Source organism: Juglans regia, chromosome 16, assembly GCF_001411555.2.
Source record: "Juglans regia cultivar Chandler chromosome 16, Walnut 2.0, whole genome shotgun sequence".
Taxonomy (NCBI): domain Eukaryota; kingdom Viridiplantae; phylum Streptophyta; class Magnoliopsida; order Fagales; family Juglandaceae; genus Juglans; species Juglans regia.
The window spans coordinates 20,690,596-20,760,203 of record NC_049916.1 but is presented as its reverse complement, the minus strand read 5'-3'; the positions used below and the strand labels follow the sequence as shown (position 1 = coordinate 20,760,203).

The window sequence follows — 69,608 nt, the reverse complement described above, 5'->3', positions numbered from 1 at the left end:
TTTGTCTTCCAGAGCTTTAGCAAGTGTTGGCGTGATCGTGTCCTTTGATTTCATCAATTGTGTATGACTTCTCTTTGATTTGTTCCTTCTCACTTGCCGCTCTTAAGGTTTATGTGTTCCTTCATTTCTCTCAATCTTTCCTCTCTCCTCACATTATCTTCTCGACTCTTCTTCTCCGCCCTCTTTAGCTCTGAATATCTATTCGGAGTCGGAGTTGGAGTCGGAGCTCCAAGAAGCTCCGATTCTGAAATTTTTTTTACTGAACACTTGCGCTCGAGCGAGGTGTCAAGCGCAAGTCGAGCACACGTTGTATTGAACATTGGCTCGAGCGACATGTCGAGCGGAAGTCGAGCGAACCTCTTTGGAAGAGTTCTGCTCGAGCGACAGGTCGAGCGGAAGTCGAGCGCACGTCGAGCTCCGATCTTATGTCGGAGCTCCTATAGGAGGTCGGAGCTCCGATAGGAGGTCGGAGTCGGACTCCGACTCCAGTTCGGAGTCGGAGTCGGAGCTCCAATTTGGCTCCGACTCTTGTCGGAGTCGAAGGTCGGAAACGAGCACTCCGACTCCGTCGGAGTCGGAGCCCAGCCCTATTTTCTCTCGTCTCCATCGTAGGCTCGTAGCACTACAGAACTCTACTTCGTCCTCTCGGCCAGATCAACAGCAAGAAAACCTCACCATTTTGCCTATCATCAGTTCATTTCTTTCATCTCTCTCTCTTTCTATCTCTCTTTAGAACAGAAGATATTTATTTCGTCTTCATATCTTTATCTTTACTTTTTCGTTAGACTGTAGGGTTTTTTTTTTTTTGGGAAATGGTTTTATTTTTCTGCTTTTTGTGCATTGTTGGTGTTTTGTACATACGGATAGCGATCGATGTAAAATTTTTTTGAAGTTGGTCCATCTCTGATTTCTTTTGTTCTATAGTTTTGAATAGATCTTTATAAATTTGAAGACTTGGTATTCAGATCTGGGTAGGTTTTTTTTCCCCTTACAGATCTTCAAATCCGACTCAATGCTCATTTTTTTTTCCTCTTAATTTTTTTTCTTCATACAAATCTCAGTTGGTGTATTTTTTAATCAAGTCCATTAAATATTTTTTTTTCTTTTATAAATCTGAACAAGTCTTCATATACTTGAAGTCATCGTGTTCAGATCTGAGTGATGTCATTTTTCTTTTTTCACTTATTCCTTCATCTGGGAATTTTTTTTCTTCCATCGTGTATTTGTAGGTAAATCAACGCGAAAGTAATTATTTTTTGCTCCGATTGTCGAATTGAAAATGAATTGAAAAAATCGGAAAAAACAGTGAACGAACACCTGCCGCTTATTGGTGAGTTCAACTGAAAAGATGGACGACAGCTGCTTATTGGCGCTTATTACATATAAGATATTATATTTTAAATTTTTTATTCTCTTTTTAAATATCTTTTTAACATATTTAATTATTAAAAAATAATATAATTTTATTAATAGTCACTTTTTGACTACTAAATAAAATTAAAAATTAAAAAAAAATCAAATATAAAAAGAAGAATAAATAAATAATAAATAGAAAATAATTTTATCATTTTCCTTAATAGCGTGTCGATGGTTTTAGTAGGGATAATCGATTCGTCCGGTTTGAACAAAATTTAAGATTGAATCACAAATTTTAAATTTTCAAAAATCGGTTATGCATTAATTGTTTTTTTAAACCGATATCTCTAATTTTACTAATTTGATCAAATTTTTCGATCTTAATAATATTAATATTATGATATAAAATATAATTAATATATTAGTATAATAATATATACTAATTAATTAAAATAAAATATAATTAATATATTAATATATTATATATTTTTCAAAAGAAATATATTGAGAATTTATTAGATCATAAAATATTATTAATATATATTATGTTTAAAATATATAATCAAATAAATTTTCATATTTAAAATTAAAATTTTATGTTATAAATTATAATAAAATTATCTTATATATAATTATAATTTATATTATTATATATAATATATATAAATATTATATAATATTAAAACAATTAATTTAAAATATATAATATAATGAATTAATCTAATTTTAAAAAATATAAAATTAAAACCTAACCTGTTAGTTTTGAAATCAAGAGAACTGGGTTCAGATCGAACTAATCTAAAATTAAAAGTTTTTCGTACACTCCTAGGTTTTAGGGAAAATGCTAGATGCCCCACTGGGGTCTCTGTTAGGCTCTAGTATTTTTTTATATGTATTTGTTTTTAGTTTTTTTTTATATAGATATTTTTAATAATTTTAAATATTTTTAAAAAATAAAATAAAAATTACAATATTATTAAAAATACTTTCTTAATCAGAAGTAGAATAAAAAATAATATTTATTCTACTTCGTGATTAATGAATTATTTTTTAATAATTATTTTTTTACTTTTTAATTAAAGAAATGTTTTTTAATGATATTTTAAATTTATTTTATTTTTTAAAATATATAAAAGTGTAAAAAAAATTTATATAAAAAATAAATTAAAAAAATACACATAAAAAAGTATATACTAAGCTCAACGGGAGCTCCTAGCGAGACTGTAGAATGACCATTTCAAAATTTTTTAAAAAAAAAATCATAATATTATTAAAAAATACTTTCTTAATCATGAAGTAAAATAAAAAATTAAAAAATTTTTTTTAATTTTTTATTTTACTTCATGATTACTAAGGGATTTTTTAATATATTTTTTTATTTTATAATTAAAAAAATAATTTTTAATAATATTTTAAATTTATTTTATTTTATAAAAATATTTTAAAATATTAAAAAATTTATATAAAAAATTATTTAAATAAAATATATAAAAAATAATATTATACCTCAATGGTAGCTCTCAGCAGAAGTCCAGCGGGACTGTAGCATCACCCAAGTTTTAGTAGGGTGGGGCCTGGAAAAGAGATCTGCCATCTGATGCCGTCCCATTCATTTTGGAGTCCTGCTACAGCCCCCGCTCCCTCTCCCGCTCTAGGTCCCGCTCAGTGTAAAATGTAGTGTTTTTTTATTTTACTTTTTTATATATGTATTTTTTAACATTATAAAATATTTTTAAAAAAAATAAAAAAAATTATAATATCATTAAAAAACACTTACTTAATCATTAAATAAAAAAAAATATATTAAAAAAATAATTTTACACTGAGCGAGACCAAAAGCGGGACCGAGAATGGTAAGAGTAGCATTATTCTTCATTTTGATGTAAATATATATAGTTGGACAAGTGTGACTGTGAGGCCCATCCCATAATAATTGAGTTTTGACATTGCACGCCTATCAACGCAAATCTTTGGATGTGCTTGATAGCAACTTTTGACCAGTGACCACCGACGCATACATTCTAAAAATCTGTGATAAAAATATGCAAGAAAGTATCAAAGGTAATCTAATTCATCTTAATTTATTATTATAATTTTTTTAAATTTTAATATAAAATATAATAAATAATTTAATTTTTTTAAATTTTTAAATAATAATAATATTAAAAAATAATATTTTAATAATATTTTATTATTTCAATTCAACTCTTTAACGTATAAATATATCTTAAATTTACGCGTAAGAATTAACAAAAAGTAAAAATTTATAAATTAGTGCAGTAGATGTAATATGTTCGGTTTTTTTTTACAGTTAAAAAGAATTTTATAACCCGACACAATGCTTTTAATAAAAGATGTATTTGTGAACAAAAGAAATTTCAAATCCTCACAAACAACAAATGTTTAAAGAGAAGTATTATAATTATAAAAAAATCTCATAAAAATAAATTTATAGACTAACATAATTTTATATCTAATATATATTATCAAGTTATGTCAGTTTATAAATTTATTTTTATGTGATCTTTTTGTATCGAAAACATTTCTCATGTTAAATTCTAACATGCTATGATATTCTAACATCTGGAGTTATGGTTATGATTGTAGCACTTCTCAACAACCATATATATGTTATTTGAGGGATAGGATAGCTAAACCTCCATAACATTAGAGAGAGAAATGGACTAATTTTCAGTCAACCTTTTCTGATTATCTAAATCTTGTTTTAGTTATGAGCAATAATTGGTTTGTGTTGTTTGATTTAATCTTGTTGTCACTGGTAAAGCTTTTATTTTATCCTGCATTTTCGACTCTATTTTTCCTTTTTTGTTTTCATGAAAACTTAGCTAGGTGACCATGAAGTAATTGTGCGTAGAGCATACCCTAAACTGTAAAATAATGAAACTAACAGGGCCCTCTTTGTAATCATTCACCTGGGTAGTTCCAAAATTAATACATTGCATAATAACATTAGGACCCTCTTTCAATGTATGGCAGTTGGAAATGATATTTTGTTGAGATTTTTTTACTGTATTGGGTTTATGGAAATTTAGGTAGTGTTTAGATGTTGAAGTGAGTTGAGTTGAGTTGAGTTGAGATGATAAAATATTGTTAGAATATTATTTTTTAATAATATTATTATTTTGAGATTTGAAAAAGTTGAATTATTTATTATATTTTGTATTGAAATTTGAAAAAGTTGTAATGATGAGTTGAGATGAGTTGAGATGAATTTAAAAACCAAACGAAGAAGGTTTTAGGTGGAGATTTAGTAGTTGTTGGGTATGGTTTTATTAATGCTAGTTGTTTATACTGAGATTGTGTTGATTAAATTTAGAGATTTAATAGTTGTTGGGTCTGGTTTTATTAATGCTAGATACTGACTGTTTAAATTTGGAGATTATGTTGATTAAATTTGGTGTCTTTTGCAATTGATTGAGCTGAAGGTAAGGTTAATTTGGTGTCTTTTGGTGTCTTATGTTAATATTTGGTTGGTTCATTTTCTGGGCATTTCTTGTTCAATTGTTTGGTCCATTCTCTTGTTGATGTTTTACTCCAATAAGGAGGCCTCTATGTTTAGCCATGGTCCTTAGATTCCTTCACTGGATTGCTTCTATTTTCCATTGGGTTGCTTCTATTCGTGGTGGCCAAAAGATAAGTCCAACTTAAACACGTGCATTTATTTTGCACTGATCTATAGCTTAAACACAAGGTAAGGGAGGTTGCTGCTTTGTTGGCTACTGATATGCAGCTTGGTCACTTCTCTTTGATATGCAGCAACCTCCTTTTTCTTTGGCTTGTTGCTTGGTCACCTTGTTGCTTTAGCTTGGTCACTTCTATTTCATATGCATCAAGGTTGCTGCTTTGGGCTGCTTCTAAACATGTGTAACTTAGTAGTTGCTTCTAAACATGTGTAACTAAGTTTGTAAATAATTTCGTGGGCTGATGTGCACTTTTTGTGTAAATACTTGATCTGATTTGTTAAGTTAGAAATTGTTTTGATTTCAAATTTTTGTGGGCTGAGGTGCATTTTTCCAGATTGAGTTGAGATTTTGTTGTGGTTTTGTGATGGCTCATGGTTTGATTTCATATTTGTGGTGGTTTTATGATGGCTTATGGTTAGTTAGATTGCTTGTTATTTCATTAGTGTGATTTTACCTCATGGATGGCTCTGTTTTGTGGTTTTATATGGCTTTATTTGTGATGGCTCATGGTAATTTAGGATTTCATAATTGTGGTTAGACTCCTTGTTATTTCCAGTTTGTGATTTGTGGAAATATAATGATGCTAAGACACCTAATCTGGATAATGATGTGAAGTAAGGAAACACACACGGGTTGGTGTTATTAGATGGATTTTGAGTAAGGAATCTTGTGTACTTGGGTGGATGTGAAGGTAGGAAACACACGGTTTAAGTAGTTTAGATTAATGCCACCACGATTGGTGTTATTAGATATATTTCAGATTAATGCCACCGCGGTTTAAGTATTAATCAGGATTAATTAGGTTGAGGAAAAAAATTTGTTGGGAAACAATAATTTAAGTATCAAATTAAATTATTAATTAACATATGGTTAGTGTAATTGTAAAATATGAAAAAAAAAATTAAAAATATTATTATTAAAAAAATTGTTATATTATTATTTTGACTTATCCAATGGCTAACTCAATGTGGGATTAGAGCATTAGCATTGGATTGGTCATCCTATTCTTCATATTTTGACTAATATGTAACTTTTTCATCTTTAGCTAATCATTCAAAACTTGAAGTCTACGTTGAATTAGTCATCACACTCTCTATAATGATAAAATATTATTATTATTTATTATTTATATTTTTTAATGATAAAATATATTTTATTTTCATAATCTTCAATAACCTCCAACAAATCACATTCATGTTTATTTTCACAATCTAACAATATATAATATAATAATCTCATATTTATATAGATGGTAAAATCTCATATGAATAAAAATCTCATATATATAATATAAAAATCTCAAAATATACTTTTAGACTTGTCATAGTTCTTTTCATATTTGAAAAGAATAATGGATTTACTGTAACTTATAGTTTGGATGAAAACAAGTTAGTTAATTCAATGTGAAGCATATATGGATGACATTTGCTAAATTTGAAGATGAAAATGTATTTGACTAATCCAATACCATTACTCTAAATAGTTAGAGAAGTTTTGAATTTATGAAAATTATATACTTTTCATCAAATTTTAGAGATAGCTTCGATGAAGCTAATGCCAATATTCTTAGGCTTGTAATCGAAGCTTTGACAGAAGGTTCAAATCTCGATAGAAGGTAGAAAGCAGAGCAAAAAAAAAAAAATTAAGCCACGTAGGCTTGGATGGTAAACAAGTTGTAGTCGTAAGGGTATTATTACCCTTCATTTAAAAAGGGGTGAGAGAACGAGCTACGGTGTAGTACAATATAGGAAATGAATACGGTGTTAAAACAGTTATTTTAGCGTGACGGTACGCATGGTAGTTGGTACACATGATTAGGAGGTGATTTTATGATTAGGGATTTTTTTGTGAACCTTAAATTAAGGTGCTTCATATGATATGTTAGATTGTAAAATTAAATTTAGGTTTTATTTGTTTTCACAATTCATCTTAACTCATATTATCTCATTTAATCTAATCATTATAATTTTTCTAAATTTTCATACAAAATAAAATAAACAGTTCAACTTTTTCAAATTCAAAATAAAAATAATATTAAAAAAATATATTCTAACAATATTTTATTTAGTTTTTAATTTTATTCTCAACTCATCTTATCTCATATGCAAAAATAAATGAGGCTTATTACAAATTAAATATAAATATATCACATAAAACTACATCAGTTTGTAAGTTTACTTTAGCTTCTAATGAAAGTGTTTGGATAGAGAAAATATTACATCTCATCTCATTTTATCATTACAACTTTATCAAATTTTTACAAAAAATATAATAAACAATTTAAAATTTTCAAATTTTAAAATAATAATAATATTAAAAAATAATATTTTAACAATATTTTATTTAACTTTTAACTTTTATTTAAAACTATCTCATCTTACTGTGAATCTGAATTTTTTTTTTTTTTTTCGTATTCTTCTAACTTATCTGCGAGAAACTGTGTTACTAATGCTTTCGCAAGTAGCCAGCCCAATATGGAAAAGGTATTGAACATCAATTTGATCATTGTCGATTTGTTGTTGCTTGTGCATACGGTTGTAAGCCTAATTAGTTGAGTTCCTTTTAGCTGGGCTGATTTGTCTTGGTTTGAGGCCATACATAATGTTAGAATGAGTTCATTGGACAACACAATAGCTGTATAAATACAGAACAGAACAACTTCCTATATTTTGATAATCAGAAAAAGGTTGACTGAAAATTAGCCTGTTTTTCTCTATAATGTTGTGGGGGTTTAGGTATCCTATCCCTCAAATAGCATATATATATATATATGGTTGTTGAGAAATGCTACAATCATAACCCTAATTCGATATATTAAAATAAAGTTAAAATATCATAGAATGAGTATTCTCAATGGATTCTTCATCTTATTTTTTAAAATACATCACTAAAATCTATTTTTTCTATTTTACATATTGAATTTTACAATATAATATACATTATCTTATCTATTTTTTTTTATATCATTTAAATATTATACTTTTTAATATATTTTATTCATTTCAAGTAAAGTAAAAAGTAAAAAGAGAAATAAATTAAATATTTATACAAGTATGAACAGTATTCCATAGATATAGAGATGGTACTGTTGTAAAGTGGATATTAGTTTTAAAATACATAATCCATTATGAGAAATGATACTTGCAGTTGTGAGTGTGCAAGCGTCGTGCAGTCATTTTAAAAAAAATGAATAAATATGAGATCCATATGAAAAGAAATTAATTTTTTAATAGTAGATCTCACTCTTTTTCAAAACGACTGCACGACGTTTGCACATTCCACAACTGTATGTAGCATTGCTCATCCATTATATTGAGCTATTTCCTTCAAATTTTACAAAAATATAAGTTTTACATAACTCATTAAGAATGTTCTAAGAATTTAACTTGAGAAAAATATTAAACATAAAAAAATTTTATAAAAATAAATTTATAAACTGATAAGACTTAATATAATACGTTAATCTAACACTTTCTAACATATTTTTATCACAGATTTTTAGAATGTAACCAACAATATATGCGTTGGTGGTCACTGGTCAAAGGTTGCTCTCAAGCACATCCAAAGATTTGTTGGATGGGCGTGCAATGTCAAAACTCAATTATTATGGGATGGGCCTCACAGTCACACTTGTCCAACTATATATATTTACATCAAAATGAATGGGACGGCATCAGATGGCAGATCTCTTTTCCAGCCCCCACCCTACTAAAACCATCGTCACGCCAATTGCCAAATGAGCTACTCATTAATTATTATTCACTTCAATATTTTATTTTTATAATAAAATATAAAAATATTTTTCATAAAATCTGAAATAATAAATAGTAAATAATAAATAAAATATAGAAGTATTTTTTTATAAAATGTGTAATAATAAATAGTGATTAATTAATAGAATTTTTTGTTGCCAAATATTATGTACCATACTCACATTCACGAGTAATGCTACATACAATTTTAAAATGCGTAAATGATATATAACCATTTTAAAAAAGAATAAAATCTACTATTAAAAAATTAATTTCTTTTCATATAAATTTTATATTTTTTTTATTTTTTTCATAATGACTACACGACACTTACACGCTCACGACTGCAAGTATCATTTATCTATAACTTATGATCAACTTGATCAACTTGAGTGATCCGAAATTGCTCAAAATTAATTGAAAAATAATATTTATAACTTTAAATTGAGCAAATTTTATATATTTTTTTAAAAATAAAAAATAAATCTAATTTAGTATGCTAAAAAATTATTTTTCCAATAATGAATCCGCTAAATTAGACTATAACTTTAATTAATTAACCTGCACAGTCATTCAACATGCTAAGAGAAATTAACTAGGTAGATCCAAAGATTCCCCCGGGGTAAAATAAAGTTCCAATAATTTTTTTTTTTTAAATACTACAACTTTCTAGATACAAAAAGGCAAATGTGAAAAGAAGAGATCAGGTTCTGCACTTCTACACCCTCAACGGCAGAAAAAGGAATCAAATTCCCCAGCTTTTTTGACATAGGAGAGGAGGAGGACCCACTTCATCATCAATCTCATCTCGCCTGCTGCTGTGAACAAATCTAATCCACAGATCATGCCCTCCCGTGACTTCTCTTTTTCACCTCCAGCCACCCAGCAATACTGAGCAGAACGTCAGTGCAAGCGAGAAGATGAAAAGGGCAATGCCTCTGTTGAGAGGCACGGCTTCACTGTCATTGTAGCTCGTGGTGCCACTCCCTGTGGGGCTGATTCCTGCGCCGTAGACCGTGGGAGGGGTGAAGCCTGTGGTCGTAGGAGTTGTGGGTGTGGTGGTCGAGGGGGTTGTGGGTGTGGTGGTCGAGGGAGTTGTGGTTGTGGGCGTCGTGCTTGTGCTTGGAGTTGGAGTTGTGGTTGTCGGAGTTGTTGATGGCGTCGTTGTACTGTTTGTTCCTACTTGGCTGAATAGAAGAGAGCAACAAAAATATTAGTATCATACTAGCAGCCACTGCTTATGGAACCAAAACCCAGTTCAGAACAACCAACGAGATCTCTGTAAACAGCCACAATAAAAAAGAACAGAGTAGGATTCGAATTCAAGTCCTCATTATGATAGCAATTCCAAAACTTTGAAGAATATATTAAGGAAAGTTTAATTTTTTTAAATTATATTCTAACAAACAAAAAATCACAGAACAGAGAGCAGAGTATAAGATTTCTTGACAGCAGAGTTCATCAGTACGAAGAATCTACACCTACAATAATGGAGGAAAAAAAATGTTCACGGGTAATGGAAAGGAGGTCCCCTACATGGAAAAGAAAAGGAAAGAAAGGGAATCCAAGCTTTAAACCAGATTCTTCAGTCCGCAAACAATGCAAATAATTTTCATTTATAGGAAATAGCTAAAAAGTATTCCTCCTATGAGGAAATGATCCAACACATTTAAGTAGATAGATTCAAGACTGGACGTAAAGGACTAAGATCCATACCTGGAACTTGAAGGAAAAACACAGGTAGAAGACGCAGCTGTGAATCACCCGAAAAAAGAAATGAGGATCCAGAATTAGTAAAAAAAAATTAATCAAACAAAGGATTGCGGGTTGGGGGGGTTTGGTGCGCGCACAAGGGGACTTACTTGGGGCAGTCATAGAAGTGGTGGCAGTGCCTGAGAAATCACAGCTCCCTTGAGCTTGACCCTTCTTTTGGAAATAGCTGTTCACAGCCCAGTCGCAGTGATTCTTTACGGTGTTAGGTTGGTAACAGGCACCGCTTTGAAGGATCGGAGTACAGTCAGCTCCAGCTCCACAAGCATAATCCAACGCCTTTTGAAGGTCTTGTTGATTCATCCCATCTTTGCACATGCAATAAGTAGCACCTACGGGGGGAGAACGTGCACATCAGTATATAAGAGAGAGAAAATAAAAGAAAAAAAGATCAGTTAGTTTACAGTCCAGCTTTCCAGAACGGAATCAGGAAATACTGGTCCAGAAATTGATAAAAAAATATATATATACAGAGAGTCACTGATCTCCAGCTCAAATCTTGGCCATATGTGTAGAGAAAAATGTTTGCCATTTAGAAAAACAAAAGAAATAACACGCTCCTAGAGATCGAAGGATAAAAAAAAAAAAAAACTTGTCTCCATTTCGCTCCACGAGGAAAAACAGAGAGAAAAACAGGGTAAAAGCAACAAAAAACAGGAAGCGAACCCATCCCAGAAACCATTACTCATACTGATCCTAAACCTTTACATCTAAGGTTGAAGAAGGAGAAAAAATAAATACAAAAGGAGGTGGGAGAGCTTACTTGAATGACCAGTGAGAGCCAAAAAAAGCACCAGATATGCTAAAACAGCCATGAATGAGATGAAAGATTGCAGAAAGCAAATTATATGAGAAGATTTAGTATCCTGTTAGGGGCGTTGGTTGAGCTTCAAATCAAGGGGGGCGAAAGTGTGTCCGACTGAGGAAGAGAGAGAAAGAGAGAGAGAGAGAGAGATGATGATGTTGGAAGCAGGAGAGATTTCTTGAGAAAGAGAGAGATGGGTGGCGGTGGGTAGTGGAGGGGAAAGTGTCTATATCGATAATGTTTGGCTGGGCGCCTCTTTTCGTGATTTTCACAATTCCTGTGTTCCCACTTTGTGTTTATTTTTACCCCTATAGATATTAAGCGGGGAGTATGATTTAATATAATTTAGCATTATGGAATTATATTATATTATTGTGACGTGAACGTGGGATGGTGTTTTGGGAAACCGAGCAAGCTGGAGCTTTGTCGCGTATTTGGACTGTTGGTGTACTTACTAGTTCGCCCAGTTTCTAACGGTCCTAAACTCTTCCGGTTATCAAAACTTAACCCAACCTGGTTCCCGTTGGTGCCGACTTCAGCTTGGGGCGGGGCGCGTGCAAATTTCGATCAAAACGTCTAATTTAAATAGTAAATTGAGATGAGATAAATTAATATAAAAAATAAATAAAATTTATTTATTTAATATTATTATTATTTTAAAATTAAAAAAATTAAATTATTTATTATAATTTGTGTATAAATTTAAAAAATTTATAATAATAAAAAGATATGAGATAAGATAAAATATTTTCATTACTTAAATGAGGTTTTAAAAAAATAATAATCATTTAAAAAAAACATGAATCTTATTTTTCTTAAACGATATGCATGAAATTTATATAGGTATAAATTATTTTTCTTGAATAAAACTTAAAATAAGATATATGAGCAGAAAAATTTTATATATTGGTCACTATTTACTTTTACACCCTACATCTATAATTTTTTTTATAGGATGTGTGGATATTTTTTATAAGGTGTAGATGTATTTTTTATAAAATATGAGATATTGAATAATAAATAGTGATCGATAAGAATACTTTTTTTATAGAAGCGGCTATAGCGTCCTCAAAATTATTGTTAGTTCAATTTGGTTTTTTGTGTTAGTTAAAAATTATTGTTAGTTCATTCTATTTATAAAAGAAAAACTCATTTCTCCCATTTTTCTCTCTCTTTTTTTTTTTTTAAAAAAATACTTGCTTGTATAAACACAAACATACAATATCTAATATTGTCCCAAATATCTCTATCCCACTACGTTTGATGTCTCCGACGTCTGAAGTGTTTGATTCGGACCTTGAAATTCCTTAACCGGAATAAATGGACCACAGTCACACCCATGCGGCCTACCTGCATGGGACATGTGTTGGTCTGGTCGGTGGCGCCAATAGTTTTATGAAATTCTAGGAAAAGATAATAAAAAGTGCCAAATTACATTACTGCTCCAAGACATGCTGGAATCATATGAGATTATGCGAATTAATTTTGGAATCATGTGAGATTATGCGAATTAATCATGTAAGCATGGGTTGATTACTGTGGCACTTTTGCTTTAATGCTCTGCTTATGCACAATACAAAAGGTCTCTCTGTCTCTAGGCCCTACCATTCAGCAAACTCCTGCTTGTAGTTTACTCAAAGAGAAGTGTTTATAAAGATTTTTGATAAAAATAAATTTATAAATTGACATGAATTTATATAATATATTAGATTAATTTTATAATAAAAATAATTTTATAATTTAACGTAGTGTATTAAAATATATCAGTTTATGAATTTATTTTTATGAAATCTGATTGTGGTTAAAGCTTTTCTCTTACTCAAATATAATCCACATTATTGAAGCTGAAACAAATCAACACAACACTCGGCCAAGCAATCCAGCAGATAACTCGTGTGCAGAAACGGATCACTCCAAGACTCGGTCAAGCTCTCCTAAAGATAAAGCACTTGCAGATCAAATTCAAAGTGACTGTATTATGAATTCAAAACTAAAGGATAAATATAAGAATAGTTAGCATGTTTTTTAATTATATTTATTGTAACAAACACGTTGTAATTATCTATAAATATATCAAGCTCCCACAGATTTTAGTGAGAAGTTTTTTCAGAATTCTATCATTTTTCAGAATTCTATCATGGTATGGTATCAAGCCAGATCGATCCTCCTTTTTAATTATGTCCACACATAGTTCAACCACATCTACTACTCCTTCCACCATGTCTTGGCTTTCCTCTCCTATCAATCCCACCCACCATATCACCCTTAAACTAAATAGAGATAATTATTTATCTTGGAGAGCACAACTCCTACCTTAGCTGCGTGGTTATAAACTTTTTGGCTTTGTTGATGGTAACATCTCAGCCCCTCCTAGTCTTATTACTCCCCTTCTCCAATTGTTCTCCCTCAACCCAATCCCGACTATGACTTCTGGTTTGAACAAGATGAACTTATTCTAAGCACCCTTATTTCCTCTTTATTTGAACCAATTCTAAATTATATTGCGGGCCTTGAAGCCTCTCGTGATGTTTGGTCTACGTTGGAATGCATGTTCTCCACCACCTCCTGTGCTCGAGTAATGAACACTCTTCATACGGAGTATGAATCCCTCATTACATCAGTCAACACCCGACTTGAACCAATGGCCATTGATGAGTTTTTTGGTCATCTGAGGCATCATGAAATGTGCTTGGAACAACTTGTTGCTATCACGAAGGTAAACCTTCCTTCTGCTAATTTTGTTACTTGAAACTCTTAACAATTCAGGTCGTGGTCGAACCTCACCCAATCACCAATCTCGTGGTGGTTCATTTGGCAATCGAGGTGGTAGGGGTCGTGGGCGTAGTTATTGAAACTCAAATTCCTTTTCTTCTGGCTCTACTACAACTCGTCCATTTTGCCAAATCTGTCAAAAAGTAGGACACACTACCACCAAATGTTGGCATAGATCTGATCAAGATTTTCAAACACCATCTACTCCACAGGCCTATCATACTACTACTCAACCACTCATCACATAAACTCAAATCTCCAAAACCTCAACATTCACACTAAGGACTACTCTAGACAAGATCAGGTTCTGGTTGGTAATGACAAAGGTTTGAAAATTCATCATCTCGACAAATCCATAATATTTTCTGCCTCTAAATCCTTTTTCCTTAATCAAGTTCTTCACATTCTACACATAAAAAAGAACTTATTATCTATTTATCAATTCACAAAAGATAATGATGTTTATTTTGAATTTCATCCATCATTTTTCTGTGTCAAGGATCGATCATCGAGAGCCATCCTTCTCCAAGGCCAGAGTGATCAAGGTCTCTACCCACTTCGCAACTTGCACAAGCCATCATCACGTCTAGCTGCTTTTTTCACCTCTCAAATTCTTGTTGAACAGTGGCACTCACTCCTTTGTCATCCATCACTTCGCATTATTCGTCAAGTTTTATCTCAAAATAATATGTCTACTACATCCATTAAAGCTAATTGAGTTTGCTCCTCTTGTCAACTTGAAAATAGCCATCATTTGCCATTTTACTTATCTCCTTCTATTTCAACAGCACCATTACATCTTTTGTTTATGGATGTATGGGGTCCTTCCCCTCAAATCTCAAGTCATGGCAATTTATATTATTTAAGTATTATGGATGACTTCTCTAAATATGTTTGGTTATTTCCTATGTCTTATAAATCAGTTGTTACTTCTATTTTTCTGCAATTCCAAACTCAAGTAGAAATTTTTTTGAACATCCTATTAGATCCATACAATCGGATTGGGGTGGTGAATTTCGAAAACTTCATTCTTTACTTCAATCCTATGGCATTGCTCATAGACTTACTTGCCCTCACACACATCAACAAAATGGATCTATTGAGCATAAACACCGTCATATAATTGAGACTGGTCAAACTCTTCTTGCTGCTTCTTCCCTACCAAAGAAATATTGGGATGCCTCTTTTACTACTGTTGTTTATCTTATCAATAGGTTGTTATCACCTGTTATTAAAAATAAAACTCATCTTGAACTTCTCTACAAGCAATAGCCTGACTACTCATTTCTTCGAACTTTTGGGTGTGCTTGTTGGCCACATCTTCAACCCTATAATTGTCATAAACTAGATTATCATTCCAACTTATGTGTTTTCCTTGTTTATCGTGAACATCATAAAGGTTATAAATGCTTAGACATATGCACGACCGCATGTATATCTCTCTAAATGTATGTTCAATGAGTCATTTTTCCATTTGCTAATCACTCTTTCACAGGTTCACCTGCCCCTTAGCCACATTTCTCTGCAGGTACAGGCTTGCCATCCACTATTCGCCTTATACCTTCCTCTCCATAGAATATTCCATCTACTGCCAATGATGAAGGCTTGAATCTTCCTGTTACCACACTAGAACCTGCATCTTCAACAAAATCTTCCTCGGCACCCAGCTCTTCAGCTCCTACACCTACACCACAATCCACCCCACATCCCATGAAGAAAGTGCCAATATTTTCAAGCCTAGAACTTTGTCTGATGGAACATTGGCCTATATTCCAAAGGCACAACTTGCAGAATCCACAAGTCTCTCACTCCTTTTTTTTTTTAAACAATGGAGGTCAGACCTCCTTCATATTTATTCATCATCACAAGGTTGAGGAAAAGCCGTGGGAAACAAATAAAGAACTATGACCCTCCCGAAAGACACCCCAATACCTGAGACAAAAATATTTATAGACTTAACTAGCAGAACCTTTAAGCTCTAATGAAAAAACACCCTCCCTTATCCAGAAGATAAATGCCCCGAATGACATGAGGGAGATTACCACTATCACTTCAAGTCTTACAAACACCAGCAACCCCCAACCAAGCAAAACCATCTACTAGAAAATTCCCCTCCCTGAGTATATGTTTGATACGGTAACAGAGCCCATCTAAGAGACGAATCATTTCCTCCCAATAATCCTCCAAGTACCATAAACCACACCTTTTTTTCTTTAACCAATCAAAGACTAACAAGGAGTCCATCTCAATTTCCACCTGCTGTAACCCAAGAAACCGAGCTATCCGAAGTCCTTGGAGCAATCCCATGAACTCAACATAATTGTTCGTACCAGTGGCCGTGAAAATTGCAAACCCAGCAATCAACTTCCCCTTTGAATCAAGTATAATTCCTCCCACCCCAGACACACCTGGATTTCCCAACGAGCTGCCGTCAACATTGAGTTTTAACCATCCAGGTTGAGGTGGATTCCATTTAACAAGTTGTATAGACTCTTTCTTTCTTGGTTTAATTGGTAGGACCAAACTCTTCAACATATCCTCATCATGTCGACTTAAGTGTGCATTTCCTTTGATTTTTTTCTACCACGATTGCCAGCCAATATTTAATGGAACCCCAAACAGTATGCATAGATTCATAACTACCCTCCATTCACACCTTACATCGACGTCCCCAAAGCCTCCAAGATATAATAGTTGGCAATATTCCAATACTATTGCCTCCAAATTTCTAGAATGGCGTAAAGCCATGAACGAGAAATTTACGGCCTTAATGCAAAATGGTACATGGACTCTTGTACTTCATAGGCTCAAAATGAATTTAATAAGCTATAAATGGGTTTTTAAAATCAAAAGACGGGCTGATGGATCTCTTGATAATATATAAAACCCGGCTCGTTGCAAATGGCTATCACCAACAAGAAGGGAACGATGTTGGTGAAACTTTCAGTCCAATTGTTAAGCCCGTAACTATTCGGCTCATACTTTTTATGCTTCTTTGATGTAGAGTCATAATGTGACTACATGACTTGTTAAAAAATTAAAACACAAACATAAAAGAGTAGCAGGATTTTAAAATTTTAGGTTTCATCTTTTTGTATTTTTGGAAGTTATTTTGTTTTGAATATATATTTTCTAATATTTTTAATAAACCACGTGACACAATATTGTGGTACTATGTCAAGAGGCAAAGTGAGCGATATAAATTAGGAGACATAGTAATATTACCACTAATTTATTATATTATGTAGATGATGTGTAGTTAAAGATTTTTAAATAAAATTATTCATAAATATAATATTTTTTATTTGTAATTTATTTTTTGAACAAAGGGATCTTTATGTTTTTAATTTTAAAATATTTAATCTCCTAATAATGACTAATAATCTATATAAATAAGTCATATTACCGCTAATAATTTAGGACTCATTTAGATAATGAAAATATTTTATCTTATTTTATTATTATAATTTTTTTAAAATTATAAATAAAATATAATAAATAATTTAAAATTTTTAAATAATAATATTATTAAAAATAATATTTTATTTAATTTTTAATTTTCATTTCAACTTTATCTTATTTTAACTACTAAGCTACGGGAAAGTCAGGCCTCGGTGTCAACTTGGGCCTATCCAGGCTAAACATGGATTGCTCCTGGGGCATGCAAATAGAATATCGAAATATATTTCAAATTTTTTTCAAGAATTCTAACAATGCCCCTTCATTTTCACCTAATAGCCAAAACGCCCCCTTCTCTCCAGTCTCCCAGGCCATAACCCCCGACCTCTCGGACACTCTCCTCCCAAAACCCTAATAAAACCAAGGAGCTAAATGGATATTATATTATAGAATATATCCAATGAGAAGTCCTTCATATCTGCTCCTCCGCTGAAGGAAGCTACTAATCAATGGCTTCCCAAATGGCGATTTTCACTCGCGCCCGTACTCTCATCAAGACCACCACCACCACCACCATTATCGACTCCAGCCCCGTCTTCAAGACCATCTCGACCTTCATATTCCTCTCCCAGGAGCCCCAGCTCGCCGAGGCAACTCACCCCCAGCCAGCCGCAGCCTCAACTCCTCTGCCTCCCAACCCAGCCTCCGGAAGTCCTCTCTACAATGAGAACTGGCGGAACCCGATTCCCAATTCGTCCCTCACTCAGTCACCGATCCCCCTGGGGTTTCTCCATCAATCCCCGAGCTCTCGCTTCCAGGCCCTTTCCCAAATCCATGATGTCCATAGCTTGGTGAACGTCTTTACTGATTGGATGACCTCCCAGCGCTGGGACGACATGAAGCAACTCTTCGAGTTCTGGCTTCGGGCTCTCGACAAGGCCGGCAAGCCCAACAAGCCCGATGTCAATCTCTACAACCATTATTTGAGGTCCAACTTGATGACCGACGCCACGACCGCCGAGTTGCTCGACCTCGTCGCCCAGATGGAGGACTATGCGGTCCTTCCCAACACGGCGTCTTTCAACTTGGTCCTCAAAGCCATGTACAAGGCCAAGGAGACCGTGGCCGCCACCAAATTGCTCGAACGGTTAGCCATTTACTCTTTCTTCTTCTTATTCTTCTTCTTCATAAATGTAGGACATGTTTGGAAGCTTTCTGTAGCATGTATGCTTATTTGGATGCATATTACTTTGAAAATGCTATGGCTTGTAGTGTTATTAAGCTGATAGGATTGCCCTTGTGCTTAAAAATGGAATACCGAGTCGTTCTGCTTCTATATGAAGTTCAAGTTCAAGTTTTTCATTTCCTTTTTCCTTTTTACCCAATAAACAAATTCTCGATAACTGAATAAACATGGTTTTAAATCTTGGTTTTACTCTTCGGATTACATCACTGAAAAAGACCCATTCTTCTACATAAATGGATCAAGTTGCGAGCTTTGCAATTTCTATAATTGAATGTTCAGCTGCAGTCAATTCTGGATTAGGCGATAAGGAAGAAGAAGAAGAAACCATTCTTACTTATCAAAAAAAAAAAAGAAAAAGGAGAGAAGAAGAAGAAATAAGAGAAAACACGCCAAGAACTCTTGGAAATACTTCATTACTCTGGACCCAACTCAATCGTGGAAATTCCCTGCAAATTTAAAAATGTTAAGTTTTAGCTTTTAGATGGGTTTGGTAATTTTATTCCATTGCGAATGATAATGATGCATCCGCTTAATATAAGTATATAAATACATTTAAAACGCAAGAGGGGTGGTGAAATACTAGTAAAATACTTCAAATCGTGCAAGACTGTCTCCACTGGAAGTTGCATGAAGGCATCATAGTACAAGTAAACAGCAGCAACACCATTTTACTTTGAAAAAATCTATTCATTATCCCTTTTCTCATCATCCTCTCATCATCCCATGATGTGGAATTAGATAATTGGAGACCACATCATGGGATGATGAGAGGATGATGAAAATTAGGATGACGAGTAGCATTTCTCGCTTGCTTTACACATTCAACAAGTAAAGGAACTAGTCATTAGATTTTATGGAATTTTTTTTTTTGATAAGTAGATTTTATGGAACTATTGGGCAACATATTTGGTTTTTGTGAAGAATCTTCAAGCTAAAATATTGCAGTAAGATCTTTTTTCTTTACAGTTGCCTGTTTATGCATAATATCACAAGGAAATGCTTAGGTTTTTGTAGGCGTGTATGCATTAAATTTTTAATGGAGTACTTTGCTTATTGTTATCAGGATGATGCAGACAGGGAAAGATTCCCTGCCTGATGATGAGTCATATGACTTGGTTATTGGCATGCTGTTTTCGACGGATGAGATTGATGCTGCCTTGAAATATTTAGATGTGGCTTTAAAATCTGGCTATATGTTATCAATGAAGGTGTTTACAGAATGTGTGCGGAGCTGTGTTAATAAGAGCAGGCTTGATACGTTGGTTTCAATTATTGAGAGGTGCAAGGTACGTGACTGAATGGATTACTACCTCAAATATTCTCTGTGTGGAGTTTCACTTTTCTCTTAATCTTTCTAATGTGTGGCTATTTCTATTGGTGTTTTCAGACAATGGATCAGAACAAAGCTCTTTATCCTACCTGGAACTTGTGCAACTATATTTCAGAAATTGCCATGCAAGGAGATAATAGCAAGTTAGCATACTATGCACTGGAATTTATGGCCAAATGGATTGCTCGGGGTGAGCAAGTGAGGCCAGCTGTTCTGCTTTCTGTAGATGAAGGATTAGTTTTGTCGGCACTGGGAACTGCTGCTAGAACCTACAGCTCTTCTCTCCTGGACGCATCATGGGCAATCCTACGACGCTCATTGCGTGAAATGAAGGCCCCTAACCCGGAATCTTACCTTGGGAAGATATATGCTCTCGCATCACTGGGAAATCTGCAGAGGGCTTTTGGTACTCTAAATGAATTTGAGTCAACTTATGGTAATTCCAATAAAGAAGCAGAACGAGAAATGTTCTCTCCCTTTACCTCTCTACATCCATTGGTCGTGGCATGCTCAAAAAAGGGTTTTGAGACTTTGGACTCAGTATGTCTTTCTATCTGTGAAAGTTATCAAATAGCAGTCTCCAATTATATATTGCTGGTCATGGACTGTTTATTAGTTTAAATTTTATTTACTAGCGGTATCCAGTTTCTATAAATCTGCATTTTTGTACCATTCTGAAGCTTCTGCAAATTAAAGATACAAACCAATATGGTTGTTTTCTTTTCATCTAAAACCCTAGCAACACTAATGAGTCAAAAAAAAAAAAAATTTTACATATCCTCTCAACTTCCCTTCCTCTATATGCTTGTAGGTTCATTGTTTTACATGAAATGAAACAAACTTTTTCTTGCCAAATATTTTTCACATGAGAAGAACATAAAGTGCTTGTATGCATAGCATCTTAATTATGGTCTTTCTCAGATATTTTCAGGTGTTCTGCTAGGTATGCATTGGTTCTAGTAAGGGGGTGTAAACAGGATGAACTTTGTGCTTCTCAGGCTTGGCTCAACTGGATTTCTAGCAGGCTTGAGCTTGGCTTGTGAAAAAAATTGCAAAGCTCTAGCTCTGCTTGGCTCAACTTGATTAGGATAAGGTAGCCCGAGTAGAGCTCAAGCTCAAAATACTAATTTATGCTGCAGGGGGCATAAATTACTAATTGTGTTTCTGTAACATCAATTATGGACTTTCTCTTATATGCATCTTGTGTACTTGGACTACGCCTCTTTCTAAGTTTTAATAATTGTTTTTTACTTGTAAAAAATCAGTCGTGGACAAAAAAAGGATGTAAATTAATATAGCTTCAAATTGTTTTTTTACAGTGGTTTAAGTTTGTTTTGCCTTGATTCTAATTCATTTTTCAATTTGTCAATATAATGCACATTCAAATTGTTATCTAGGATCATGCCATTGCACGCCAGGATTGATGCATCATCAGAATAGAATAGATCTCGTGTGCTCCCCCACTGGTGTTTATAGAATGCACATGTGGTTCATATTGACTAGGTATTAGGAGCTGAATCTTCTAGTTTTCTTAACTTATTCATTTGCAGCTTCTTTTTATCTGTATTATTATATTCCACAGGTATATTTTCAACTGGAGAATTTGAGCCGTGGACATCCTCCCTACAAGTCTGTTGCTGCTCTAAATTGTATAATTTTAGGTTGTGCAAATATATGGGACCTTGATCGTGCCTACCAAACTTTCGAGGCAATCAGTTCTTCTTTTGGATTGACCCCTGATATTCATTCATACAACACTCTGATGTATGCATTTGGGAGACTCAAGAAGGTTGGATATTTGGAGGACTATGCCTCTCTCTCTCTCTCTCTCTCATACACACTCACAAATACCCGCTTTGCAACTGGTGCATCATACTCTTAACACTCCCCTCTTCATCTGCCTCCACCTAGTTTTAAGTCCCTGGGTGAGGAGAACATAGTAGCTAGTTGATCCGGGAGAAATTTGATGAGCATTTATGGTACTCATGCTATTCACTTCGGGTATTGGGGCTGATTAAGGGACTGGCCTAAACTTCTATGTCCTTGGGGTCCATGTTTATGCACATCCATTGTGGATGGGCAACACACACATACAAGAACAAACTCCTTGCTGAGTAAATTTTCTAGTTCTTTTGCAGACATTCGAAGCCTCTAGAGTTTTTGAGCACTTTTTAAGTTTGGGTGTTCAACCAAATGCAATGTCATATTCATTGCTTGTCGATGCTCATCTCATCAACCGAGATCCAAAGGCTGCTCTCTCTGGGATCGACGAGATGGTACTGCATTTTTTTATTTGGTTTACAATCCAGTTTTTGTTTAAGCAATTGGTCTGTCATCTCTGGAAAGAATTTAAAGCTGTGTAATGAACCTATTGGGCAGGTAACTGCTGGATTTGTACCCTCAAAAGAAATGCTTAAAAAGGTTAGAAGGAGATGTATTCGTGAGATGGACTATGAGAGTGATGACCGGGTGGATTCCCTGGCTAGAAAGTTCAAGATTCGAATGGGTACAGAGAATCGCAGGGACATGCTGTTCAATCTTGAGTACAACACCAATTTTTCCAGATAGGTAAATGGACGCAATTTGGGAGTACATACACTAAAGAATGGAAAGTAGTTATTCTTGTTTCCCAAACCAGTTCTGCTGACAAAGCTGGGCTGTTTATCATTTGGGCATTTCTTAAATATATGGTTTAAAGTGAGGCATTGAAATCCAGATGGTCTGATATTGTGACAAGTTCGACTGTTCAGAGGATCATATCTGATACTGAAATTGTCTGGCACTTTCAATTCAGTTTTGAAGTTTGCCCTTGACCAATAATTGTCTTGAATCTATTCCATCTTGGCATAAAAGATAGTTGCTACTTGCTTTTCATCTCTAGCATATGCTTGGAACATTAAATGCATATTAAACATTGGCAATGCATATTCTCATTAGTGATTATTTTCTTCTTGCAGGCCTGGCTCTCTTTGGTCCAGAAAATCTCACTCCTGAAAATTAGATCCCCAGATTCACAAGTATTTTTTCTAGCTTCTCTCAGTGAGATTTCATCCTCTCTAAAATTATCAGATAGGACTCAAAAATTTGAGTATGCGTTAGAATCAGAGCCTCCTAAAGGCGTATTTATACTTCTTTCACCTTATTCCTGTATTCTCTCCATGCTTTCTGAGGGAAACTAGAGGGCAATGACTTTCTAAGCGAGAAAAGGAATCAAGAATTCTAGGGGAAACCCAGTTATTCAAGATATCTGGAGTGTAGGCTTTTCCATTTCCCTGTCAATACTGTGGCTTCTTATGCCATTGGAGTGCAATAACTGAGTGATAATAACTTGCTTGATTGTTGGGACTGACTTCTGTTATCCTATGTCTAGAAAAAAGAGTAATACTAGATATAGTCTTAGGCATACAAATTGCGCGCATTCCATATGAAAAAAAAGTGGAGTTCATAATTAAAAAAATAATTTTATCATGTGGGTCTTAGATTTATTTATTTTTATCGAAGAGAGTATGTAAGACTTACACATTCTAGAGTGCAAATATTATTTTTCATATATATATATATATACTAGTAATAGAGCAACGTCCAAGGGACGTTTGTCTAATTTAGATTTTTTACAAAAATTATATGATCTTTTACGAAAGAAAAATGATTAATAAATTATCTAACAAATTTTAGCACCGGTTTACTGTGCACGTTTGTCACATTTGTCTAATTGAAAGAAAACAACATTCTTGAAAATAATGTCTCCAAACAGCAAATAAAGTATGACTCCTTACATGCAGCACAAAATCTTGAATAAATTACTTGTTAGTTTACAATCATCAAGATTCAAAGAGTATATAAGATTGATTTGTAAATAGTCTATTGCATAGGAGCATAAAATCTAATATAAGCAAGTATTTATGAATTTTCATATTTCTCTACTTTAATAAGAAAAGTTTGTTCCAATCGCAAAATCTCCAAATATTTCTTTTGGGTTGATCATCTGTACGTGAAAGATCAATCATAATAATGTGTTAAAGCTCTGCATGTAAGTTTCAGCTCTACAAATTGACCGTGTTTGATGGAAGATATTAATGCATGCATGCCATGCTACCTCCAACCATGCAGAAGATATAGTGAGCTCGTATAAAGCAAATCCACTCTCCCTATTTCAGCTCTTATATTTTGGAAGTCCCAAAAATATTTTAATTGTAGAAAAGAGGAATGCTACATAATCTCCCATCCTCCACACACCACATTTTTTTAAAAAATTTTAAATTTTTTAAATTTTTTTTAAATTTTTTTTTGAATTTATTCTTTTTAAACTAATTCAATTTTTCTATTAATTATTCATATATTAAATATTTGATAAAATAAAAAATAAAAAAAAATTAAAAAAAGTGTGGTGTGTGGAGGTTGTGTAGATTTTTTGTTATTTATATGGTTTTACTTTTTTAAAAATATTTAGCAAAATTTCATCATTTATTTAATGATGAAATATTAGTATTTTATAAATTAAATTTGATAGTTTATATATGATATGATATTTATATTTTAATTATCTATTTTAAGTTAGTTTAAATCAGTGTTTAAACTTCTACCATTGGATCAAATATGAGACTTAAGATGAAGAGTTGAGATTTAAATCCCTAAAACTTTCATTTTCCCCTCTCTCTCCTTCCTCTTCAGAAACCACACCTTACCTCTCTGTCACCCGATCTCCTCCATCAGGCAGTCCAACGCCACCCTGCGGCGTCATCGACTACCTCATCGGCTTTCCTTCACGCCGGCGACCAAACCCCACCGTTGAAGCCCTTGGCAAATCCTCCCTTAGTCGCACACGAGTAACCAGAATTGGGTCTCAACGCACGGGTTCTCCACCCTTGCACCACCGCAACTCAGCCCTAGCTCCACCAAGCACCACTACCAAGTTTCCCTCACGCTATGGACCACTTCCATGGAACCTACCACCCGTAACTCCTCCCTAGCCCCAACCACACAGTCCCTCTACACGCATGAGTTTTTCCCCGTAGCGCCGTCGTTAGTCTACCCCACGCCACCGCACCACCACAACGGCCTAGATCCGCCGCCTACAGCCCACAATGCCACCACTAGCCTTTCACAGCACCTCCCCTGCTCCTCCATGCCCAATCGAGCCTCTGCCTCTCCTTGCTCTGATTTTGTGAATTTATACAATTAGTATGATTTTGTACAATTCGGATGATTTTCGGTGATTTTGTAATAATCCTACGGTGATTTTGAGATGATTTACAGTGAGGTTGGTCTGTGCTTGTTGTGATTGCTGTGAGGTTGTATAGATCAGGGACATAAGTGGCAGAAGGAAGTGTACATTGTTCATTCTTGTTCATCAACCGATAGACTCTTTTAAGTATAAGGAGATATTGACAGTTTTTGGCAGCTGTCTGTGTGGGAGACTGCTGTATTTTGTATCAGATAAAGGGTTTAGGATACCGAAAAAGAATTAAACAGTTTTTCAAATTTGTGATCAAAATATAGAAAATGATATATAAAATGCACTTTCCTTCTTCGTATATTATTTTTTTCAATTTATAAAAATCTAAAATATATAAAAGTTTCAAAAATTCTTTCAAAAAAAAAAAATTACGAAATGGGCTCCCCCTTTTTGATTTTAGTCTCCTCAATAAAGCATTAATAGTAATGCCATGCCGTTAAAGCATTATTAGTTCGTCTCCTTGTCGCTCTCGTCATCATCTCGTGCGTCCCTACTATAAATAGGATGACGTTTGGTGTATTTTTCCTCCTCCTTTCGACATCATTCATGCCTCAACTCAAAGAAAGGTACCCAATGGTACAACCCTGTCCATGATTCCTTCTCCACTCGCCAAAAGGTGTTTTTCCTTTCCTTATATTACTTACTATTAAGGTTTGATTGATCATTTCATCTCATATAATTATTATAATTTTTTTAAATTTTTATATAAAATATAATAAACAATTCAACTTTTTAAAATTTTAAAATAAAAATAATATTAAAAATTTATATTATAACAAGATTTTATTTAATTTTTAACAAAATATATCATCTCATCTCATCTGAACTGCGTAACTAAACGAGACGTAATTTGTCAAAATAAAAATAAATAAATAAATATTCCTGACACTTTAATAGTAAGAGTAAGGTTTTTTTTTTTAATTTGACATGACTTGTGTCTTTGAGTATTTTAAATTTAAGGCCAATGGTCCTATATGTAAATAAATGATAAAAAAAAAACATTGATATGGATTGATGTTTGGTGCTCCCGCTTCGTCAGTCGAGAGTCCCACTACTTTCTGGTAGGACCTCATTTTTTGTGGCCCATGGCTAAGCCACTATCCATGTCAGCCACATGCCAGCAGTCTTGCCAGCAATGTCAGCCATGCCTATAGCCCATGCCATGGGCTCATGCATGCCATGGGTCAACTTAGCTCATGCCAACTATGTTATTACTTATTGTTTATTTTATTTTAATTATTTATTTTCCAAATGACCTATTGAGAGTTTCTAAGTTGTAATTATTATAAATATGATTCTTAGTCTTTGCATTTACATCTTTTGGCAAATTTCCTAGACGATGATTATTTTGTTTAGGAGATCAACAATCGATGCTAGGCACTTGGACTTTTTGGGTGCAATTTGTGAATCTCAAATAGAGGATCACACTTTAAAATTCGTGAATATGTGTGGTTCATTTATCTTGTTCTTGCAACTTTGTGCAATTCATAAATCCAAGTTGTTGTTATCCTTGTTTTTATCAAGTTATCAATTCATGAGGCTTATTTCAACTATTGTGCAATCTGTGAATCATTAGTTGATTTGTTACCTTTTGTTCATTCAAGTTCTTAAGTATTTCACTTTGTTCTTGAGTGTTCATCATTTTGTTCTTGATGTTCATTCTTCAATTACTTTTCTAATCCTTCCATACCCTTATTCTCGACCACTAAAGTGTTTGCCACTTTCCATAAATTGTTCCCATCATCCAAGTCACCCTAGCCATAATTCCCACTTATCATTCTCGACCACTAGTGTTGCTCTACTTTCCATAAGTGAACCATTTCCATAATTGCCCTCCATTCTTCACAAACCTTGACTTAACCTAAACCCTAATTGCCTCCCATCTTTCCATTCCTTCACTTACTATAATCAGCCATCGTAAGTCTATCCTCCCTCAAAACCTAGCTGTCCACCTCAAGCCCTATAAGGTAACTCATTCCTTTTAGGAGTCTTGACTTCCTCATATTCAAATTCAAATCCCATTTCAAATTCTTTAATTTAAGGAATTGACAATCACATTCAATCCCTTAAATCACTCTTCCTAAAATCTCTCTAGTCAGCTATTGACTTGCCATCCTAACTCAAATTCGAATTCCCCTTTTCCCTAAAGATTCCCTCCATCTTGCAAACCTTCCATATCCATTTCCAAATCATTAAAATCTAGCCAACCTTCCAAAGACCAAGTGTTGCCCCAATCCGTCCACCTTAGCCAATACCAAATCCAACACTTACCTAAAGAGATTCCTACCACTTAGGAATCTTTCCTTAATTTTATCCTAACCAATCCCTAAACTCTAGGAATAACCTTAGACTCATTCAAACCAGTGTTGTGAATTTCGTACCATACTGGCCGATACAGCTGAAATTTTTCGTACCGGCCGAACTACTATATCTATTTCGTATCGGCCAAAATACCGGTACCGGCCTCAATTTCGGCCATTTTTTTTTCAAACTACAAGTTTATTTTTTAACCCTCAATTCTGACTAGACTATTTATAATTTATATATATGTATTTATATATAATTTATTTATATATAGACTATTATTTTGGAATATAATTTTGGAATATAATTTATTTATATATCGACTATCCCGAAATGTTATCCCGAAATGCTATTCCAAAATGGTACCGGTACCGAAATATTTCGTTCCAGTACCTTGACCAGTACGGCGTCCGGTACGGTATTCAAAACATTGCTTCAAACACCATTCATCTTCATCTACTTACCTTATCCAAATTCTATCTTCCTCATATTATCTTTAATCAATCCCTAAAGTCAAAGAACAACCCTAGACTCATTTAGCCACCAAATTCTAGCCTCACTCTTCCACCTCATTCCCAAACCATAGCATCATCCTAAACTCCAACCCTAAGGCCACTCTTCCAAATCTCGAAATACACCTAGCCACCTTACAAAACCCTAGCTATACTTCACCATACCAACCTTAATCATCATCCAAGTGGCCCAAACATCAAGAGCACCCTTCAAGCCACCCACATTGCATCAAACACTCATAATCAACACTTAGCCTACCCGAGTTCATCATCATCTCCATCATTTCATCACTCAAACATCATCATTTTGTTGAAGGCCAATCAAGTTGGCAAGGTCACTCGGTCATCATCCTCACCAAGGCAAACTCGTGGTCCTTATTGTTAGGGACAAGACTGAGGTCCCTAACAACGCCACGCAACATCAGGATATGAGACTTACGATGGCTGGAGTAGAGTAGTCTATCCATTATTAGTTTAATAAGAATAAAAATAAATAAATAAATTTTAAAAAATAAAAATAAGCATGATGTATAAGATGATGAGTAGCAAAACTCTATTTTAATGTAGATATTCATGTGGAAAGATAAATATTCAGTTTTTTTTTTATCATTTATTGGATAGAAAGGATCATTGGTTTCGAATTTAGCATATCCAAAAAGTGCGAAATAAAAATAACACTAGTTTTAGTTTATGCGTTATGGGCCATGAACTCATACGTGAACTTTTGGCCCATTATGGGCCCATGCAAAGTCCATCAGCCCATTATGCCGCCCAAGACCAACCACATTGCCAGCGCGAGTTCGTTCTCCGAATCGGAATCCCGTTGGATCAAACGCCGAAACCCTAACGAAGAAAGACCTGAACAAAATGCTTTCGTTTTCTGGTTAATCCAAAAAGTATCGGAAGCATTATCCCCTCAACAAGACCGTTGCTTTTTCTGAGTGTGCGTATATATATATATACACATATATAAATGGACATGGACAGTGGAGGCAAAGGAAGAGACGAGGAACAAGACGGCATGTCCGTTCATTCTCCTTGCAAAGCTCCCCTTTCCTCTGCTTCTTCTCTCCCCAAGGCATTTATCCCTCTATCTCGATCGATATGTATGTATATGTATATGCGCTGCAAATTGGATGTGATTTTAATTAACTTTATCCTTAATTAGGAGGAATCACAGGTCGAGTTGGAGCTTAGATTGTTGGAAGCGCTGGAAATTTATCCCCCGGTTAAACTACAAGGTAGGTTTATCAATCCTTTCGAATTTTCAATTTTTTGTATTATTTATACACATTTCTCTGTGTATTTTCATTTCCAGCTGAACGGTTATTTGTTTTTCAGCTCCTCCATTTAGAAACGAATTGCGCTGTGCTTGAAAATGGCATAAAATAAGAACGCGCGCGCGCACACACATATATATGTATATATGTATGTATGTATGTATGTATTTTGCATGATGTGGTTTTGAGTACAATGACGTGAATGAAAACATTCCGTGACCATCTCACGTTACTTGAGATAGTTAAAGAGTTCAACTGTTTAACGAACTTTGCATACACTGAAATGTCCTTCGCAACTAATGCACGTTATCTGCTTGTACTTTGTGTTACTCTGATAGTGAGGATTCTGGTGGTCTCCATTGAGTTCCGAGCCAAAATCATAGTATACTTTTAATTTTTAATTTATGGCAAAAAAAAGTTTGCCGTTACTTACTGAAAAATAAAATTTTCACGTTCAACCTTTCAGCAGCTTGAGTATTTGCATGGTGATGGGTTTGAGATGCAACATTTTTTTATAAGATTTTTTATATGTATGTGATACTTCCCTATAGAAACCAGAGAATGAGGGGTATGTATATAAGGCTTCCTAACCCCTAGTGGTTGGTTCAAGTGGTAAAGGCTTTGGGCTTGGGGGTATGCTCCCCCTAGGTCCAAGGTTCAAATCTCCTTGGGTGCAAACAATCTCTAGGAGTTATCGGACTGGGGGATTTTTCTCTTGAATTATCCAAGGTGTACTTGAGGGAAACTTCTTGCCGAGGGCTTGTGCACCCCCAGGATTAGTCGGGATGCTGTTCTGGACACCCGGTGCCAATAATATATATATATATATATATATACACACACATATAAGGCTTCCTGGGAGAAACTTGGGAATGATTGAAAAACATTATTTTCCAATCAATCTTGCTGTCTCCATGTATTGCAGATTTCTCTGATATAAATAGATTGAAGCTTGACATGTAGAAAATCAACAATTTTTTGTACGACACTGATAATTTCATATTGTATCAAATGCTCAAGCAGTAAATTTTCCTCCTTTGCTGAGCTGCAGCTTTTGTAAATGATAATAAAGAAAAAGAGAGATGATAATTACAAGTATTGGATTCCACTTTTTGTGGAATTACATCATGAGTACCCACAAACTGTCAGTAGAGCCTGGTACATATAGTCTGATCACTTAAGTCAATTGAAGAGGAACTATAATAAACATTGGGTAAAGGAATAATTTTCATATTGTAGAGAAAATATGTTTGTTTATCGAGCAAAACAATTATTGTAATTAAAATTTGACCATAGCATTTAGTTATTATTTTGAGATGGATGAGCACTCAACAAATTGTTCCCATGCAGGAATACATCGCCACTTTGTCCTCTATGGTTTGATGGAATTTCTTCGGAAAAGGTTTGTTCCATTGAATAAATTTCTTTTGTTCGTTTCTATCCCAAGGATTTGGAGCATAGATTTTGGTAAACCTTCATTTTCTGGTACATTCTCTTACAATATGTACATTAATGTGACAGCTTTGACCGACGCTTTTCTTCTGATGAGGTGCTGCAGTTGCTGGATCGTTTTTACAACTTAGAAATGCTGGTATTTAAGTAGTTTAAGTGATACATATCTTTTTCTTTCCCTCTACTCGAATAAAATGTTATAGGCCCATAGCTCATTTCTATGTGCTATAATAAATTGAGGAATCTTTCTCAATTTTTAAGTTTCCGTTCCATTCTTCTTTTTCTGTTTGAATTTCTGTAATTTCTAGGATTGAATATAGGAAGATGATGAATGGGATCCCATATTGCTTGGGAGGGAAAAGTTTTTGCCTGTTATAATAATTCCAAGGGGCTCCGATTGTAACTTTGACTGGTCCTTTTTGTAGTATAGGCCCAAATGTGGCTTGGGCCTTCTTTGGAATGTTACAATTTCTAAGCCTCGTGTAAATTGAAAACTGTTTCATTTGTTTAATCAAGTTTTATAGTTCACTTGTTGCATATATTAAAATTCCTTTATTTTTTGGTTTAATGGGGGTATCTGTGAATTTGTGCATTGCAATGCCTGATGACCAAAGTGATGTTTCATAAAATAAAGTGTAGCTCAGCCGAGGGTGTACGCATACATAAGCAAAGGTTCAGAATAGTAAGATGCTAGATGAAAACATTGAAATGATAAGAGTTCCACCCTGCCCCCTTTTCTTCTCTCCGAGAGTGAGAAATAAAAACCAAATGGAGACAAGTTTGATGTGTGTTTCTGCTGCTTACGCCTTGGACATCATGTATTTTTAGCCTTTTGAGAGCTGATTATTTTGACATGCTGATCTTCCTGTGTGTGCGTTTTTCAATTTCAGAAACCAGATGACGAGGAGATGGAAATCCTGAATCACGAGGAAGATTTTTGCTTGCCCCAAAGTTTTTTCATCAAGGAAGAATCATAACTGCCAATTTTGGTATATGTATATGTTTTGTTTAAACTTGTTTGTTTAGCATATGGTATAGTACATGATCGCTGCATTCTTTCCCCCTCCCTTCTTCTGGGTGGGCTAGATTGTGTAGTGGTTGCTTTCTCTAACTTCCATTTCCATCTCTCTCTTTATCTTTAGGCGCAGACTTGATGGGAGATCGATGTTGCTTTTAGAAGGTCTATTGTGATATATTCCTTTTGAGTTGCCTCTCGAAGTATGGTTTTTGTAAACTTTTCCAACATCTAAATTAGGCAAAGAGTATATATTCCTCAAATGAAACTATAGTTGGTTTAAAATGTAGACGACTTGATATCGTCCTTCTGATGCGTTGTGCAGTCACATTTTGTCCTCACGAATTATCCCAAATTTCAAAATACAAATTCCTTTGTTAGCGATCCCTGATTGCGCATCTTTCAAATTACTTTCTATAATTTAGAGAGAGATAATCTTTTAGACTCTTGAGTGCCACTAAATATTGCAATTTGGTATTTTGGGTCTAAAAAGAAATACAATAGGTGTATAATGCTGGATCTTCTCTAATTGTAATTCAAATCGTAAAAAGTGTCGGAGTATGAAAATGTAGAGATTTTAAATCAAAATAAAACAATAAAGAAAAAAAAAAAAAAAAAACTTGGAAACCAACTGCTATCCTGACATGTGATTGGTATTGGGCCATGAGAAACAATTCCACAAGGCTCAAGCAGTCAATACCGGTGAGATCTCAAGGCGTTAGTGGACTGACTTTATTGGAAGTTTCAAGTTTCATCCCGTTCCGAGCATTGACACCTCGAACACAGTCTAGAAATTTCCGACGAGAGGACCGGCGGCATTGCAAGACTCGGAATCAATTTTGTGGGTTCAAATCACGTTTTCGAGTTTTTTATATTTATTATCATTCGACTAATATAAATGCTTGCTTAAAAAAACAGGAGAGTATGAGTAAAAGAAGGAAGATTTTCAAAAGAAAGAAAAGCACAGAAAAAAAAATAAAATAAATATCCATTGCTTAAATAACACGCCTCGATGGAAAGCCAAAATAAGAGGAAAAATAAAAAAAAAGTCGCAGAACTGATTGATCTTTATGGCTTTGATTGTGGCCAAAAAGATCAACAAAATTTATAGTATGTCCGAATTGCAAAGTCCAGTCCTCTTGCGAGAAAACCAAAGAAGCCGCCACCCTTACGAAGTAGAATGATTGATATATTATCCAGCTACTATTATCTCTCTCAGGTGCCTTCCACCCCCGTCAATGCTGCAAAATAGTTTAAACCAGATTTTTTTAGTAACAGCAATGGCAATCAGTATTTTGGTTCAAAATGGTGTATAGTAATCATGCAACCACTTGCCTCGGCTTCAGTAGGTTTGGACTCTTCGCCTTTGAGGTTGTCTTCACCTGCGTGAGAGCATTTACAAGTTAAAATTTAAACATGAGAGAGCTTCATGCATTTTGCTAATGGGTGGGTCTATTATACCTCCATCTTCAGGCAAATCAGAGGTCCAAAGAGTGAGGTTGTCTCTCAACAACTGCATGATTAGGGTACTGTCCTTGTATGATTCCTCACTTAAGGTGTCCAGCTCTGCAATTGCCTCATCAAAAGCTTGCTTGGCCAAATGGCAGGCCCTGCAAGTTTCAGTAACAACATCGATCATGACTTAACTAGCATGTAAATCTTTCGAATTCACGGAACAGATGACCAAGGAAAAAACATAATACCTCTCAGGAGAATTCATTATCTCATAGTAGAAGACAGAGAAATTGAGAGCAAGGCCAAGACGAATTGGATGGGTTGATGGAAGATCGGTGTTTGCAGTGGCTGAAGCAGCCTAACAAAAATATGGCAGGGGGGAAGATCAAGTTACCAGAAATAAAGAATAATACATGAAAGTTTATTGATTGGCCATTGGTAGAAATGTAAGTTATGTCAAATGAACATGCCTCATATCCCTTCAATGACTCTTCAGCTGCCTCTTTTCTTTCCTGGTCAGTCTTGAACTCGGCAAGATAGCGATAATAGTCACCTTTCCTGCATTCATGCATAACACATCAAACACAAAACAATTTAACATTAAAAAAGCATAGATAATGGGAAGAATTTATAAATTACTTCATTCCATGACTCAGCCACATCTTTGACCACAGGAATAGGGGATGAATCAGAATCTACACTATTTCATGTAGACCACCACAATGGAGGCAGAAACAGTCACATATAATCTTTTATCAAAACACAACTATTCTCCTGGTGGTAATCCTTTGGAATATATTCTCTTATAATCACATCGAATAAAAGACTATCAATAAAGTAAAATGGATGAGCATAAAACTAAATAATTTCTTGAATTTCTACATGAGTTTTTTTATCAAGCAAGTGGCAAAATGAAGGAACATAACCTAAAAGTAACGTGACTCACATTTTGTAGTAAAAAACCGTGGCTTCTCCTGAAGTGGAAGAGGGAATCAGGTGCTTGTCTATGATAGCAAGAATGTCGCTGCAAATCTTGCAGAGCTCCTCCTCAACCTTCTGGCGGTAACTCTTAATAAGTTTAACGTTGTGCTCATTCCCCTTCGACTCCTCCTTTTGCTCGATGGATGACATAATGCGCCATGAAGCTCGGCGAGCACCAATGACATTTTTGTATCCCACAGATAGGAGATTCCTCTCCTCCACAGTCAGCTCGAGATCAAGTTTTGCAACCTTTTTCATACACTCGACCATTTCTGTGCCATCATCCAAATATGAAATTTCAGACAGAGATCACTCCTGTAATGTAACTGGAGAACAGTTTCCAATTTTAAATATCCCTTCCAATTGAATAAGGAAATACCTTTTCATTAATGTTCTACCTATCATGGCGATGTACATAGTACTAAATCTGGCAGAATCCAAAATTTTGACAAAGAATAAGTAGAATGAGCCAGAAAAACAAAGGCAGATGAATTTCATTTTAAGTGTATTACATAACAGCTACCAAACATTCGAAAGGAAGCTATACACTTACTAAAAGCCACTGGATAAACCTATTATTTCATCAAAAATATATTAAAATAAGCAGCCGCATTATGTATACACACATTTTTTTATAAGTATTACGTATACAGACCTTAATTAACCCGATCTTTACTCATTTACATGTCATTATGGCCAAGTACGTGTATTGTCAACCGCATCAGATATGAAAAAGTATTGTCATCAGAATTTATATATCTATACATATAACTATATAAGGGAGTTAAATGCCCAAAATTAGTTAAGATTTTAATGGGCTTAATGTTCATGATTTCCTTGTATCTATTTCTCCTTCCTAGCTAGATATTTTCTCTCTATAGATCCAGTGTACTTGGCTAAACCTATTGATAATAATAAATTTTTACTTATAAAAAAAAGGTGGTTTGCTTCTTCTTTAAGCATTATTGTTCTTTTTTGCCTTTCCCCCTTCCTTTCTTGTATGAAGAATGGTGGGCACTGAGAGAAAGGTATACCAGGAACCAAATACTTTTGTTGTCTTCGTCTTCCCGGATAACTGACCAAAACAATTAGTGTAAGAATAATACGGTAACAATGTCAATCAATAGTGTCGGTTTTTGGCACTGCGGAAAAACACAAGAAACTTCGACTAATGTGCCAATTTTCTCCTAACCGACCAATCTGATACGGTGACATCACCACGGATTCCATGGGGTCTCAAATCAACAAAACACGATAAACAAGATTTAATTCTTCCATCGACAAACCGATCCGATGAATTGCAGTAATGTAAAACAGCAGAAAACAAAACACAACACTTGGGTTCATCACCAGCATCTCCAGCCATGTTTCCAAACAGTCAAGACATTCTCGCATTACTATATAGAAAAAAGAAATCCCGATTCCACGGGCACGCAGATAATTTTATACCATTAAGAAGGCGAATCATTATGCCGATGCATTACACAAATGGATCCAGAGAAACAAATAAATGAACAAGTAAAGAAATAATTTTTTTTTTTTTGTTTTTAAATGGAAGTTGAATAGAGAGAGAGAAAAGAGAACCTTCATAACGCTCGGCCTGTTCGGCGAGCTTGGCCAAATAAACCTGGGTCTCTCTCTCCTTTTCCGTAGACATTTTTGCTCTTCTCGGAGAGAGATCAAAGCGAGATGACAGCAAAGAAAGCAGAAAGCGAGAAGCAGCGGAGATTTCGGCTCAGGGAAAATGAGAGTCAAGAGAGAATAACGAAATGAGAAGCTCCGAATGCGAGGGGGAGGGGGCTTATATAGTGAAGAAGTTAAGGTAGATGTTAAAGATCGAGCAAGTTTTGGGGTAGGAAGACCAGATCCGGACCGTTAGTTGGGCGGAGGGGCAGGACTCTACGGATTTTGAAAGAGGAAGCGCGCGACTCGTGGGATTTTGTTGGGTGCCGTAACTGCTGTTCGACTTCATTCTAATAAAAATACTATTTTTAAGATTTATATATTTTAAAAGAAAATTATATTTATCGTCTTTACACCACATATCATATATAATTTTTTATTTTTTTCTCTTACTAATGCATTTAGTATATAGATGATGAGTATAATAATTCAATTAGTTTAGATAATAAAAATAAATGTAGTGCTTGGAGATGATGAGAAATAAAATTATTTTTTCATAGGTATTAAAAGTGTTACTACAAGATTAATTAATAATTATTGGATTACAAGAGATAAATAATTCGACTTGCTCAATTATCGATCTTTAATGTTTTGAATTCATATTATGCACGAAGATATTACATTTGCTAACTCAAATTGAAGGATGGGTTTGAAGAAGGGTACGAGAAGGAGATGAGGATTTATTCAATTACATAATTAGTTTTTTTTTTTTTTTTTTCATGGTATGGGAGCTAAAGCAGTAAAGGGACTCGAAATTGCGAGATGGGACTTAAGGGGTGCACAAAGAGACAAATCTTGTGCCCAAAGAAGTTAAGAGTAATGCTATACACTACACTCTCATCTTATTTTGATCATATCAAATATAAAGTTATTAAGTATAAAGTGGGATGATAGTATGATATATAGATAGTTGCTTGGCCTATGTATAAAGTTACAAAACAGTGAAAGCAATACAAACTAGTCTCCAAGAGAAATTATATTTACAATCGTAGATTGCGCAAATGTCGCGCACCCCTTTAAAAAAATAAGTAAATATGAGACCTATATGGACAAATTAATTTTTTTAACGGTGAACTCTATTTTTTTTTTAAATGAGTAAACAACGTTTGCACAAACCATGACTGTATCTAGCATTAATCAATCGCCAAAGGAAAGCTCTTCAACTTGAAACTCTCTCCAAGCGGAAAGTTTAAGCTTAACTTTAATGGTGTTATGTTTCAATCTTCTCAAATGGCGGGAGAGGGTGCTATTTTGTGCAACAATAAAGGAAGGTTATAATGGCAAATGAGTAAAACAGGGAAGGTCATATTGAAGCTTTGGAGTTGTAAATGATTTGTAATTTAGGGATAAATGGACTGATCCTAGAGGGACACTCCTTGACCACCATAGAACCCATCACTTCTAGTTCATATATGCCCAGTTTTTTATTTTTCAGGTAGAAGTTTCAATTAGGGTTGAAAATCGACCTATTTGGTGTGACTTCGATCCAAAACTAATGCCACACTGACGATGTCTAGAGAGCTTCAGAACCAGCCGATTATGGGGGAGAAAATTAGTGTCTTCAGTGTCGGTATAAGTTGGTGCAATTTGTTAGTCTGTTGTTGGTGTCGTTGTGAAGGAGGAGGCGAGTGGTGTGTTGTGTTGACGGTGGGAAGAAGTTGCAGTTGCATAGGGAAGAAAAAGAAAAGAATGGGGGTTTATTAAAATTACATAAAACGGCGCCGTTTTATATACGTATAATATAAATATAAATATATATAATCGATAATCGGTCGGTTCAACGGTTTATGTTTGGTTTAGATCGAAATTGAATCGACTGGTGTCGTTTTTTTTTTTAATTTTATATCGTCGACCAACCGATTCTCTGTCGGTTTCTGTTGATTCTAAACTCCGGCGACTGGTCCACATCGACAACAACCAATCTAGTCGATTTTTGCACAACCCTAGTTCCAATAACATACTATAATTATGGATGAAAAAAAAAACAGATGAACCAGTTCGATCAAGTATCAATTCTCTTTTTTTCAAAATTGATTGAAATCAATCCGGTTTCAATTTTTCTTTTTATAACACCGGACTGGACCGGTTCATATATATTATATTATATAAAATATTTTTATATGATTTTTATATTATATATATACAATTTTTATATACAATATATATAAAATAATTTTGTATTATATACTAAATTACTAATTAATATAATATTAGATTTTAAAATCCTATATAAATAACTATATATTATCACTATAGTTCATAGTATTAGTAGTTATACCTAATACAATATCATTATATATTATAATATACTATAATATATCACTGTAGTCTAAAATACAATTATAATATACTACAATATATTATCACTATATTATTATATGCTATAATATGTGTATATATATATAACATATTATATATACTATATATATAATTACAGAAAAAATTGGACTGAAACCGTAAAACCGAAGGTACCAGTTTAGAGGTGTAACCGTTGCAGTATCAGTTCTTCAAATATCAAAACTGGCATATACCAATTCGATTCTAAAATATGTCCAAAATCAGACCGACACAGTTGCACCCCAAACTATAATGACCAGGGTAGAAGAGAAAGTTGCTACACGTATATCTCTTACATTTTGTGGCCAATCAAAATTCTTTGGACAACAATGGCGATTGTAAACTAGGAAATAAAGTGTCCAAAATCAATTAATGAAGGAATAAAAAACTAAAAACAAAAACAAAAATGAAATGCTAAAAAATATTAAATGAATGAATTGCTACAAACACTCGACAATTGAAAAAAAAAGACTGATTGGCAGCTACTTTGTGTGGCAAACGTCTTTAATGTACAGCCTCCACATCTTGATCGGTGGTGGACAAGGTCGAAATCATCAGTCTCGAAGCACATCTTACATATATTTGCTATCAAAACATTTCATATCCCTGACAATAATAACATGAGATTATTGTGAAGCTAACACACATAAGAATCATTCAAGAACCTCACTTAAAATGTGCTATAAACATTGAACACGCTCAAATAGTTGTTTTAGTTGCTTCCTCTGTTATTGTGCAATGAACTGCTTTCAACAGGGAAGTAACCAAAATAGCTATTATGTTTCATTCAGTAGTGCAAAGGCAAAGATGGACCTTCCAAAGCCTAGACCAGTTTTAAGTCGGCCACAGCTGACGCAAACCTCACAATTTTTTTTCCTGGTTTTAAATTTACTTTTCCAACTCTTGCAGGGTGTATGGCTGACTCTACAACAGGAACATCAGGTCATTATTGACTGAATACTATATCCACCTGAACGTTTCCTAATTTCCTGGCAGATTTAAAGAATTACCAGAGCAAAGATGTGTACACGTTTACAGAGGTGAGACCTCTAGATGCTGAATCTATCATTTCTTGATGAATTGTTTCTGGCAAACAAGCAGCCGTTGGTCACTGCCGTTCTGAAGGTCAATCACCCTTGCTTCCCACCGTATTTGTGTAGCAAGCATGCGTGCCATCTCTATAGCTCCTACTTTATCAGAAAGAACAACCCATCCCTGAAAACCATTCAGAATTTCATACTACATATTATGAACTTTATCATATAGCAGTGGATATCCAACCAACTAGCAACTACTGCATCAGAAACACCATGGACACGACTTATAGAGAGAGCACATAATATGTACCTAGTAGCGAAGAAAAAAGAAAAGAAAAGGAATTGGAGGTTGAATGAAATTAACTTACAGTATGAGGGATCCATCTTAGGCAGTTGCTTAGAGAAAGTCAGATTAGGAACAAGAAAAAAGGAGAAAAAGGGGCATAATTCAACTCCCTCCGACTTAAGTTTCTAGCATCTAAGGATTATATAAGACAAAGAAAGGTGCCAAAAGCAATTTTGAGTTTGAATTAAAATTTCCATAAATCATGTTGTATGAAACTTTCCAGCAGAGAAAAGCCAGATCAAGAACATGAAAGAGGGTGGAAAGGGAGCATAACTCGTGTCCGCTTCCTCCCTATAAGAGTATAACACAAGGACAGGTCTCGAAGGCAATCTTCTAATTAGAATTTCAAAATAATTAATTCACATTCCACCACATTATCCAGCATAAGCAATAAAGAATTGAGTTGCAATACAAATACCTCAGGTCGCAACATCCGGTCCATCTCCAAGAACAAGTCTATTGCACTGCAGCTCTCTGAACTGAGATGTGAAAGGAGCCCATTTGCATGAAGCATATCATATGTCCTGGGGTATGTTGGGAAAGGTTCACACCTGTGTACCAATATGGATAGTTACATCTATTAAGCTGCAAAGCAACCTCTTGCTAACAAAGTGTTATTTACTAATTTTGAAGGAAAAAAACACATTATAGTCAATGGACCCAAGAAATGAGGCATGCTTTTTCTTTAGAAGTGAAGGTCATGAATGTTTTCCCAAACCAGAAAAGTGAAGTATATGTATACTACGTCTAAAACTTCCAGTTCAATCCCCAAAAGAGAAATGAAATTGGGAGTTTTCTTTTCTTCTGCTCTTTTTCTTTTTCTTAATTAGCTAGTTGATTCGTAAGTTGCGATATATATCTCCAGCAGGCAAGGGGTGCATCATAGATCCAATCCAGCAAGTCTTATATCTTAGAAGGTTTTTAATTAGAACATCACTTGACATCTTGAAGAATAAGATTTCCCACAATTATCATTTTTAATAAGCAGATTTGCCATTAGTTGTTATTAGAAAAATTAGGTAAGGGAGATTTAAGTAAAGATCAACACTAAGCCCCGGTTTAGATTGGAAACTCATATCATCTAATCATTACAACTTTTCCAAATTCTCACACAAAATATAATAAACAATTCAACTTTTTCAAATCTCAAAACAATAATAATATTAAAAAATAATATTCTAACAATATTTTATTCAACTCATCTAAAACCATCTCAACTCATCTCTGAATCCAAACGGGGCCTAAATATTCTACTTAGAAGAATAATTTTTAGAAAGAACAGAATTAATGACTTACCAGTCATGCAAAATCCCAGTAAAGCCTTGATCAAGTATAAGAGGAAGTGTATTACGAGCTCTAATGGGTACAACATTCATCACCCATACCGATTTTTTTTCCTCCAAAAATGCAGCATTTAAACCCCCATAATGGGCATTCATGTCCATAACATTGCGTATCATGTTAAATGGGGGCAATGGGTCCTCATTGCCGGGCCTCTTTGGATGGTCTGAGAAAATTAAGGGTGTAAGCAGAGACCAGTAGTTTTTCAGAGCTGATCTCCAAACCCGCAAGTCTTCAAAGAAATTATCGGGCAGAACTCCTGCAAAGATACGAGCTGATTAATAGACTATCCAGACAACTGGAACACCAAAAAAGTAAAATTAAGAATTGTTAAAAACACTTTTCACCCTTAGATTTACCATGTATTTTACACTTTTCAACTTAAACTATTAAAATTGACACATTGCACCCTCAAGCTACCAAGACTGACAAGTAACGCCTTTAGTCCAAGTTTCACCACTAAGATCATGATAAATAGTAATGTAGCACAATCTTGTTGGATCCTAACAGAGCTATTTGACACCTGGCTGCAGTAGGAGGGTGCAATTGTCAGTGTATCAGTTTTATTAGTTTGTGTTACAAAATGTAAAATACTTAATAGTTTAGGAGTGAAAAGTGTATTTAACCTTACAAATCATAATAAAAGAATACTTTCCATGAACTTCAAGCTCACTTGCACTCAATTGCGAACCAGCAGATCTATTCTGGATTGGAATCCAGCGTTTGCTAGAGGTCCCACTTATACATGATACAAGGGGCTGATAATATGACTGAACATCATGCCCTTCTTTACAAAGTGGTATAGCACTCTGCTTGCTACAAATAAGAACAAAATGAAGCATTAATAAAGCTGTGAGTTCAAGAGAAAAACATGGCAGGTCCAAACCACTTCGATGGAGCAAGGAAAAATAAAATCTAAAACTGTAGTTTCTTGATCTCAGAACTCGCAAAGTATGTTATGGAAAACAGTGCATCATTTAACATATCCTAACCGAGAGGCATAACAATCAGAATCCACAGTTTTCTGCCAGATGAAAGTTTCATCTTGCTGCGCTAGAAGACTCCAACAGATTTCTTGGGTCAATTCTTCCATTGGAGTTAACACATTTCTCTTCCTTTTACCTACTGCTGTTCCATGTAGCTTGCCTGAGGGTGAGGTTAACACGAAGTAACCTCCAGGCTTGAGCACCCGGTCAACTTCAATGAGTAAAATCCCATCTGTTCAATGAAGCCATCATTAGACAGCAAAGACATGCTTTTTACAGCTGCAAACAATACTCAACCCCATAATCTATAGATCCACAATAAAAAAATAAAAAATAAAAGAACAAAAATTAGAAACTTTAAAATATCAATGATGGTGCTATGATGCCCTGTCACTCTAGGTCAGAACTATGTATATATATTACTCTATTTTTTTTCTGGAAAGGGTATCCAAGGCTATTTCCCCCAACTATTCCTCAGACATGTTCAGTTCCCCCATCCCGCTATTACTGCATTCAAACAATGGAGAATCCGTGGCAAAAACAAAAGGGTGAGAAGATATCAAGAAAGCAATAAAAGTACAAGTGACATGAATCAAGCACCAAGAAGCTTTGCAACACTAAAAAGAAAGCATGCCATCTATAAGGGGTATGAAACCATAACTAATCTACCTCTGAAAGTACCTTTTTTGTCCCAAACAATACCGTACCTTTTTTGTCCCAAACAATACCACACTGAGCACAATGAACCATGTCAAATGACAAGGATGGATATGGAAGCTGTCTTGAAATGAAGCTTCCAATTATTGCTGGAAGACCTCTCTCAAGTGCCAATTGGACCTGACTGCCAGTTGCCTCGTAAGCCGCAATACAAACAGCCATTAACTTCAGTGAGACTAAATGAGCTCCAAAGCTACCAAATCCACAACCAATATCTAGCACAGTACGCACCTGTAATTAATATCATTAAATGAAAAAATGAACCACAACTGATATTCTACTGCTAATGGAGAAAGAAAGTAGCACACAAAGAAACAAAAAACAGACCCTATGGCATTGTTACTTCAAAAAGTTAATTGTTAAACATCATGGGGACAATAAAGAATGCATTCAACAAATTCCAGACTTCTAAAAACCCAGTGGTGTCCAAAGGGTAACAACTAGAAACATGTCTATAAGATACAAAAAAAAATCTTACACCAGCTTGAAGAAAGTCAGAGTCACTTCCTAACCCTATCATCTCAGCAATTTGGCGAGAATAATCTTTAACACCATCAAAGATCAATCCATCCTCAGAGTGAAAGGCAATTTGATTTTCTTCAAGTAACATCAACCTATCACAACAAATTGTAAATAGTATACACAATCAACTCATAAATTGCCCACAAGCTCAAGAAAAAAACATGTAAAAAACAATATATGTGCGAAAGTAGTGAGTTAAAAAGGCTCTTGCCTATTCTTACTCTCAATAAAATTTTGTTAACCGATTAAAAAAAAAAAAAAACGCTCCAACCCTTTTGTAGTTGTAGGTAATTCCACAAACTCCAACAGTTAGCTCTAACTGACAAGTACCTTTTGGTCATGCTTCCAGATGAAAGAAATTGGTCTTTGGTTATCTTCACATTTCCACTCCATATCACATCCCTACCAGCAGGCCACCTCAGGGGGCTCTTATAGTCCTTGGGAGAGCGAACCAAACACCGGTTTCGATCTCTCAGAACTTCACAATGCCGATCAAACTCCTCCCCATCTTTAAACCCAGCTAACAAATTTGCTGAAACGTTGTAACAAGGCACGTAATTCTCTCTTTCTTTGCCACAAAGGCCAAGCTCTCTTTGCCTACTAGCTCCAAGTGAGAGAGACCTCAACTCCAAATAATCAACCGCTGCTTGCTCCTTTAGCCTTCTGTAGTTTAAATAAATGTCCGGTACTGGTGTAGGAGTTACAGAGTCGAAGGCATTAGAAGAAGATGATCCTAAAACTGCAATTAGTGCGAGCAAGCTAACAAGGCACAAGAGTAACCAGCTGACCGGTGGTCTGGGGCCAAAAATGACAGAGAGTTTATTAAACCAAAAGCTTCTCATGTCCAAATTGTGCAACCCAATCCAAGAATCAAGTTAAGAAAACCCACTAAATAAATAACTCGTCGAATCCATATATCAAAGAACGGGAAAAACCACCTATCATGACATACGAGCTTCTATACATATTATCATGAATCTGAACTATTGCCACAGACATTGAAACAACAACCCTTCACATGTCCCAAATAAGGCAGCTATATCTCTTCCCACTTTGATTTTACCACCTGACGCACGTAATTCTGATAAGATACAGTGAAAACTAATAGATATCCACCATAAACAAATGTGAGATACAAAATTCAGATCCCCAAGTTTCAATGTCCACCAATGGATCAACTATCCAATTAAAAAAACACAAAAAAGAGAAAAATCTAGAAGTATTCTTCCAAATAATGCCCGATTCCAGGCTATAAACCAACTGATCACGACTGAGTAATGCCAATTCTGACAGACCAATCCTCTCAATCTACTAGATCAACCTGCAAAGAAGTGGAATAATGGGTCACTAACGGTACTGTTCTGTAGCTGAGCAAAATAACCGAATGTCACGACAGATAACATATACTCATGAGACCAAAATTTTCTTTCCTTTTGCCAAGGTTCTCAACAACCAAGAAGCATAAAATGCAAAAATATTAAAAAAAATGCATCACTTTTCCATTATCATTGATCATAATCCAGTGAGCGAAACCCAGATCTTGAAAAGGACAGACATGAACACAGATCCAATCCAACCAATACCAAACCACTATCCACCCTGATACAAACACACTGACCAATGGACATTGATCTAAAATCAGCGTGAACGAACATAACAAAATGTGGGAAGTAGGGTTTTGGGGGCGTACCCTTTCGGGTCGTTGAAGAATCAAGACACAGATTCAGAGCCAATTCGAGATAGAGAGAGAGAGAGAGAGATTTGAAATTACTACAGGGATGAGTCCAAATTTATCGGATTCGAGTTCTTGGGACGTGTTTTTATTGGGTCATTTTTTTCATAACATTTTAGAGACGACAGAAAAATGATTAGATCCATAAGCGGGCCCGTTTGGGTAAGTGTATCTCATTTTATTTAATTTTAATTAATAATTTAATTATTTATTTATAAACTATTTCAACTCATTTTATTATCCAAAATATTATTAATATTTAAATAATTTTTTTATTAGACAAAACAAACAGCAAAAATTGGATCATTTTTTTAATTTTTTTTTTAAATTTTCCATTGCGTGGACACATACTTATGGTGAAGTTATTTTATGTTGTCTTGATTAGGCCTTTCACTTTCCGAATTGAAAAAAACAAAAAACAAAATTTATGTAATTAAGGCTATTAAGCACGAGCCTTATGTTTGCCAAAAACATATTTGATTAATAACGTCAATCCAAATCAAGGAGAAGCAAGTGCAGCACTTACACGATTATTAAAGAAGCCGAAAGATTAAAGTTTGAGAAAATAATCTTAGAAGGAGATTCAAATATAACAATTCAAGCAATCTCAAATCTTTCCGATGTTCAAGAATAGATTTTGAACCATATCATAAATGATATCATATATCATTTAAATTCATTTAAAGAATAAACAGTGAGAATAATTTATTAATAAAAAAATTGATGCACGCACAATCTAATACAATGAGTAGTAGCAACGCAAACTTTCGACAATATCCTTTTGATCTAAATTCCAATATCTTTACTGTAATTCTATAGTGGAAAAGATCCACATTTATCTTTGTAATTGTTTTAATTTTCTGAACCTCCATCTATGTATCGCACTGTTTATGTTTAATATATCACTAGCAACTTGCGAACAAAAAAAAAGAGAGAGACTTGCTACTGTAACGGGTGCATGGGCTTAAATCTATGCCAAAATATTTGGTTCACAAATAGATTTTATTAAAATAAAATTTATAAATTGATGAAATTTATCGTGATATATTAAATTTTAAAATCATTTTAATATAATATATCGTATTTAGTTATTATAAATTTATTTTTATAAAATCTTTTTATGAATTTAAGACTTCTTTATCTAATATTATAAAGAGTCATTTTTTTTTCTTTTTTTTTTACATGTATTTTTTAACATTTTTAAATATTTTTAAAAAATAAAAAATAATATTATTATTAAAAAAATATTTTCTTAATTATTAAGTAAAAAAATAAAAAATAAGATAAAAAATTACAACAAAAACTCTAAACAATAAGAATAAGTGATAGAGTACTACTAGAGCCACTGTTAATAGCTCCCGTTGGGAGCTACCGCTGGCTTTAGCATGTGTTTTTTGATGTGTTTTTTTAATTATTTTTTATAAAAAAAATTAATACTTTTAAATATTTAAAAAAATAAATTTGAAATATTATTAAAAAATACTTCTTTAATTATAAAGTAAAAAAAATATGAAAAAATACTTCATGATTAAGGAAGTATTTTTTAATAATATTATAATTTTTTTTATTTTTTTAAAATATTTTTAAAAAAATCTACATAAAAAAAAATTAAAAAAAAAAACACATAAGTAACAATTATTTGATTAGAAATGTTTGGTTTGTCTAAAAAGCGTAAATAAATTATTTAAAAATTGACTTGATTGATGGGTTATTTTTTATTTAAAAAATCCTATTACTATAAAATAGATAATTCATCTTGTCATAATCAATCGTACTTTCTCAGATGATATATTTTAAATGATTGTTCATTGAAATGTTTGTCATATAAAATTATTTATAATACGTCACATAAACAGTGTGACTGAAGAACGTCATTTTTCTTTCTAATATAATTTTTTTTTGTAAATTCAATAATTTTGGATTTTTTTTATAAACCATTTTCTCTTGTCGTATGTCATAAATTAAAGTGTTATAATTATAAATAAATTTTATAAAAATAAATTTATAAATTAATATAATTTTAAATGATATATTAAATATATTTTATAATAAAAATAATTTTATAATTTAATATATCATATAAAATTTATAAATTAATATTTATAAAATTTTTTATAATTAAAACATTTAATATCAAAGAATACGGATAATGAACTAACGAGACATTGATTTTCTGAAAAATAGTTGCTTCTTTGAGAAGAAAAGAAAAAACTTAAGAAGTAAAAGAAGGCTAATTAAAGTCACTTTAGGAGGAGTTGCCAAATGGAAGATAGACAGCCACGCTGTCTGATGTATATGTCTGACACTGACCTATCGGGGACACAGCTATGTTCAATTATTCCACCTGTAACTGTTGCCTTCTCCGCACGTCAAATCCCTGTTTACTGTAGCAGAATTGTATTATATAATATAATATATATGGCTAACGACAAGAACATAGGACAAGACCAGGATTTGCCCATAATTCAAGGGAGTTCTATTATTTATAGTTTTTTTTTTAATATTTTTTAAATTATTTTTTAACATTTTTAAAGATTAAAAAATAATTAAAAATATATATAATTTTATCAATAATCATTTTCTTAATTATTAAATAAAAAAATTAAAATTAAAAAAATTAAAATACTCGAACAATAACTTTAAACAATAATATTAAAGGGACTAGGGCAGGTTTGGTAATCAAAATAAAATATAAAATTCTCATCTCATCATTACATCTTTTTCAAATCTCTATACAAAATATAATAAACAATTCAATTTTTTCAAATTCTAATACATATTTTTCAAATCTCAAAACAATAATAATATTAAAACATAATATTTTAAACTTCAAAACAAAATATAAAATTCTCATCTCACATTCTAAACCTACCTTAAGTATCATTTTCCTTATTTATATGAGTGCTGTTAAGGTACTGCACAACAATGAAGGTAGTAAAGATTAGGCGTGCCAGATTAAATCTAACCTTTTTATTTTTTATTTTTTTTAAATATCTTTAAATATTTTTAAAAAATAAAAATATATATTAATATATTAATAATTAGTTTTTTAATTATTAAAAAAATAAAAATAAAAATGAAATAAAATATATAAACGGCCTAAATAAAATAACAAAATGACTATTTTGTCGTACTAAAAACTTAATAGTTTGGGGTGCTCAAGTAGGCCTTAGCCACATGACACTAGTTGACAAAGATCGCTCTATGTTAGAGAACTGTTACAAGATCAAACAAAAATTTACAACGAAAAGAAACGAAAAACAAATTAAAAAGGAAAAGGAATAAAGAGTTGTTGGTGGTTCTCTTTTCTCTCGTCTTTGAAGTCTATTGATACTCTGTTTTCATTGGCGGAGGGGGTCCGGAGTTTAGGCTCCGACCACCTCCTCCCCTAGCTTGCCCCAATGGCTTTTTTATGTTTATAGTTTTGTTGTTTGTTTTTGTTGTTTGTTTTTTTTTTTTCCATTTTTTTTTATCTAGTTTTTTCTCCTTAGCGCCAATCCTCTCTAATCTACTGTCTTCCGACAACTTCCGACCAACACGCGACACTGATTCAGCCTCTCAGGTCGTCAATCTTCATGCTCATAGAAGAAGAATGTGATTCTGCCTGACGAGTTTGATGCACGCGCGACCACACTCGTGTGGTGTTTTTAGCTGCAACTGCGTACTAAAGGAGCTTCAGCTACCACGCACGGCCCCACTTGTCTCAGAGGCCTCAGATCCTTCAGATCTGCTCGTCCGTTCACCTCCTCAGGTGGCGCGTGTCATACACGTGCCACTACTACCTGTGTTGGTCTGTTGTCGCCGACTCGGCTTGGATTCTGGTTGCTTTATGTTATCACTTTTCTTAATCAGTAATCTTGTAAGAGGGATAGTGGATCTCTTCAAAAATTCACTCCAGACAATATGTGACAGTGCACCCACCACCACGACCGCTTCCAGCAGAGGAACTACCGCTTCAAGCGATAGTTCTATTGTTCGTTTTTTTGTGAACACTTTTCCGTCTTTATATAAGACATCATCTTCTTGTAGGACAGGGGTAGGGATCAAAATATTGGTCCCAAATAAACTCCACCCCCATAGAGCTATTGCTTTGGAACGATTGTTGGGGAACTCCACCCCCTCCTCATATATCACTTTTTCTGTTTAATGAAATTAACTTGCTTAAAATATAATAGATGAGAATGGTTTTGGTGGTGTTGTTCCAAGCAGCCCATTTTGCAATATTGTATGCAATAAAATTGACATTAAAATCTTGTGTAAAGTCTACATGTCATGTCCATCTTTCACTCAGTTGTAGAGAATCTCCATCCTTTAGAAACACAAGAATAAGTTCATCCTTTAGAAACACAAGAATAAGTTCTTGATGGATAATGTGACATCAACACAGTACACTGATAAGAGAAATAAATAAAAATGCAGTATATAGCATTTTCCAAAGTGTAATACAAATAAAAAACCAGCGCATCTATATATGTTCGTTCGTAGAAAGAATTCAAAAGTCTCACATAACCTAGAAAAACAAATTACTTGATTTTTGTTACTTTTCACCACAAAAATCAATGGCAATCTCCATGATACATTAACATACTCGAAAGCAGTTCCTAATTTCCTGTTCAAGTAGTCCACAAACATCCTGTTGGCATCAGAAGGTGGCGGCGGCCCGCTTAAACTTGTCTGTCCAGTCAATTTAGTAGAAGTTCGTCGCAGCCTACGTAGTTCTGGCAACCCAACTGATCTTGAAATGTTAATGGTTGGTAATCCATGGCCAAGAGAAACCCCATTTAGAGGCCCTCCAAGTGCCTGGGATTGTGCTTCAACAATAGCATTAGTGACTTCCTGCGTTGCTCTATCCAACTCGTATAGAGAATTTGCCTCCGAAAATTGTGCATTTTGTGTTGCGATTGTTGGCTGCAAAACCTTTGCATCGTGTGCTTTTGAGTCCACCTTCTTTGTCAAATATGAAACTGCATCCAAGATGGTAGCAGAAGATTTCTCTATTCCATCTTTATATGGCCATAACTCAAACAAACGGGAATCTCATCGATTTCTTTTATTCCGGTTTCTCGAACCTTCTTACCAAATCTTCAAGTATCACCTCATTGTAAGAAGCTTCTCCCTTTTCCCTTCGTTCTTCATTCCATTTTCTACAATGGGTTTCTTCCACATCACAATATAGCACACAATATCTTATTCCTGAAGCACGAACCAAACACCACAACTCATACCTGTAACCCTTTATGCTATTCAAAGAATCTAAAATTATAATATTATCTTTTGAAACTGATCTATCAACTTCAGACCTAAGCACTCTTCTTAAGTTCTTCTCAGCAGTCATATTGGCATAACTCTGATTGCGATCAAGATGAAGAGAAGTTTCATCAATGATCCTAACTGTCACCTTTGATTCTGTATCTTTGAGAGCTTCAGATAGGGATAGGGCAACTGTGGACTTCCCACTGCACAGTTGCCCACAAGATTACAACCAAAGCCATTTGACAAAAAATTGAACTTTTATGCTTCTTACCAGAAAACTATTGACTGCATGAAAATCAATGAACACATCAATAAAGATCCTTGTCTCTAATTATCTAAAATATGTATTTTCATCTACCCCTTTGTCCCCATCTAAGCGTCTTGGTTTAAAACAACAAGAATAACTTGATACTTAATGACACAATGTATACTATAAGGAGTGCTATTTATAAAAATCTGCTTTATAAAAAAAAAACTGTTATGTAAAAAAAAAGATTTGCTATAAAAAACTGCTATAAAACAAAAACTGAAAACATAAATATGCTGTAAAAAAAAAATGCTATAAGCCTATAAATATAACTGCTACAAAAACTAAGAACAAAAAATCTCCAATAAAAAGGAAATTATGCTATGAAATAAAATAAGTCCAAAAGTCCAATAAATTACAAGTTCAAATTCCAAAAGTCTAAATTACAAGTCCAAAAGTCCAAATTACAAGAACATTCAATAAGAAACTTTACAACTAGAACAAATAGCTATGCACCAAGCCACCAACTTCAATAGTCTATTCAACAAACCTTGCAATTGTATGAAAATAAATCAAGCAGTTAGTTCCAATAAAAAGTTATTAATTACATTAAATGAAAAAAAAATTGAGGAAAGATGTAAAAAGATGACCTACCTTAAATTTAATCATCTCCAACCAAAGAAGTAGGTCTTGAAGAACCCCCTAGGTATTCCATGAGCTCTACACAAAAGGAAACAAAAAGAAAATAAGCATAATAATTAAAACAAATCAAAATATGATGCACTTTAGAGATAGTAAAATAAAAGATGAATGATGTTACATACCTGTATCAAATTTCTCAAACTCCTCAATATCATCCACTAAACTGCGAATGTTAATCGGGGCAGAAGAACGGAGCCAATTTTGTGTACAAATAAGAGCTTCTATCATAAGTGGAGATAGGCTACTGCAGAAATGATCAAGTACTTGACCTGTTGTGTTAAAAGCCGACTCAGAGGCAACTGTAGATATCGGAACTGCAAGAACATTCCGCGCAACTCTTGAAAGCACGCGGTATCTAATGGAGTTAACCTTCCACCAAGTCAACAAGTTGAAGTTAGCATCATCTTCTATACATTTTTCAGACAAATACCTCTCCACTTCAGATTTACTCTCCAAAGAGTTCTCCAACTCCAAATGCTTCTTAAATTGAGCCAATTGAAATCTGAAATTACTTGCCCAAGCAGTCGAACTTGTAGTATTAGCCCCTCCCTCACTTGATTGGCTCATAGTTTTATTTTGTGCCCCAACATCACCTCCATCATTTTCACAATAACTATCGTATAAACGAGTCAAGGCATCTTTAACCCGATCCACCAACATAAGAACTTTCGAACTATTATGATCATATATTATTTCAAGACAAAATGCTAGACCATGCATTTTATATCGAGGATCAAGAACCAACCCAACATACAACAAAAGATTCATGTTTTCAAGATTTTCCCAATATTTCTCAAATTTAGATTTCATATTAAATGCCATTGTCTTCAAATTATGAGGCTCTTCCACACACTCCAAATTAATTGCATATTGAATTGTTGCTAGCTCAAATACAAAACAGTTGCAAGTGACATTATTGGCCCCCGAGAAACACAAGGTTGCATCGTAAAAAAGTTTTAAAAACTTTACAAACAACCTACTCTTATCCCAATCATCCTTGGTTGGAGGCCCTAACTTGGATGCCCCCCCTTTACTCAACTCATTAACACCATCATCATCCTCACTATCATCCTCCCCAATGCTCTTAACATATTCCAAATCATCATTCTCTAGTCGTTGAAATGCTTTTTGAAACTTTTCAGCCTTATCCAACATCATATAGGTGGAGTTCCAACGAGTTGCTTCATCTAAGCATACACTATTTTTACAAGAAATATCTTCACTATCACAACATTGCTTAAATGTGTTCCACCTTTGTAAAGAAGATTTCACATACTTCACAGCCCCTCTAATTCGTGCAATTGATTGATCAAATTCTTTCAACCCATCCCGAACAATCAAGTTCAAGACATGAGTACAACATCTCATATGCAAGAACTCATGTTCCAAAATCGTATCATTTCTATTCATTGTCTTTCTTTTGATATACGAAATTGCCTCATTATTTGAACTTGCATTATCGAGTGTAATTGTAAATATTTTGGGGCTCCCCCATTCAAGCAAACACATTTCAATTTTTTTACCTAGTGTCTCATCCTTATGGTTTTCCACCTTACAAAAACTGATAATTCTTTTGTGCATTTTCCAATCTTCATCAATAAAATGTGCAGTGAGACACAAATAGTTAAAATTTTGCACGGATGTCCATGTATCTGTGGTTAGACAAATACGCTGCCCCTTAAGAGCACTTTTCAACTTGTCTTTCTCTCTCAAATAAAGTTTAAAAATATCTTTTGCAACCGTTACACGTGATGGAATCCCATTCCATCTAGGTTGCACAACAAGCATAAATTTCTTAAACCCCTCCCCTTCCACAAATCTAAAAGGAAGCTTATCAACAATCAACATTTCTGCTAAGGCTTCTCTACAAGCCTTAACACTAAAAGCAATAGGTACAAGCCCCCCACTGGTTTCTCCAGGCTTGAAACCTAATACAGATTGGTTTCTATCCACATTCTTAAGTGGAGACTTCTTACATGTTTTTTCTAAGTGCTGCAACATTGATTTTGTGCCATTTATATTAGGATCACAAGCGTAAGTAGTCCCGCAAAAGTTACATGCAGCCCTAGGTCTTGAATTATCCTCAGTTTTTATCTTTGTAAAATACTCCCAAACTATAGATCTTTTCCTACCACTACTAGGACCAGTAGATGGCTTACTTACATTAGATTTGTGAAAAATCGGATTACTAGTCGCTGTTGATTCCATGGTCCTTTCTGTTGAAGGTTGAACATCGCGGAGTGTTTCTGTTTCATTTGAAGGATCCATCTGTAGTAACAAAAATAAAATTATAAAATATTAAAATCAATAATAACAAAAATCTCTAATCTATAAAATAAAATCAGCTATAAGTTATAACAACTAACAAAATCAGCTTTATAGCCTTTATTAAAACTGATTTCCAGATTATTAAACTAGCTATAACACAAACTCCAACTCTCCAAGTCTCCAACTCCAAGAGTCCAAATAAAAGGAAAAAAAAGTTAAAAAACAAAAAAAAGTAAAGTAAATGACACAAAAGTTATTACAATTTACAATCAAAGGCTTCGGCCATTACCACCTACTAATAAAGTGCTATTACAAATTACAAATCACATAATAATAACTAATGTCACATGATTCCATTTCCCAGTAATCAATGTACTAAAGTCCTGTCAGAAGAACACCACACCATAGAGGAATACTGAAGAACATATTCAATGCAAAGGCTGTACCAATAAATGGAAATAGGAAGAAGCAAAGTCAGAATAACATGTACATCTATAAAGTCTACCAATGCAAGCTGTATAGTTTTTCTTCTTCTTCACAGGTTGATATAGTATGCTCTGTATGAAGCAAATTTTAAAAAAAAAACTTAACGGCATGCCGTCCTTTTTTACCAGGTATCTATTATCTAAGTTGGATTATGATTTTAATTAATTACTTCATTCATGATCACCATACATATAGTTTCAGATTCGTAGGGATTCATATAGACTTAATAATTTAGTACACTACTTAAAGCCAGTGGAGTTGCTGCAAATACGTCGAACATGACTTCATATTATTGAAAAGAAATGCTTAAAGCCAGCTGGGGGACAAAAATACATATCTGGACTAAGTTCTATTACACTCAATAATACCAAGCTACACACGAAACAAGAGACATAGGCATCTAATGCAAAACAACCAACATAGCCGCTTTGAGCAGCGAGGTGAACCTGCAAAAGTAAGGCAATTTTACTGCCCAATTTAACCCCCACCAATTACCAAAAACAATGGATGCTGGTTAGATTAACAAAGTACTATATATATATATGTGGCTTGCATATTTAATTTATTCGAAACTTCGTGCAAGAATCATGTGGTGATCATGAAGATCAGGTGACGTTCTGATCAGAGAAACCAGACCCATTCTAAAGCTGCCTCTAATAGATTCATCCCACAATATTATATATATATATATATATATATATATATATATATAACAGAAAAACAAAGGAAAATGAGAATCTGAAGAATTTTTCTAAGAATATAATAAACGGCGAAACCATACCTTAGGGGAGGGGATGGAGACTCGGAGAGGGCAGGGCAGGGGCTGCGACAGAGGGGCTGGAGACTCAGAGAGGGCAGGGGCTGGAGATGGGGGGGTGGGGGGGATGCGACGGTGGGCTAGGGTTTTCTGAGAAGAGAGAGAGATCAGAGAAGTGAAAAATTAAAATGGGGAATTGGGGATATTCATGGGGTTTGGCGGGAAGGGTTGGAGGGAATGAAAAGTAATGTTAAAACGGTGCGGTTTGGGGTTTGGATTGAAATTGGATTCAAATGGCGCTGTTGCAACACGAGGTTTATTTATATAAAAAAAAAACTAACACAACTTAGTTTTAATTTTGCTCCTCAATAGACTTAAATGGTGTTGTTTAGGTCTAATTTTATATTAAACGGCGCCATTTCTTGTTTTTTGAATGAGGTATTTTTTTAACTTGTGGTTCTTTTATATTTTTGACACATAAAATACTATAAAAAATATTTATACTATAACTCTTATAATATATTAATATATACTAAAATTAAAATGAAAAATTGGGGATTGAGATTCCCCCGCATTGGGGGATGGAGGGAATGAAAAGTAATGTTGAAATGGTGTAATTTGGATTGAAATTGGATTCAAATGACGTTGTTTCAACATACGATTTATTATTGAGATTCTCCCGCGTTGGGGGTGGAGGGAATGAAAAGTAATGTTGAAATGGTATAATTTGGATTGAAATTGGATTCAAATGACGCTGTTTCAACATACGATTTATTTTATAAATAAAACTAACATGCAACTCAATTTCAATTTTGCTCCCCCAGTGAACTTAAATGGTGTTGTTTAGGTCCAATTTTATACTAAACAACGCCCTTTTTTTATTCTTGGATGAGGTATGTTTTTAGCTTGTGATTCTTTTATATTTTTGGCACATGAATTACTAAAAAAAATTATTTATACTATAACTCTTATAATATATTAATATATACTAATACTATATATTATATTATTATAGTGTTACTACTACATATAGTATATATATATATATATTATAGTGATATAGTGATACTAATACCATATACCATACTAATAGTGATATTAATATTATATATGGTTATAATGATTTAGTATAACTATATTAGTATAAGTTATAGTGATTACTGATTAGTATAACTATATATTAAAATTTATTATTGTGATTTTAATTTAGTATAATTATATAATAGTATTAGTATAACTATCAATATAACTATATCACTGAAATACCTGGGTTTTCCTTTGGGAGCATCTTTTAAGGCTATAACTATATGGGATGGGGTGGTGGAGAAGATAGAGACAATGTTGGCTGGTTGGAAACGAATCTATTTATCGAAAGGGGTTGCCTCACTCTTATTAAGAGCACTCTTACTAACATTCTCACATATTTTTTATCCATATTTCCTATGCCTGCAAGGGTGGCAAACATGATTAAGAAACTCTTTAAGCATTCTTATGGGGGCATGAGAGAAGAAAAAAAAAATTCATCTAGTTAGATGGAAGACATTTTGTGCTCTAATTGTGTATTGGGGGTTGGGTGTGTGTAATTTGAGAATTTTTAATAAAACTCTATTGTGGAAATGGCTATGGAGACATCATTCGAATGAGGGATTATTATGTAAAGAAATTATTAACACTAGATATGGAGCTATTTGGGGGGTTGGTGCTCCAATAAAGTGTGATGGGAGTATGGGGTGAGTTTATGGAACTTTATAAGGAGGAGGTGGCCTTGTTTTGAAAAACACGTTATGTTTGTAGTCGGAGAGGGCAATCGAATCAGTTTTTGGAGGGATGTGTGGTGTGGAAAAACATGCATTGGAAAGGGCTTTTTCGGCTCTTTATTGTATTGCAATTAATAGGGAGGCTTTAGTAACAAATATGCGTCTATTCTCTCATGGCGCTTATCAGTGAAATATACTTTTTAATAGGAACTTTCACGATTGGGAATTAGCTAGCGTATCAGATTTCTTTTAGCCTACTATACTCCGTGGGGACTCCTACGACATAGCATGATAGATTGAAGTGGAGGTCTAATGATCACAAAGAATGTACAACTAAGGTGTACTATAAAATTTTGTCAGCACAAGATCATGCTCCGTTCTCTTGAAAGAATATTTGGAGGTTTCGTGTGCCTTCTAAAGTGGGCTTTTTTGTATGGAATGCTGCTCTTGAGAAGATATTGACCACGATCAATTTGAGGAAGAGGGGTTGTATTGTGATAGATTGGTGTTATATGTGTAAAAATAATGGAGAATATGTGGATCATCTCTTACTGCATTGTGAGGTAATAAGGGTGTTGTAGGATGAGATCTTTGAAAGGGTTGATATTGCTTGGGTTATGCCTTTGAGGGTGGTGGACTTGTTGGATTGTTGGAGGAAGATGCAAGGTTGTCATCAAGTGACAGCCGTGTGGAAGATGATCTCCGTTGTGCATCATGTGGTGTATGTGGTCGGAAAGGAATGCGTGTTACTTTGAAGACAAGGAACGCACAATGGCGGAGCTGAAGAACTATTTCCTCCACACTTTACTACTTTGGTTTTCCACTATTGTACTAAATTGGGACAATGCTCATGATTTCTTGTCTTTAATTTATCGTTCTTAGAATGTATTTAGATGTTTTTCTGTATACTTCCTGTGTACATAGTCTATATTTACTTCATTCATATCAATAATATTTATCTCTTACTTATAAAAAAAAAAAAATTATACTAATACTAATAGTATTAGTATTTCTATATCACTATATGATACTATATTCACTATAGTATCATATAGTGATATAGCATTAGTATAACTACTAATACTATAATGATTTATATAATTTTTTATATATAGACTTAAAGTGAATTACTAATAGTGTTAGGGCATAAAATGTAATTAATATACTAATGTATACTAATTAATTAAAGCGAAATGTAATTAATATACTAATATATTATGTATTTATCAAAAGAAATATATTGAGAATTTATTAGACCATTAAATGTTATTAATATATATATATTTTATATTTAAAACATATGATCAAATAAATTTTCATGTTTAAAATTAAAATTTTATGTTATAAATCATAATAGCATTATCTTATATATAATTATAATTTATATTATTATATATAACATAAAAATATATATATAATATTAAAAAAATTTAATTTAAAATATATAATATAACGACATGGTCCAATCCTAAAAAGCATAAAACTGAAACCGAACTGGTACCGGCCAGTTTTGGAAATAAGGAAACCGTTCCCAAACCAGTTTCATCGGTTCGAGCTTGTCCAAACCGATTTTCCGGTTAATTTTTACACCCATACTAAAAACAAACATAGTGTAATAAAGATTTTTTTTTTTTTTTTCTGTGTATTTTCTTTCGTTAAAATACTGCATGGCATTCCTGTAAAGGGTTTCTCAGTAGGTATAAAGGACTCAAGTCCAATTGTCTGTTTTTTACTTTATTCCACAAAGAACCACGAGGGTTTAAATCCTACTGATTTTGAAACTACCGATTTTATAGAAAAACAACTCAATATGAACTCATGGTTTAGTTTGAACCAAAGGTAAAACTCTAGAGCTTATTATGTAATTCCCACAAAAAAAAAAAAACAAAACAACTTTTATAAGACACGAATTAGCAATTTTGAAAGAAAATTAAAAATAAAAACTTCAAAATTTTAAGCTTCAAAATATTACATTGATACCACAGATTAAAAAAAAAAAAAAAAAGTAGTTACTTAATTACAAGCAGGTGGTTAAATTCATGAAGCCATTACAAGCAGATGCCTAAATTCGTGTCACAGCAGATACCTTCGTGTTATTATATATTGTACAAAGAAACTTATAAAAAAAATGATATATTATTCGTAAGTAAGAAAGATTACTACTTGTTAAAAGGGAAAACAGAAGAGACATGCTCATGTTCTTGAACTCTGCTCTACCACTGCCTCTTAGCAACAAAATATTAACAAAGGGTAATTCTATGCATCAGCCTACACACTTCATACATCATGCATTCAAATTTTTTTTTTTTTTTTTTAAATCTCAATATACTAAGTGTGTTGAGTGTGTGATGAATAGTAGGCTGATGTAAATATTTTTCCATTAACAAATAAGCACAACAATAACGATTCATACAGCATCTAAATAACCCAAAGGACCGAAAGTTAAAAAATTATTGAGAGAGAACCAAAAAAAATAATGAATTGAATAGAACTAATGGAAAAGTGAGGAACGAGCCGGGAGAAACATGGAGAAGGCATCGTTTTGAAAAAGAGATATGCTATACATCAGCCTATACTCTTTACACACCATGGTTTCAAATTTTTTTTTTTTTATTCAATACACTAAGTGTGTTGAGACTAATGTAAATAGTAGGCTGATGTAAATATTTTTCCTTTGCAAAAAAGCTACTCAATTGCTGGTTCGTGAGACTTACACAACACACCTGACGTGTACCAACCGGTTTAATCCAAATCACGGTTTGGTTCAACGAGTTCCCGAAAGGCCGTTTTATTTCGTCTCTCTCCTCTCTCTTCCCTCAGAACAGATCCTGTTTGCAAAGTTCCTTCGCGTTCCCATGTCAGTTTTCGATTTTTATCTTCAATGGTTCAACCTCTTTCACAATATTCTCATACATATCCCGAGCCCTTTCAACCCAAACCCCCTTCCTCCACTTTTATTTCTAATCACATCCGAAAGGGAAAAAAAAAATCTTCCCTCAGAACAGATCCCGTCTAAAGTTATTGTTCTTGTCTGCATCAACCACCCGAGTGATCATGTTTCAAACAGAGCATCTGAATTATACCTAGTTGGAGTTGGAGCTGGGGTTGTGGAATCCGAGCTGAGAAAGCCGCCTCCAGTCTCCTCGGCTTGCTTTTCTCGGATCCCACCCACCACCACGACACCAATTACTATTGCGATTCCTTTGAATATTCGGCGCTTGACTCCGCCTCGCCTCGGAGGTAGTCTCTGATTCTCTACGTTCTTCGCTTTCGGCTCTGCGATCATCATTTTCTTCAAGTCTGTATCAATAGCGTCGAAGCTAGAGAGAGAGAGAGAGAGAGGGGTGAAGCAGAGTAGGGAGAGCTTTGCCGTTTATCTGTAGTACTAGTGGTTTGTCAAATTTGTTGTATGGAGGTTGTTTTGTGCCAACTTTTGCTTGAATTCTGAGTATGTTTTTTGTGGCCATCAACTGTTTGATGGAATTACTGAACTAAAAGGAAATTGTGTGTCCCAAATTTGCAGTCTGTGTGTGCCCATCAACTATTTGTTACACACATTGAAGCCCTCATTTTGAAGTTTCAATATTTTTTCCCATTTGTTTTTGTTGTTTTTGGAATGATCTCTGTATTATTTCACAAATATATTTTTTGGGATGTGTATGCCATGATGAGATTAATGATATTAAACACTAGATGTGTTTTGGGGCAGAGGATGAGATTGATTTCTCGCCATGAGCTCATTTTATTAAACGACTTCTCCTTCCAATAATCACACTAGTCTGAGAAAAATACTCCATTGCTATTTGATATTGAATGTCCTTTGAAACTGCATGGTTTTTTAACATGAGTGAGAGATTGATTTTGTGTTTTTCTTTTTTGGTGGGGCTTTGGAATATGATATGTAGATGGGATGTGAATGGAGTTGCATCCATCACCAATTCTGGAATTCCCGCAAATGCTACTTTGTACCGATAGGCTGAGATAGCAATTATGCTTGTTTATGGTTCTTCCCTGTCATCAACCTTATGAAATCCATAATTAGTAATAAACAGGAACTTGAGATGATGGGCACAATGCCTGAACAAGTTTTTGATTTTGGCAACTCAAGTTTGTGAGTGGTATATTCTCTTAGTAAGAATTCTTATAAAAAAAAATTCTCTTAGTAAGAATGCCAATCATATATGCCTAGATTATTATCCATCACTTCAAGCAATCAACTAATCACTTGAAGCAGCCAACTTTTATGAATAAGTTGGCATAAGACCCATCATTTCATGAATTTGACAGGCCAAAGATGCAGATGTTGCGGATTGGCAAGAAATTAAAATACCAGATAAACATTACTTTTTGCATAGGACCCATCATTGTTTGTATCTACTCGTTAATAATTAACATGCTTGGATGCTGAAACAGTATGCTCCCAGTACATATATTTATTTTCAAAACGTTATTCTGCTTCCTTTAATGCTAGTTTCATGTTGTTTCTTTTATATGAATTTATGAATTTTGGATATTATTCATGTTTGCCTAAATCTATTTTCTGAACGAAGCAAGATAACAGAATCACATATGGCATTAACTCAATCATCAACTTACTTATTTATTGGTGTGGTTTGAAAGCACTACTAAAGATGTCACACACTAACAGAAATCTCGGGAGGAAATTTTTTTCTTGACCAAATTATAACACGGTAAGGAAACTGCTATATTTTTTTTTATTGCTTCTCAATTTTTGTATAACATGGTAAAACTACTTTCTCATGTGAAATATTCGTACTGTGTGCAGGGAGATGCGAGATGTGAATTTTTTGGATTAGGCGGATATACTGAATTTGATAGAGGAAAACATTCGAAGAAGAGAGAATACAATTTGAAAGAGGGAGGAGGACCATGGAGGATAGGCGTGAATATTATTGTATTTGTATTGGATTATGTCAATTGTAATAGTTTCTGTCTGGTTCAGATAAACTATAGGGAAGATGTAAATAAGTGGATATTTTCTTTATTTTTCTTGTATGAATAAATTGTAATGGCACTATAGAGGCTATGAAAAGTCTACTGTTTTTGGTCACTTTTTTGAATATACTGGGCTATATACATTTTGACTCCATTTTTGAAGCTCCATTTGAGCTTATCGAAGACATTCTTCATAACATTTTGGATCAATATATTATATACATAAGATGATAATTGGAACAAAAAGCTATATATAGCAATCTATACCCTATATATAGATTTTTTTTCCCAATCTATTATACACACAGGATGATACGTGAACAAAAATCTGCACAAGCTATGTAGATTTTTTCCCAAACTCACTCACGCACAGGCAGTAGTCAGCTGAAATTACATTGAACTATGATTGATTTCATATACAAATGCACATGATAAGCATTATAACAAGTACTCACAGTTCCTGATTTTGAATCAAAATCTATACATCTTCAATGTTTTTTGTCTCCAACCCCTAAAATACACAAAATTCATACACAACTGGACACAAAACCATCCACACACATACACTTGGACACAATCCACAACATTTAGCCATGTTTATCCTGCCAATATTTATATCCACAAAAAATTCTGCACAACGTGTTTGAAAAGCGGCATGTACACAAGCTCCCAAAAAATAATTCTCAAGTCCAATCACATGCACGGTGTTGCTAAAAAATCTTCTCAAGCCTCTGTCTGGTCACACGATGCTGCGAAGAAATATTGGCAAGTCTAGTCAATAACAGTGCACACTAATAATTGACCAGAATACTAATAAGTAAAATTTTCATACATTGTCTAAATTAGGCAACTATCTTCATGGAATTACATCGCATCAATATGGTCACACACCTGAAACAACACAAATAATATTCAATATCGCATGCATAATAACTTTCGAAAATGAAGGTAGAAAAAATTACAAATAAGCAAAACCTCACACCTCCTCATTGCCCAATAGATGCTGCAATTAGGCCTTATGTTAGAAAGCATCAAATTTACATACGAAATTTAAAAAAATAAAATAAAAGAAGGCATCTACCTAGCTACTCCAATGATACATATATGGATTTGAGTATGCATTTGGTGTCATAAAAAATGTCGGGTAGTATGGATTTACGGGACCATGATAGCCTTATAATACAACAATAAAAATACGTTAATTAAATAGAAATACCGGACATTCCGAGATATCGAAATGAACAATGTGTATCATACTTGCGTCGGTGAAATCGATGTAGAAGGCTTGGATGGCCTATCATCTTCATCTTCGCCCATCAGACTATTACAACTAAGAATGTCACATACACAAATTCAAAATCTCTTAATTGTAAAGAGCATGTGAGATATATTGATACAAAATAAGACCAAGAGGATTTCTTACCTGAAAGATAGAAAATTTAAGATGAAAAACATTAAATTTGTCTTTTTTTTTTTAGTTCTAGATATATAACAAAATCATCATTGCTTGCATTTGTGTAGAATGAGTTAATCCAAATGTAGGACTATTTATATAAATAAGTGCAAAAACACAATTTTTGTTAAACAAATTTTTATTCAAACTTTATTCCTTAAATTTATTATCTAAGTTTTACATATTTATTTTCTCTCCCTCTTGCTAAAAAATAGATACCCTTTCACGACTTAATAAAAAACGAATATTCATTCATTAAAGTCTAAAGATATCATTTTAATGTAATAGAAAAATATTAAGGGCAGGAACAAGAGAGTCTATATTTTCAATTAACACCTTCAATTCATTTATGCAAAAATTCAGGAAAGTAATAGATGGGCAACAGAGACACAGACGACAGATATGATAGAAATTGGAGGTGGAAACATCTCAAGCTCCAACTAGAAACTTTTGAGGAAACTAATGTCCACTTTCAATTGGTTCCAGCTAGTTATTGTAGATGAAAATTGTGTAATTGTTATAGAAAAAAAAAACTTCTAGATTTGTGCAAAAAAAGAAACTCTGTAAATTATCAATACAATTTTCATTTCACAGTTTCCATTTCACAAACAATTTCAATTCATTATAGAAATCATATTACACTCAACACAGTTCATTCCAATCCTTCCATTTAATTCACTATTTTCTTACATTGAGATCATCTACATAACATACTCATGTATTGAAAATTTTACAATGACTAGCCATGGCAATGGTTCTGCCTATAAAAAATCTGGAACCTCTCCCCTACTCTAAAAGAACAACTATCAATCCTAATGTTCCAAAATAACACCTCGTGATACAAAAAACCTCATAAGCTTCAACGGTGGAGAAGCATTTCAAGTTTCGATATGCAAAATAACAACATCAAGACTCATAACTAACCTAAGCTTCAATATGTACCAAACTTAAAATTATAATTTGTAGAAACAAAAAAGAAGCCCTAGTTTTCACAATAACTTGCTTGGAATCCCGAATAAGACACGAAAGATCTCAGCTTTACCTATTGAGCACCATTACAAATGCAGATGAAGCCATTGAAAGAGAGCTTAAAGCAAAGATATTATCTTTGGGGGCACAGTTTTCAGAAAATAACAAATATTTGAAGCAAAAGCTAATGATAAGAGATTTACCTTGAGAGAGAGAAAGCTGGGCAACACAATCTGAGGCCGATCTTGGTCAATCTATAAAAAATGAAGCTCTAACCAAGTCATCAGTGGCGACTAAGCTTTCGTCAGTGGTTAAGAGAGAACACGAAAGAGTATGCAGGCGCGGTGGAGCACACTGTTAGGGACCCCGATCTAGTCCCTAAACACTATGTTGTCCTCGCCTTGGTTTTCCTTATGATGATTGATTGCCTTAACCATCTTACTTGGTCTTTGAACAATAATGGCAATGAATGGTCCCTAAGTTGATGAAGGCATGGTGTTTAGTGATGATAATTATGATGATGATGAGTTCGGGTGATCTATGTAATGATTTGGTGTGTTTGATGCAATGTGGAACGACTTGAAGGTTGCCTTTTATATTGGGCCGCTTGGATGATGCTTAGGGTTGGTATGGTGAAGTGTAGCTAGGGTTTTGGGTGGTGGTGGGATTACGAAATTGGGAAGTGATAGACTAGGGTTGGAGTGTAGGATGAGTTGTTAGGGTTTGGAAGGAGGATTGCGTGATGTTTGAATGGGTTTAGGGTTGTGCCTTGAGTTTAGGGATTGACTAAGGTAAGATGAGGAATATAGGATTTAGATATGGTAAATGGATGAAGTTGGATGGTGTTTGAATAAGTCTAGGGTTGTTCCAAGACTTTAGAGATTTGGGGATGGAGGATTGGATTTGAATATGGCAAAAGATGAAGATCTTTGGTTGACTTGAGTGATTCTAGGGATTGAGTGGATTGGGGTTGAGTGATTCAAGGGATTGAGTGATTTTAGGGATGAAATGATTTTAGGGATTGGATTTAGGAGATGGGATGAAGGGTCCTAAAAGTTAAAATTACCTTGTTGGACTCTAGGGTTTTGCTAGGGTTTAGTTGGATGAAGGGATGCTAGGGTTAGGATTCTTAAAGTTTAGGAAATCCTTATGGATACTAGGGTTTCCAACTAGGGCAATACATGTGTATGGAATGATGGAGGCAATGAGAATTTCGGCTAGGGCTAATGTGGATGAGGGAATGATAACTTTGGGAAGTGGAGAATATGGGAAATAGGGTTGGCAATGTGATAGGCGTGTGAAGTGTTTGGGAGATGGGATTATGCAAGAAAATATATGAACAACAAGAAAAGATAAGAATAACAATGTCTTTTTGAATAGAGAATGGAAAACATGCAAAAGATTGACAAATTGATGAAATGAATATTGAATGGAAAATAACAAGAGAATGATAAAATGAATCAACACCTATTTATGAATTTCAAGGTGATGAAATAAAGATAGATAAATGAACCACACCTATTCACGAGTTGTAAGGTATTAATCCTCTCTTTGGAATTCACGAGTTGCACCCAAAAAATCCAAGTGCAAAAATACCGAAAATGTTCACAAGAATAAGCCAAACCGTTCCACAAAGAAAAATGTCAAATGATAAAAAAAAAAGATATAAACTAAGATGCTAAGGGTCCTATTTATAGAGATTACAAAGTGAAAATCCTAATAGGTCCATTGATAAATAAAATAAATATATAATTAAATAAAGTGATAGTGGCGTGGGGCCCATGAGGGCCCACGACATTGGCCCTTGGTGGCCTAAGATGGCCCATGGCCATGGGCATACTGTGCGTGTGGCTGTCATGGCACTAGCTTTGCCCTGGGTTGTCAAGGGCATGTCATGGTATGGGCCATGGCATGCCTGCTGCATGCAACTGAGTGTTAGGAGCATGTCATGGCAGGGGCCATAGCGTGCCTGCGACATGTCTGTGGTGCTGACATGGGCCATGGCATGCCAGCGATGCTGTCAAGTGCGTACCATGGTAGGGGCCATGACATGTTTGTTAGGCTGTCATGGGCGTGCCTTGGCAGGGAGCATGACATGCTTGTGGTATTGTCAGGTGGGTGCCACGGCAGGAGCCATGGCATGTTTGCAGGGCTATTATGGGGGTGTCACGGTAGGGGCCATGACATGCATGTGGGCGTGCTGATGGGCTGCTGGGCAGGCTGACGGGCACTGGGGCTGCCTGCTGGGCATGTTGATGGGCGCTAGGCTGCAGCTGGGCACTAGGCTACTGCTGGGCGTGCCATGGCATGTCAACGATAGTGTCAAAGGGCTGTCATGGCATGTCAGCGGCTGTGTCGTGGGGCTGTCAGGGCTGAGCTATGACACAGTCAAGAGGGAAAACGTAAGCCACGTTCTAATTGACCCGTGTAATTCCTACAATCTTCCTAGGGCATACACTAGACCCCTAGGGAAGTCTTCTAAAACTGAGCTTAACCCTAAAAGTGGCCCGATCTCGGCTATCCATGCATGCCTAGGACCTTATCTTAGGGTGATTTTTGTTGAGGTCTAGTCACACACAAGACTTTGAATGGAGAAGATTTATAATGGCGGGGGATGCAGAAGACTTTGAATGGACGAATGGAGGGAGTGCTGGAAAGCTTTTTACAATCTCACCAAAATGCACGTTTTAGTAATTAGGAAAAAAAAAATAAAGAGATTCCACCTAAATTTTGTTGTGTAGGTAGACATATAGAAATACTCAAAATGAAAATAAGAAATAAACTCGTTTTTTTTTTTTCCTGAAAACACAAAGCTTTGCCTCCAAAACTTTGCACCCACCGACACCACTGCACACCGCTGCACATCATACGAACTTCATACCGGCACACGAGCTCCAAACTAGCACACCCCTTCAGGTCGGCGAACCTCTAGAGCAAGAGACCTCTTTAGAGGGTCGCACAAGGCATACCATCCAGATTCAGAGAGGACAAGCATTAAAATCCAACAAAACCATCTTCTTTAACATTGAAACAAGCAACATGGTTCAAAGCAGAAGTAAGTATGATCTACGAGAGGCCATGATATTCCTCAAACAAAAACACTCATTCCTGAATCCTGACGCAACAAAAAATAAATGATGTAAATGGAAATATAAAAAAGCCGAAATTAGGAAGTCCATGCCAACTCTCTCCCTCTCTCAAGGCTCTTGCTTTTTTTTTTCCCAATATATTGCACTGCCACAGACTATGGGGATAATAGTTGAGCTTACTTTAGTTTAGTTGCAGTCTTCCAGATACATGAATGGTGTAAGAAAAATTGAAATCTGGAACTATGAGAACACCCAAGTGCAGGATCGCAGATAAAATTAGATGAAGCAAGTTCAGAGGAAAAAACTCAAGCACAACATCTAAGTGCAGCATCACAGATTATATAAAAGATGAAGCAAGTTCAGAGGAATTTAGAGGAAAGAGCAATTTGAATTTCATGTGAAAAAAGATACCAAACATCTCGTCGGGAACGGAGGTGATCGTCTCACGTAGTCCTGTCGTTGATTGAGAGGGTAACAACACGATGTCCAAGGTTCGTCGAGGGAGATTGGTTTTGGAGAGCTCGGAGAGCTCGAAGAGAGAGAGAGAGGGTTTCGGTTGAGAGGGTGAAAATTTTTTGTCATCTACTGTGCGGTCATATGGTTGCTAATATGCGATGTCTATGTGGCATACCTCCATTGAATGGTGTTATTTGGGGGAGAAAGGAGCAACCAGTTATTCTCTTAAAACAAAGCCTTCATTTACACAGGCTTACCCACATAAACTCGATTCCTTTTATCAGAAACCAAATCACCTCCTATTTTTTGGAAAACAAACACAAGTGAATAAACAAAATCCAACAAAATCTAAACCCACCATAAGCGGAATTCCACGTAAACAAAACCCAAAATAGCCAAAAGCATGTGAGCTATAAAACTTAGAAAAATTCTATTCATCATCCATACATACTACACACCACACTTTTTTTTATTTTTATTTTTCTCTTACCAAATGTGTTATATGATGATGAGTAGAAGAATTCAATAAGTTTAAGAAGAATAACTCTAAAAAATAAAAAAATGTAGTGTGTGGTGTGTAGAGATGATGAATAGCAAAACTCTAAAACTTATCTGCTTCCGTCCCTGTAAACAAATTTACTGGAAACCAAACACCCGTAACGAAAGTCAGATAGAGAGGGAGAGAGGGAGAGAGAGATTACATCGAGGGAATGAACGAGTGGGGTCGGTGACAATGCAGAGGAAGTCATTGAAGAATATTATTTTTTAATATTACTATTGTTTTAGAATTTAAAAAAGTTGAATTTTTTATTATATTTTGTGTGAAAATTTAGAAAAATTGTAATGATGAGATGAGATGAGATGAGATGAGTTGAGATCACTTCTCAATCCAAACGAAGCCTAGAAAGCACTTTGATCTCATCTCAGTGGAGAAGAACGACATGACACATAATTAAGAAATGAGTAATGTTAAATACAGATGTGTAAGCATTGCAGAATATTTTTAAAAAAAGAGCGGTTCATTATTAAAAATTAATTTTTATTATATGAGTCATGTATCTACTTAATTTTTTCGTAGAGATTGAGTGGCGTTTGTGTATTTTACGACTATAAATATAATTTCTAAAGCGAATAAGACTTCTGTTTGTTTGTTGTTTTTTTTTCTAATAAAATTAAGAAAAATTCTTTACATCATACTATCATTCAATTTTTATCTCACTATATAAAATGTGGTGTATTTATCACATTGGATACTGATAAGATGAGTTGAGATAGTGAGTTAAAATGATATGAGTTGAGATGAAAGTTAAATAAAATATTGTTATAATATTATTTTTTAATATTATTACTGCTTTGAGAATTGAGAATTTTGAATTGTTTATTATATTTTGTCTGAAAATTTAAGAAAGTTGTAATGATGAGATGAAACATTCTTACTATCCAAACGGGCCTGAATGGGATAGTACTTTTGTTAAAAAGGAATTTCTTATAATATATTTTAAAATCAGATTAATTTTTGTATAAATTATTGAAAAATATATTTACTGTCTTGCGTATCTTGGTACTTCCAAGCATTTATTCTGTTTTATGTTATGTTCACCTTTACCTTTCATGAAAAGAAAATGAGTCTTGCATTGATCTCTAAGCAATGATAAACATGGTGATTTGTATTTAATCTTCTAATTTTTATTTTACCTATAAAAAATTGTATTTAATCTTTTGAAAAAGGATCATGTAAGCCTCATCTTTGAACAATTCTTATGTGGATATTAGTATATGCAGTTCTTTTGCGGTAAAATACAAATCTATAAGTTATGGCAATGGCTATAACTCGTATATCATCTGACTGAAGATCGAGGCATCTACCAAGGAGGGGAGCCGAAGCTCCTCATTCTACCCCGGAGATGGGCACTGAAGAGGATAGAGAGTTTTGGTTTAGTGAGAGAAAGACCTCACACTGGATAGAAACTTGCAATTAGCCAAGTGGTTAAACATCTAATTATTGAAGAAGGGATCTTGGATCCAAGCAATGCATCCTTGGTAAATAGGGTTTGGATATCATTGGCTTTAGAATAAAGTGGTGCGAGTCGATTCCTAAAGATTACGATATTAATCATCTCAAGTAACGCCGAAGGTTGCGTAGTA

The 69,608-nt window shown here is 34.2% G+C and overlaps 7 protein-coding genes, 1 long non-coding RNA gene, 1 other non-coding gene and 1 pseudogene across 30 annotated transcripts; 4 read left to right on the top strand and 6 right to left on the bottom strand.

Annotated features, from left to right (window-relative positions):
- Positions 1–9,334: 9,334 nt before the first annotated feature.
- LOC109016520 (PLASMODESMATA CALLOSE-BINDING PROTEIN 3-like) lies at positions 9,335–11,677 on the bottom strand. Of its 2 annotated transcripts, XM_035686684.1 has the most exons (4): positions 11,346–11,669; positions 10,675–10,914; positions 10,529–10,565; positions 9,335–9,999 (listed from the first exon to the last, which is right to left on the bottom strand). In XM_035686684.1, exons 1-4 carry the CDS (start codon positions 11,395–11,397, stop codon positions 9,681–9,683), a joined length of 648 nt encoding a protein of 215 aa, XP_035542577.1. In that variant the 5' UTR covers positions 11,398–11,669; the 3' UTR covers positions 9,335–9,680. The 2 variants fall into 2 exon arrangements, with proteins under 2 accessions (XP_035542577.1, XP_035542576.1); XM_035686683.1 differs by having other exon boundaries at positions 9,398–9,999; positions 10,529–10,914; positions 11,346–11,677.
- A 6,195-nt stretch (positions 11,678–17,872) lies between these two features.
- LOC109021632 (pentatricopeptide repeat-containing protein At1g26460, mitochondrial-like) lies at positions 17,873–23,471 on the top strand. 2 transcript variants are annotated; one of them, XM_035686681.1, is made up of 7 exons: positions 17,873–18,705; positions 19,868–20,090; positions 20,192–20,674; positions 21,717–21,923; positions 22,273–22,410; positions 22,514–22,702; positions 23,092–23,471. In XM_035686681.1, exons 1-6 carry the CDS (start codon positions 18,068–18,070, stop codon positions 22,700–22,702), a joined length of 1,878 nt encoding a protein of 625 aa, XP_035542574.1. In that variant the 5' UTR covers positions 17,873–18,067; the 3' UTR covers positions 23,092–23,471. The 2 variants fall into 2 exon arrangements, with proteins under 2 accessions (XP_035542574.1, XP_035542575.1); XM_035686682.1 differs by lacking the exons at positions 22,514–22,702; positions 23,092–23,471 and having other exon boundaries at positions 17,895–18,705; positions 22,262–22,407.
- Positions 23,472–28,971: 5,500 nt separating this feature from the next.
- Positions 28,972–32,319, top strand: LOC109021631. Of its 2 annotated transcripts, none has more exons than XM_019004291.2 (6): positions 28,972–29,264; positions 29,355–29,427; positions 30,817–30,868; positions 30,988–31,057; positions 31,809–31,907; positions 32,061–32,319. In XM_019004291.2, the coding sequence occupies exons 1-5, from the start codon at positions 29,160–29,162 to the stop codon at positions 31,893–31,895; spliced, it is 387 nt and encodes a 128-aa protein (XP_018859836.1). In that variant the 5' UTR covers positions 28,972–29,159; the 3' UTR covers positions 31,896–31,907; positions 32,061–32,319. The 2 variants fall into 2 exon arrangements, with proteins under 2 accessions (XP_018859836.1, XP_035542573.1); XM_035686680.1 differs by having other exon boundaries at positions 28,986–29,264; positions 30,988–31,015.
- Positions 32,320–32,858: 539 nt separating this feature from the next.
- Positions 32,859–36,150, bottom strand: LOC108989386 (14-3-3-like protein GF14 iota). 3 transcript variants are annotated; one of them, XM_018962962.2, is made up of 7 exons: positions 35,954–36,149; positions 34,335–34,641; positions 33,859–33,946; positions 33,637–33,746; positions 33,395–33,543; positions 33,269–33,315; positions 32,859–33,174 (listed from the first exon to the last, which is right to left on the bottom strand). In XM_018962962.2, exons 1-7 carry the CDS (start codon positions 36,024–36,026, stop codon positions 33,169–33,171), a joined length of 780 nt encoding a protein of 259 aa, XP_018818507.1. In that variant the 5' UTR covers positions 36,027–36,149; the 3' UTR covers positions 32,859–33,168. The 3 variants fall into 3 exon arrangements, 2 of the variants coding, with proteins under 2 accessions (XP_018818507.1, XP_018818508.1); XM_018962963.2 differs by having other exon boundaries at positions 32,905–33,174; positions 34,335–34,695; XR_004798580.1 differs by having other exon boundaries at positions 32,905–33,174; positions 33,269–33,543; positions 35,954–36,150.
- A 2,517-nt stretch (positions 36,151–38,667) lies between these two features.
- On the bottom strand, positions 38,668–45,155 carry LOC108989382 (probable methyltransferase PMT5). Of its 11 annotated transcripts, none has more exons than XR_001995835.2 (10): positions 45,029–45,147; positions 43,669–44,659; positions 43,295–43,430; positions 42,807–43,047; positions 42,106–42,331; positions 41,769–41,929; positions 41,069–41,372; positions 40,191–40,323; positions 39,203–39,604; positions 38,668–38,995 (listed from the first exon to the last, which is right to left on the bottom strand). XR_001995835.2 is itself a non-coding variant. In XM_035686677.1 (10 exons), the coding sequence occupies exons 2-9, from the start codon at positions 44,178–44,180 to the stop codon at positions 39,455–39,457; spliced, it is 1,845 nt and encodes a 614-aa protein (XP_035542570.1). In that variant the 5' UTR covers positions 44,181–44,659; positions 45,029–45,155; the 3' UTR covers positions 38,668–38,995; positions 39,437–39,454. The 11 variants fall into 11 exon arrangements, 8 of the variants coding, with proteins under 8 accessions (XP_035542570.1, XP_018818497.1, XP_018818498.1 ...); XR_001995837.2 differs by having other exon boundaries at positions 38,668–39,313; positions 39,400–39,604; XR_001995836.2 differs by having other exon boundaries at positions 39,400–39,604.
- Positions 45,156–49,353: 4,198 nt separating this feature from the next.
- LOC108989375 lies at positions 49,354–50,562 on the bottom strand (annotated as a pseudogene).
- A 411-nt stretch (positions 50,563–50,973) lies between these two features.
- LOC108989374 (zinc finger BED domain-containing protein RICESLEEPER 2-like) lies at positions 50,974–54,944 on the bottom strand. Its single transcript, XM_018962943.2, has 4 exons — positions 54,808–54,944; positions 51,395–53,540; positions 51,225–51,290; positions 50,974–51,120 (listed from the first exon to the last, which is right to left on the bottom strand). The coding sequence occupies exons 2-3, from the start codon at positions 53,538–53,540 to the stop codon at positions 51,232–51,234; spliced, it is 2,205 nt and encodes a 734-aa protein (XP_018818488.2). The 5' UTR covers positions 54,808–54,944; the 3' UTR covers positions 50,974–51,120; positions 51,225–51,231.
- Positions 54,945–59,309: 4,365 nt separating this feature from the next.
- On the top strand, positions 59,310–61,637 carry LOC108989376. 4 transcript variants are annotated; one of them, XR_001995829.2, is made up of 3 exons: positions 59,310–59,780; positions 61,172–61,231; positions 61,327–61,637. XR_001995829.2 is itself a non-coding variant. In XM_018962944.2 (3 exons), the coding sequence occupies exons 1-3, from the start codon at positions 59,396–59,398 to the stop codon at positions 61,355–61,357; spliced, it is 459 nt and encodes a 152-aa protein (XP_018818489.1). In that variant the 5' UTR covers positions 59,310–59,395; the 3' UTR covers positions 61,358–61,637. The 4 variants fall into 4 exon arrangements, 2 of the variants coding, with proteins under 2 accessions (XP_018818489.1, XP_018818491.1); XR_001995828.2 differs by having other exon boundaries at positions 61,161–61,231; XM_018962944.2 differs by having other exon boundaries at positions 61,189–61,231.
- On the top strand, positions 60,207–60,314 carry LOC118344910. The gene has a single exon (XR_004798641.1). It is a non-coding gene; the product is annotated as a small nucleolar RNA Z152/R70/R12 (small nucleolar RNA).
- A 464-nt stretch (positions 61,638–62,101) lies between the features above and the next one.
- Positions 62,102–67,627, bottom strand: LOC108989377. 4 transcript variants are annotated; one of them, XR_001995831.2, is made up of 7 exons: positions 67,419–67,627; positions 64,122–64,394; positions 62,754–62,826; positions 62,578–62,669; positions 62,479–62,499; positions 62,329–62,387; positions 62,102–62,245 (listed from the first exon to the last, which is right to left on the bottom strand). It is a non-coding gene; the product is annotated as an uncharacterized LOC108989377 (long non-coding RNA). The 4 variants fall into 4 exon arrangements; XR_001995833.2 differs by lacking the exon at positions 67,419–67,627 and having other exon boundaries at positions 62,472–62,499; positions 64,122–65,535; XR_001995830.2 differs by lacking the exon at positions 67,419–67,627 and having other exon boundaries at positions 64,122–65,530.
- Positions 67,628–69,608: the final 1,981 nt, after the last annotated feature.

Coding starts and splice junctions, on each gene's coding strand:
- LOC109016520 (XM_035686683.1), bottom strand. CDS start 11,397: ATGGCTGTTTTAGCATATCTGGTGCTTTTTTTGGCTCTCACTGGTCAT. Junction 10,915..11,345: donor GGCTCTCACTGGTCATTCAA/GTAAGCTCTCCC, acceptor CTCCCCCCGTAG/GTGCTACTTATTGCATGTGC. Junction 10,000..10,528: donor GTTTTTCCTTCAAGTTCCAG/GTATGGATCTTA, acceptor TCTTCTATTCAG/CCAAGTAGGAACAAACAGTA.
- LOC109021632 (XM_035686681.1), top strand. CDS start 18,068: ATGGCTTCCCAAATGGCGATTTTCACTCGCGCCCGTACTCTCATCAAG. Junction 20,091..20,191: donor CAATTATTGAGAGGTGCAAG/GTACGTGACTGA, acceptor TGGTGTTTTCAG/ACAATGGATCAGAACAAAGC. Junction 21,924..22,272: donor CATTTGGGAGACTCAAGAAG/GTTGGATATTTG, acceptor GTTCTTTTGCAG/ACATTCGAAGCCTCTAGAGT.
- LOC109021631 (XM_019004291.2), top strand. CDS start 29,160: ATGGACATGGACAGTGGAGGCAAAGGAAGAGACGAGGAACAAGACGGC. Junction 29,265..29,354: donor CTGCTTCTTCTCTCCCCAAG/GCATTTATCCCT, acceptor ATCCTTAATTAG/GAGGAATCACAGGTCGAGTT. Junction 30,869..30,987: donor ATGGAATTTCTTCGGAAAAG/GTTTGTTCCATT, acceptor TTAATGTGACAG/CTTTGACCGACGCTTTTCTT.
- LOC108989386 (XM_018962962.2), bottom strand. CDS start 36,026: ATGTCTACGGAAAAGGAGAGAGAGACCCAGGTTTATTTGGCCAAGCTC. Junction 33,544..33,636: donor ATAATGAATTCTCCTGAGAG/GTATTATGTTTT, acceptor TGAAACTTGCAG/GGCCTGCCATTTGGCCAAGC. Junction 33,316..33,394: donor TGATTTGCCTGAAGATGGAG/GTATAATAGACC, acceptor GCTCTCACGCAG/GTGAAGACAACCTCAAAGGC.
- LOC108989382 (XM_018962952.2), bottom strand. CDS start 44,180: ATGAGAAGCTTTTGGTTTAATAAACTCTCTGTCATTTTTGGCCCCAGA. Junction 43,431..43,668: donor TCTGGAAGCATGACCAAAAG/GTACTTGTCAGT, acceptor TTGTTGTGATAG/GTTGATGTTACTTGAAGAAA. Junction 42,332..42,806: donor TATTGTTTGGGACAAAAAAG/GTACGGTATTGT, acceptor TTCATTGAACAG/ATGGGATTTTACTCATTGAA.
- LOC108989374 (XM_018962943.2), bottom strand. CDS start 53,540: ATGGATCCTTCAAATGAAACAGAAACACTCCGCGATGTTCAACCTTCA. Junction 51,291..51,394: donor GTTTGAGAAATTTGATACAG/GTATGTAACATC, acceptor CCTTTTGTGTAG/AGCTCATGGAATACCTAGGG.
- LOC108989376 (XM_018962944.2), top strand. CDS start 59,396: ATGTCAGTTTTCGATTTTTATCTTCAATGGTTCAACCTCTTTCACAAT. Junction 59,781..61,188: donor GACTCCGCCTCGCCTCGGAG/GTAGTCTCTGAT, acceptor ACACACTAACAG/AAATCTCGGGAGGAAATTTT. Junction 61,232..61,326: donor CTTGACCAAATTATAACACG/GTAAGGAAACTG, acceptor TACTGTGTGCAG/GGAGATGCGAGATGTGAATT.